Here is a 69,634-nt window from a genome sequence, read left to right on the forward strand (position 1 = left end):
CACAAAGAATTCTTAAAACAGCAATAAGAAAATGAACAACCCAATTTAAAAATGGCCAAAAGATCTGAACAGACGCCTCACCAAAAAAAAACATACAGAGGACAAATAAACACAAAAAGATGCTCAACATTACGTTATTAGGAAATTTCAAGTTAAAATAACAAGATACTGCTCTGCAGCTATTAGAATGGTTAAAATCTAAAACTGACAACACCAAGTGTAGCAAGAATGTGAAGCAACAGGGACTCTAATTCATTGCTTGTGGGAATGCAAAATGGTACGGCCACTTTGGAAGACAGTTCAGCAGTTTCTTACAAGACTAAACATACTCTTTCCATAACATCCAGTAAGCATGCTCCTTCGTAGTTACCCAAATAAGATGAAAATTTACATACACATTAAAACCTGCTCACAGATGTTTATAGGAGTCTTACCCATAATTGCCAAAATTTGGAAACGACCAAGATGTCCTGTCCTTCAGCAGGTGAACGAATAAACTGGTTTATGCAGACAATGGAATATTATTCAGCGCTAAAAAGATGTGAGCTTCTAAGCCATGAAAAGAAACAGGAATCTTCAGTGCATATATTAATGTGCACTAGTAGTGAAAGAAACAAATCTGAAAAGGCTGTATGATTCCAACTGCATGGTTTAGCATTGAGTTATTGGTTGCATTTTTCCCCCAGTATACATTGTTTTAACCTCACTTGCTCACATTTTGAACATACCTTAAAATAAGGTGAAAGCTAGAATCTTAATTCAATGTTTTAAAAACTATTTCTCCACACAAGAAACTTATTTTATATGTCTCCACAGCTTAGTATTTAACCTAAAATAACCTACTGTCCTCTGCATGAATGCACTGGAATTGAGGTCTAGGTATGTTCCCTTGCCTCCCTAGTTGCCTCACCTTGCTGCCCACTCGTGGTGTTAGGACGCAACTAACAGCTAATTTGACCTTCCACCTGCCAATCACATCAAATAGAGGCAGCGGAGCCCGGTCGTCGGACCGCTAGTTTCCCTTCCTATTCTTTGATTTCCAGTCATTGGCCTCCCATGCACCGCCGGGGGAAGAGGTTCAGTCTGTGATTTCCCTGCGTGGGGGAATTCATCGTAACTAATTGCAGGCACAAATCCTAATGCCTTGCAAGTTTCCGGTAGGGAGAATGATTCTAACTGAAGATTAAATTCAACTCTGACCCTTTAGAAAGGGTCCTGGGGTTGGAAAACGCCTCGCCGTGGTCTTCCCCGACTAAAGGGAAGGGTCGACCCCAGTGCTTCAGGTGACCACGAGTATCATTCCGGATTCAGACTCGTCCATCCCTCCCACGCGACACCAGGCGGCGCAGGAGGGAGGTGGGAGACTGCGCACGCGCGGTGGGAGAACAGTTCCGGGGACCACGTTCGCAGCGGCCTCCGGTCTCCCAGGCAACATGAAGCCGGGAGGGGAGGCCCGAGGTGCGCGCGGCGAGGGGCAGAGGAAGCTAGGCCTCTGCGTCCTCTGCGGCCTGCCCGCGGCAGGAAAATCGACCTTCGCGCTGGCCCTCCGCCACCGGCTCAGACGGGAGCTGGGCTGGGCCGTGGGCGTCGTCGCCTACGATGACGTCATGCCGGACGCGTTCCTCGAGGAGGCCGGCGCGGGGCCAGTGGTACGTACGGAGGGGGCGGGGCCTAGGCTGTGGCTGCTTATTGCAGTGCACACAGCTCGCAGGGTCCTGGGCGACACCTGGTGGGTGACGTTAGCCCGGATACCGAGGAGAGACTGGAGTTCGAGGAAAGTGGAGCTTGTTTAACAGAGTGAGTTGACTCCATCTGAGAGTAATGTATTGCAGAGGTGTATGTGTAGACATAGGGCATATTTGTATTGTATATTCTAGACAGTGGAGGCTTAATAAGACAGGTTCTGAAGTCAGCATGCAAGGTGAAAATCCCCATAGTTAAATACACTCTTGAAAATCCTTTGGGAAAGTTATTTTCTCAAAAGTTCCAACATTAACAGCCAGCCAGGGGCGAATCCAGGTATTGTGAGGCTTAAAGCTTACACAATTTGGAGAACCCCTTTTAATAAAAATAATACAAAATAGTAAATAACAAAATCGCTAGGGCCTCTCCCAAGACGATAAAGATGCTGTACAAATGCAGAACCTGAAGCTCAATGTCATTCACCTCAGGGTAAACCTGCCAACGCCAGCATTGGAAAAGATAGATGTTCTTCCTCGACCACCCCATGAAGGAACGAGCTTCTATTAGGGACCAACTTGTCAAGTACATACTTCTCCGTAGCCCTCAAATCCCAATCAGCGCGGTGAGAGGCATCCCCTTGGAGATACGGTGAAAACCGAGACCGCTGGGGGAAGACTACATTCACATCTGGTTGAAATATTCTGAAGAATTTAAATAGTTATTTTTGTCGTTAGTGCCTGAGTGTAGATAAATTCACCATAAATAAAATACAAACATGACATGATTCCACTCCATAAGTTTATATGCGAAAGTACAGCACGTTCGGTGTACAGAAATGTTGTGGACCACTCCAGCAAAGTTATATATTTTCCCATATTTGGCTCATTACGAGGTAAATACAGTGTCAAGTCCCTAGCAGAAGCGGGTGTACTTAGAAGATAGTATTTTCAGCACTCTGGAGAAAGCTGAAAGTTGTTGATAGTGATTGTTGTCATTTGCTGGGCCGCTTCCTCCTACAGGTGAAGGCCATGAAACTCACCTGGTCACAGGAGAAGGCTATCTCACCTGTTTTAGTGGGTTTCCTTTTTAGTGAGTTTTGCTGATGGATTTGTTGCATGTAATTTCAGCGGTGTTGCAAGGCAGGGACAGGCAGGAGAGGGACCCTCATCTCCCGTCCTTGGGTTTGACCTCAGAACTATGGGAGTTCTCTCCACAGTCCTGGAGCAGCACAAGATCACATGTATTTTCAAGCTGTTTATTCTCTTCCCTTCAGTCTGCTTCCTCTACATTTTCCCCACCCCATTTCCACCCTGTTGTTAGCCTGAGGTCTTCCCCTGTTGACCCAGGGACCTTTCCAGGGGATCCTCTTTCTGTCCCTAACCCTCCTCATTTCAAAGACAAACCAGCATTGCTCTATCACAGCCACACTGATTTATTTTGGCGGGATACTGATTTTGGCTCCTCCTTCCTCCTGGATGGTAACAACAGCTTTTCATTCATGTATTCACTCATTCAGTCATTCAATTATTTAATATGGCTTTCTGAAGCACCTGTTAGTGCCAGACGCTCTGCGGGAGGCTGGATGTACGACGGAGTAGCAGGGATGTAGAGCTGTGCAAACAAGTGTCCAAACAGCGTAAACGCTGCTGGAGTGCAGACCCAGTATGTGCAGAACAAGGTGTCCTCGTAGCCGAGGGAGGGTCTGCGCTGCTTTCTGCAAGGTTGAGTCTGAGACGAGTTCACAGAGGACTAATATATCATTGATGAGGAGTTTTATAGGAGGACATGGAGACATGAGAAAGTAAGTTACGTTTAGGGAACGAACACCAAATGGCTCAGTACGGCAGGCGGAAATTTTCATACGGGGCCAGGTGGTAATGAGGCATGCCTACCTTAATCTACTAGAAATCGCAATTCTTCCATCTTTTGCAGCCATCCCAGTGGAAATTGCTTCGGCAGGAACTGTTGAAGTACACAGAATGCTTCTTGCTGGCTGTCATTAACGGGTGTCCGGTGTCTGCCCCAGCCAACAGGACGGAAGCCATGTGGGAAGATTTTATAACCTGCTTAAAGGACCAAGACCTGCTGTCTTCCGCAGCCCCTGAGGCCCCGCCTGGCTACCTCTTAACGAAGACTGCTATTTCTGGACCTTTGTTTTTGATTTTAGATGACAACTTTTATTATCAAAGTATGAGATACGAAGTCTACCAACTGGCTCGGAAATGTAATTAGAACCTTTTTTTCCTTACACGCCCACACATTTATTGGCACATCAAAATCATTACTGTCTCTGGTGAGAATTTAATTGGATTAAGGAGGTCTATATGAATTTACTTAATTTTCAAAGCTAGATGCTCAGTATTGCAAATGGTTTTTTCCCTGCGGTGGCTGGGATCATTTGTCTAATATATTTAATAAAATATAAATATATTTATATATTTAAATTTTGGAATAGATAATATATTATCTATTCCAAATAAATATATTTATTTCACATTTTGGAAAATAGTACCCCAGTAATTTTTGTGGTTTCACATTGTTTTCAGATTCATTAGGCTTTTGCCAGGTGTTTTTAGATTGTTCTCTCGAGACCTGCTTAGAGAGGAATGGCCAGAGACCTCGGGCACTGCCTGCTGACACCATCCAGCTGATGGCGAGAAAGATTGAAGAGCCAAACCCCAAGAAGAATGCCTGGGAACACAACAGCCTCACAGTTCAGAGTCCAGCGTGTTCTTCTGCGGCCAGGTACGCTACTCAAAGCCGTCCTTCCCTGGGTGTCGCCCTGAGGCAGGTGCTGTGCTGAGTGCTTCCCTGATGGTACATCCACTTGGTTGGTCCTCACACAGGCCTTGGAGAGATACTGTCATTCCCCTCTTGTGTTAAAGAGGAAACTGGGCGAGAAAGTTGAGTTTGCCCAGAGTCGCCGAGCTTGTGACAGCTGAGATTTGAACCCACATGTGTTTGCAGACATGTGCCCTGGTTGGAATCCTGGTCTCTGAGAGGTCAGAGCAGGGATTCAGAGTAGGACACATCTTTGATACCCTGGCTCAAGTGGCAGACTAAGCTCAATAGTTGCCCGGTAGTGCTGTTACAGAAAGAAAAAGAGTGGAATGGATACTGAATCCTAATTTTGCCTTAAACCTCGCTGCAGTTTTACTGCTTCTGTATAGGTTAGGCCTGTGGCTGCGGTGTCTGATGCGTTGCATTCATAATATATGCCTTGAGAGTTGTAGAACAGCGCATTTCTAATAGAAATTTCACTGTTTCCCTGATGAAATACTCTACGTTCGCATTGTCCAGTGTGGTCGCTGCCAGCCACATGCCACCATTAAGTAGATGAAATATAGCCAGTGCACCTGGTGACCTGCATTTTAAATCTTAATTACTTTAAACTCAGGTGGGCCCTTGTGGCGGGCGGTTCTTCCACGAACGAGACGGCGCAGTTCTGGAGGTGTACCGCCCACGTCTCCTGCGCCCCCGCCTCTCGTCCGTAGGGGGCCTGCAGTTTTTAGAGGCTAATTCTTCACAACTCATTCTTCAAAATGTGTAGTTCCCAGGGTATAGTTCCCATGCATTTTATAATAAATACTTCAACATAATTACAAAATTGGATTTAAGTGACTATTGTTTATAGGGTTTCTACAATAAGCTTGTTGCTGAGGTTTCTAATTTTTTTAAAGATTTTATGTATTTATTTCCAGAGAGGGAAGGGAGGGAGGGAGAGAGAGAGAGAGAGAGAGAAACATCAATGTGCGGTTGTTGGGGGTCATGGCCTGCAACCCAGGCATGTGCCCTGACTGGGAATCGAACCTACGACACTTTGGTTCGCAGCCCGCGCTCAATCCACTGAGCTACCCCAGCCAGGGCTGAGGTTTCTAATTTTAACTGTTCACAATACCCTGGAACTTCGATCAGGCACGTACGTAACCAATTGCTTGTAACTCGTTTTGGAATACTTAAAATGTTTCCTTTGGCAGGGACTGGCTGCATGAGATGCTGCGGTACCCCCACCGGAGCAGCAGAAGGTTACCTTCAGTGCTTCTGGTCGGCATCCGTTCTTGCCGGAAGCAAGGGGGGGGTGCTTCTCCGGTGCCGGTCCAGCCCTCAGCACAATCTGCAGTTCGGCCTCGGGCCTTCGGAACCTACTCGCGTGTTCTTACCTGTCCAGAATAGTCACAGCGGGACTGAACAGGTGCTTGCAGTCTGGTGGCCCTCTCTTAGGAAGATGACCTGACAGGTGGTTCCTTCCCAGGCTCCTGGGGAACCCTGCTGCTGCTCCGGCAGCAACAGCAACCGAGCAGATGCTGCGTGTTCTGGACACGCTCTGTGTACGACCTCATTGGGTCCTCATGACTATGCTTTGGGGGTACATCCAGTTCTCTCCCTTTTAGAGACGGGGTAGCCGAGGCCCAGGCGAGTACACTACTAACGCACCCAGGTAGTAAGTGGCAGAGCCAAGATTTGGACCCAGCGCCCACTCCCTCTGCAACCTGGGTTCTTTTCAGTGAGAAGAGGCCTCCTGAGACGGAGGTTTAACTCGGCGAGTTCGCTGCCTTCCATTTTTTCAGTGCTACCCTTTGTACTCGGAGTAAAACCCAAACTCCTTCTCAGAGCCGACGTGGTCTGACCTGGATCCTGCATCTAATTAGATGCACCTAACCCTGCATCTGTCCCTTGGCTACTTGTCAACCAAACCAGCCACTTCTGTTGCACACACACAGTTCTTGCAACCTTGTTCTTGCCTTGGGGACTCTGTACTTGCGGCTCCCTCTACCCTGCCACGCGTTTGTGCTTAACTGGCGTCCCTGACCACCCTCGCTAGCCGTGAAGGATGTTAGAGGTCCCAGTCACTCTATCTGTCACTGTGTGTTCTCTTAACTCTCCACTTGTCACTGTCTGAAACTATTTTTTTGCTTCATTTATGATGTCTTTCTCCATTATGTTACTTCCTGGAGAAGGTGGAGACCTTGCTTTACCCTCAGCTTAGCAGCCTCACATGCCTGGTTGTACTACAATATTTTCCATATAACACGCTCAATAAATATTTGTTAAATGAATGAGTGAATTCTCCCGCAACCCTCCACGGGCCCTGGACAAGTGAGGGCCCTGGCCAATCCACATGCAGTGAATGAGCGAATGTCAGAAAGTGAAGACTGTGTGTCCTTCCTCAGGGAGTAAAAGAAGAGTTCTGGTAGCCTCAAGGTCAACACTGAAGGAGGGAAAAGACAGTATCTTTCCAAAGCTTATTGACTGATATGTCTTAAGATACTAATGTTGTTTTAAAATGAGGGGTTTTGGGGGACTTACGATTTGTTGAGCCTCTACATTTGGATTTTGCCAAGTAGAAGGCAGATTTTAAATCATTTTGCTTTTTTCCCCCTTTTGTTTAGGATCTTGGATTATAGCACTTTTATTCTTTTAGAATTCACGTTGGTATTTATAAACACAAGTTCTTTAAAAACACAAGCTTACTTACTGGAATGACTTCTTTTACCCCACCGTCTCCTACAGCCCGGCGTTGACTGATTTACTGCTCGCTGCGCTGGAAAATCCAGTCAGATATGTTGAGGAGAACGTGGAACAAAAGGTAAGTCTTCTGGTTTCTGTTTAGTATAAATGGGAAGGAACGACTTTTTGCAGGAAGGTCTTTATGAGCGGAGTGTAGCCTTGTGAAGGGTGTCCCGGCAGCACTCAGCGGCCGGCCCCTGGACACAGCGGCGCCCCCGAGCGCGGCAGCCACACTGCTGCTCAGCTGTTAACATTTTCAGAAACGCCGGACTTTGGTGCTCATAGCTTAAGATGGGCAAGGATGAGGCTAGTTACACCAAAGAGATTGACAAACACCCCAGAGAGATCTTGGAGTTGTTTTTAACTTTTTCTGAAGAGCCCATTATTGGATATTTACCATCATCCCACCGCCCACGTGGAACCCAGTTTACAACCGGATGTGTTTCATTTAACCCCCCGCGAGGGAAGAATAACTGGAACAGAGAAGCCGCTTCAACTTTTTCGTCTTTTCAAATAAATAACGCACCTCCACTGAAGCCGTGTCTTTTGTAAAACCATGTAACTGTTCTAAAAACCGCGTCTGTGTCACACACAGGAAACAGACAGAATTGTTTGCTCGACCAACATTCTTCATCAAGCTGATCAGATGCTGCGAAGGATCGTCTCTCAGACCATGAAGGAAGCAAAAGGTACGCTGGGTGTATTCTGTGAAAACAGGCTTAGTCATCAGGGAAATGCAAATCCAAACCACAGTGAGATACCGCTGCACACGCACGAGACACCGAGAATCAAGAAGTGTAAGTGCTGCTGAGGATGTGGTGAAATCAGAACCCTCCTGCACGGCTGCGGAGGGGCAGAACGGTGCAGCTGCTTTGGCAGACAGCCTGGCAGTGTAGGGGTATGTGGGACCCAGCAGTTCCCCTCCTAAGGACGTAAGAGAAATGAAACGTGCTCATACAACAATTTGTACACAAATATTTATAGCTGCATCATCCAGAGTAGCCAAAAGATGCAAGCAACCCACGTGTCCATCAGCTGATGTGTGTACGTAACATAGATGATACAGCCACAGGGAAGAATGAAGCATCAGTATGTTCCAATGTGAGTGAACCTTGAAAATTGTGCAAAATGAAAAAAAGCGCATCAGAAAGGCCACATGCGCCATCAGGGGAGATGTCAGAACTGGGAAGTCTAGAGGCACAGGGAGACCGGTGGTTGCTAGGGGCTGGGTGGGGTGACAGGGACGGAGAAGAGGGTGGCAGCCGAAGACAATGAAGCGTTCTAAAATTGTGGCGATAGGTGCGGGTATGTAAGTTGTAGTTTAAATGGCTACATTGTATGGTGTGTGAGTTCGCTCTCAAGAAAGCCGTTTAACAAGAAATTCGGTTCCAGTCGCCGTGCCCACACGGCTGCCTAGTGGGTGCCGGGTTGAACAGGGTCGATACAGGACACTTCCATCATTGTAGAAAGTCCTGTTGGACAGCTGTAGTAGGTAACATCCCAATTTCAAAACCAAAATGTCATTTGCTGTCTTTTTTTTGCCTCACTACCTATTAGTTCAGGAAGAATGTTGATCAACAACAAAAAAATTCCTTTACAGGCTTGTATTCTTTGCTTGGGAATTTCATAGCAAGGTATTTCCATGATTTGCTGTATCACACTAACGTGACCTTTTGTCCATACATTATACCAACTCAATGATGACTGTGTAAGAGTCTGATTGGTTTGTCCGAAGTAATCAAATCAATCTCCTGATGTCACTAGACAGCCCAACTTGATTGAATTTACACAAATAATTTTAGAATATCTTGATTTTAGATGAACAAGTGCCTCCTTCCAAGTTGAAACTTCTAGCAGAAGAACTTAACAAGCTCAAAGCAGAGTTTCTGGAAGACCTAAGACAAGGGGACAGAAAGTACCTGCGCTTTCAACACACCGCTGAATTGTCGGGTGTTGTTTCTTTCTTTCATTGTGAGAAAGACAGCATTGTGCACAAGTATTTTTCAAAGCAGCATTTGAAATCCTGAAAATCTAACCAAATGTCTGATTTTGGTTAAGATTTTCCAAACCGATTACGATAATTTTGTATTACTGAATGTTTTCTAGGCCAGTGAACTGCCAAAGGCTTATTCTTTGTAACAGTCAGTCATTCTAAAAGATCCATTTGTTATAACAGACATCATTTTGTCAGCCACTTGTCGGACGCTGCATGGGTCTTTAAGCATCAGGGGCAGCCTTACGTGCCAGAGCCCTTAGGGCTGGGGAGGGGCAGGAGTCTCGATGCGTGGATCTTAAATACAGCGAAGAAGCTAGAAAGGAGACAAAATGTGGATGCTTGGAGCTGACTTTAACTCACGTGACAGATGTTCTCGTGGGTGAGGCATTCTACAGATCCAAACAAAGGTTACCAATAAAACCTTTTACTCTTAACATTTTACGTACTGGAAAGTTACTAAAAAAAAAAAAAACTACTTGGGTCCTAGTTCTCAAAAAAGAAAAATCGAAATCATTAGAAAGTGTTATTTTTTTATTCATATATTACAAAAGCAAAGCTTTCACAAAATGAACTACATACTAGGTATGGTTATTTCAGCATTAAGTCTTTTTCTGAAATCCCTAAACAATATAGTTTTTGCAACCGTACTCGATTTGTTTTGCATACAAAATATGTTCTTTACATCAAAGTACATATTAACAAAAACAAATTCTAGAAATCAAATACCCTCTAAGACTACTTAATGAAAAAAATGCTTAGGGAATTTTTTTTTAAAATAGTATGTCCATTTGATAAATATTTTTGTAGAACTTAAAATGAGGTTTATCTCTGAACATTTTTAAAGCAATATTCCCTTTGTCAAATGATTCTGCAGATGGATGGCAAACACTTATTTCTAAAAGGAACAGCACTGGAAAATATCCAATGGAGTTTTTTCAAAGTAAAAGTCTAGGCCTTTACTTGAATTTCAAGAAGTTGTAGCTACATATATTAGTAGAATCTGAAATAAAGTAATTCCCTATTAATGACCTCATAGTTACTTAAAAATATATTAGTGGAGATAAATTATCTTACCAACTTTGAAATCTAAACTTATGTTCACTGAACAAAAATAAATTTAATTTCAGAACACTGCCTGTTAACAGCAAAATACTATAAATATTGCATGTTAAACTTTCCCCAACAGCTCATTTCTATAAAATACTTGATTAAAAATAAAATGGGACAAATATATTCAATATTTAATGGAAGATACATTTAACTTGCGTACGATTTAAAATCCTCAATCTTTCAAAAAATACAATACTAAGAAAGTTTCTAAGGTAGATTTGCTTCAAAAACGCTAGTGCACTTAAGAATCGTACCTTTCAAGCATCAACACCTTTGGAATGCCACCTGTGCCCTTTAAGTTACAGGAAAATTAGAATTATACATTCTAGTCTGTAATCATGAAAAACATGTTCTATGTCTAAATTAAAATACACCTCCCAAGTATCTATATTTAGTTGTCAGAAAAAAATGTTATTTGTCACCATTTGGCCCAGAATACAGAGTTAATAAACTGGTTTTAACGAGAGTTCTTCCTTTTGCTTCATGAAAACTTTCCGTTTTTATTTTGGGTGTTGCTTTTATTTTAAGGATAAAATACGAGTGAGAGGGCAAAAATAAAAGCTTCCAAATGACAGCAACCTCCTTCTTTCTGGCAGTAGGTACACAGTGGGGCCAAGTTCTGCATTTGAAAACAGCTGCACTGGGACTGATCTGAGCGGGGGGCAACCTAAGCGACAAACAGGGCGAAACGGGACTGTAGGGTTTTAGATGCAAGCCTTGTGTTTGACAGGAGAGAGAAGCCCAGTTCGGAGACACTCGCAGATCCCACCTCTTGGGACGATGCCTGTGAGTTTGGGCTGGTGTTAAACCACAAGAACTCGTTTTGCTGGCTTTCCAGCATCGGGGAGGGCAGAAGACCCATGAACTTGGTACGTGGGTTTTTTGTGGACACACACCATCGATATTTCTGTGTTTACTCTTAGAGTAATGATCTTTTCTGTTTAATAAATGCTAGGTCATTAGGGCACCCTCTCTACAAAGCCAATTAGTAACACCTTCAAATTTTGAACCAAATTAAAAATAAAATGTTTGCAAAGTACACAGAAACCAACAACTAGTAACAATATATTTTATTGTTGGACCAAGCTGTCTTCAGAGTAAGCTAGTTATCACACAGTATATAAACAATAGTCTCCTATTCAAAATTACTCTAGATTTATTTAGCAAGTCTTATTTTTGTAAACAAATTAAATACCATGTTTAAAAGCATTTTATATCTATTTTCACATTTTAAAATCCTTTCCTACTACGGTGACAACTCAATCAGCTTCCCTACAGTTTTGTCATGTACAGAAAAGACTGTTAAAGCTGCAAATAAGCAATATAACTTGAATTCACACAAAATATCTCAAATGGCCAATTCTGAAGCAGAAGCCAGTATTCGTTTTGGATACATGCCCTCATTTTTTAAAATATTACTTCACCATCACATTTTTCCATGTGTTTCTATACCTAACGTTTTTTTTGAAAATATGGCCAACAAATGGATACAAAGCAGGAAAAAGAAACCTCAGAATTTTTTTTCTTAAGGACTGCGTTTCCTAGGAATCCGGGGATGATTCGCACCCCACCTCTTTGGTCATCAAAGGAACAGGAGCAGATACCGAGGAATGGATTCTTGGTATCCTTCTCAGCCTCACCTGACGTCAGTAATATCGTCAGAATGAAGGGTTTAAATATAAGGTTCAAATTAAAAGAACAAAAAAGGCATTTTCATAGATAATCTTCTGATATTTCTAGCATTCTCATGTATCTACCTGTAGTTTTTAAAATAAGCTAGAAGTATAATAAAAAGAATCCAGTGGAAAATGGACGTATTTTTAAACTAGAAATTGAATAAACAGGTATTTAAATAGTAAATTCCATTTTCAATGTAAAGTCTTAAGTTTCTTTTCAGAACTTTTCTCTCATATTTTTATAACTTCAATTTTAAAAGAATTAACTGTTTTACATTTCCCGTTATGGGAAAAAAAGAAAGGTTTACTATACACTGAAATAGCTTTACTATTATCAGTTGAAATGAAACTGCTAATCCAACTTAAACTATGTGAACTAAATAGTATTTCAACTAGGAGCAATTTTAAAGGCGATTCCTCTACTCGACACTGAAATAAGTTGTCATAAATTTTGTGAGAAAGTAATTTACTATTTTGAAATATGGTAGAAATAACATCCAGCTGCAACATATATATTGAAACATCAAGAGTATCGGTAAGCTTTGAAGTTTATATGGACCATAAACGTGGGAAATTTAAATGAACACCTTGAAGATTGATTGCACTTCAATTCTCAAGTGTCTAAATGAAAGCAAAACAAAGACACCAGTGTGTCTAATTGTTCTAATATATAAATGACCCTGACAAGACTTTTATGAAAAAAAAGAAAAAGCAAACATTTGTTTCCATTGTCATATTTGTTTTCCATAAATATAATGTATAAACTTTAAATTAGCATACACCTTATTAGGGATGGATCCCCCCCCAAAAAACAACAATAAACAAAACTACACAATGCAAAAAGGCAAACCCAAGTTCAGCTAATGTGATTGCTTCCAATCAGTGTTGGTTATGTTGCCCTCTTGCAAAATGACAGGCAAAATCATACTTGTTCTTACACTTGCATCCACATATGTTACACTGGAAAGGATTCTCATACCCGTGACACCCCATGTGGATGGTGTACAGGATGTTGTCGGCGAAGTACATGTCGCAGTGCTGGCAGTGGTGCAGCAGCTGCGGGTCCTGGGCCGGCAGGGTGGGGGCGGGGGTGCTTGGCTGGCTGTTGCCGATGCTAGGGGTGCTCGTGTGCGCACTCGGCTCGCTGCTGGGACCGGCCACCGGGCTGTAGTTCCTCTGACTGTGTGGCGGCCGAGGCTCGGGGCTTGTCGGGGAGGAGCTCTGAGGAATGCCCGCCGACACGGCAGCGACCACGGCCGCGCCAGGGGGCTGCTGCATCATGAAAGGCTTCTCGTCGGGGCAGGGAACTACATCCGGGGATGCGGGGTTTGGGTTTTCAGGTGGCAAACTGGACAACTGTCCCGCTAGAGTGGAGAGCTGATTTAAAGGGTTGTCAACCAGGAGTTCTTGGGGGTCCCTTGCTAGGCCACCAGTGGAAGTGGTTTTCGCCATGTTTTCATAGGAATCAGTCTGGATGTTTGAGATTTCATGGGTAAAATCATTAAGGTAGTCTGGCTTCTGGACCACCATAGAAGGTGGACTCAAGTTGATTAGTGCTCTTCTGCTGTAGCCCAGATTGCTTGTTTTCTTCTGTAAAACCCCCCACATTTTCTTGCTGCTTAAGGAAGACCTAGTACCTTTAATTGGTACCATTTTATGTTTGCGCCTTCGGTGATGGGACAGGTTGCTCCGGTCACTGCAGCGGAAGGAACACAGTTCGCACTTGTACGGTTTCTCTCCCGTATGGGAGCGCATGTGGGCCTCCAGGTGACGCTCGTAAGCAGATGCGAATGGACATAAGTGACATCTGTGAGGTTTCTCACCTGTTTAGAAAGAAAAAATAGGGGAGAAGCTGCAAGAGGAGCTCATTTATGTAAAGTTTCATGTTTTGTCCATTCATTAGATTTGAAATTGATCAAATAAAATGCTTTTCAGAACTTCACATTTGCACAATAGATTGTTAAAATTTGTGAAGAAATCTGCAAACAGAGCTTCAGGCCTCATCAGCCACAATTTGAGATACACAGGTATAATCTATCAGTCAACACAGTGTAAAAATGGTTACGGCTTCAGCCTCCTTCGAGGAGGGCAGAAACAGCACCACTGATGATAATATTCCCTTTATAGTAATGGTTTTACCAAAAGTCTACCCCAGAGTTGCATGTTCACGTATGTATCTATACATGACCCTTATTCATACATATTTACACACACATAAATACCCCTTCCTCGGGAAAAAATACAAAATTCCTTTTTTAAGAAGTCCTTATACCCAACAGAGAGTTGAAAACTGAAGCGGGCTTGCTAGCCCCGGTGTGAGGTGTATGAAGTGTCCCTCCCGGACCCCAGCCTCACCTCCACCCTTCTGCTCTCCCTCAGTTGTCAGGAGGGGACGTTTAGTCAGTGCTGCTGGGTGCAGACGGCCAGACGTGTGAAACAATCATCTGGATTACAAGATCCGGAGGCATTCATTCAACAATTAAGCGTGGTATGCCTGCTGCCCACCTGTTGGGCTCTGGGGGCCCAAAGACGGTGCCACACAACCCCCGTTCTCAGCAGGTTCCAGACCACAGCACAACGCAGGAAGCCAGTGGGGCACACGGGAGGGACACCTGGTGTGCTCTGGGCCAGGACCAGGTGTGGTCAGGAGGGTGTCACCGCAGGAGGGACAGCTGAAGTGGGGCGTGTGCTGTGACGCTGCTGCTTTGTAAAGATGGAGTAACTCCCCCATTTACTCTCACCGTCTACCAGCCCTCAGGTTTAACCCATCGGAACCACTAATACGACAGACCAACCCGCCCTCCCTGGCCCTCTCCTGCCGCCAGAGGGCCTCGTCCGGCGCCCACCCCGTTACCTGTGTGGATCCTGATGTGTTCGATGAGCCGGGCTGTTCCTTTGCTGGCATAGTTGCAATACCGGCACTTGAGCTTCCCGTCGAAGGTCCTTTCGAACCCGTCCACTAACATTCCTGAGTTTTCATCCAGGGAAACTTCAACAGATGGGTGATCGAGTCCATTTTGATCACCATCTGTTCCAGCTATAAAAAAAAGTACAGCAAAGAAATTATGCATCTCAGAATCAACTCAGTATAGCATTTTAGTCCTGAGTGACAGAAAATCTTCCACGAAATGAGAGTTTACTAGCTTACTTGCAAACTTGGTCAGTGCTCTACATGGCCTTGCAGAAGAGAACAGCACGTTACCCTCACTGGACAGGTATGGAGGCAGGGGGTCAATGGCGACGGCGTAGTCACACACATTTTTGAGTCTAGCCACTCCTATACATTAACTGGAAGTCATAAAAATCCCCCCAAATCCGAACTCGATTTACTCTAGCCTAATCCAGTTAATGCTGAGTTTTGTACTGTTCCATTCAGTCAGTATGTATGTCCTAGATTACGGGCTGCATTTTCGATCTTGAAATTATGATAAAGCACCTAAAGGAAAACGCTGTATTTGACTCCTCTGAATATTACCACCGTAAAGCTTTGAGAGCTGAAAGATGCTTGTTTGGCTCTTTGCTCCTAACGTGATCTGACTACTTCTCTGGATCAAGAGACTGAAGGGGCAAGTGCTCACGACAGGAAACCCAGCAACCAGCAGGGACCAGCGCCCTGGGCTCCTGGATCCCAGTCTGGGCTCCGTACACGAGGGCGCCTGGAAGGAAGTGCTTATTCCTACAGCTTCCAGGGAAAAGCAGCCCTGCTGCACCCCCAGGAGGCAGCAGTGTGACGTGAGGAGTGGAGGCAACGCCCCACCCGGGAGAAGTGACGGGAGAAGCGACTGCCGCTCGGCGCAAGTCCAGCATGCGGCAATGCCACTGCCCTGCGGGGGCACAGGCTCCGTGCCCCCTTCTCCCGCTGCTTTCCCAGCCAGCGCCTCTCCAATCACCGATTCTGACTCAGCAGACAAGAGGTGGGGACTGACATTCTGCGCTCCTAGCAAGCTTCCAGGTCTCCGCTGCTGGTCCCTTGACGAGGCCACGGCCCACCTAGGTCAGGGCCAGGGAGCTTTCCTCTAAGGGTCAGACAGTAAATACTTCAGGCTTTGGGAACCATATGGTCTCTATCACAATCACTCAACTCTGCATTGTAGCCCAAAAATAGCTACCGAAAACATGTAAACAAGCAAGTGTAGCTGTATTTTGGTGAAACCTCATGGATGCTAGAGTCTGGATTTCATGTAATTTTCACATGTCATGACATTATTCTTCTTTCGATGTCTTCCCGAGCATCTTTAAATGCAGGAAGCACTGTGAGCCCCCAGGTCACGCAGAGGCGGTTAGCAGCGCACATGGGCTCAAGGCCGCGGTGCGCCAGCCGCTAGTGAGGGTCGGCCCCAAATCAGTGTGTGTGGCGCATGAACTGGACACACGCTCTGTAGCGGATCGCTGCTGTCTATTCTGGTTTTCCCCCCAGACAGGTAAACACGGTCGGCCCTTTCTTCGCTGTAAACAAGAAGAAACGGGAATCCCCATTTTGTTTCAGATCCCACCCAGATTTCCTACTGGCCAGATCCTTCCCACAGTGGGGCTGGCGCTAGACCTGCTGGGTTGCTTGGGTCTGTCGTTAGTGGACAGAACTCGGAGGCCAGGAGTGGTACTTAGAACCCCTCATCTTCCAGCAGGACCACAGAGCATCTCCGGGCCACGTTAAGTCCTTGGGGAGCTTCCCTCTCCATCAGCAAAAATCTGACATGTTTGAAGAAAGAAAATAAAAATTGCCCTGTATCTTTTTAGGAAAAAATGGAGTGCTTCGCACTAGTGAATAGTGGTCTTCACAGTATACAACTGCACACAGGCGCGACTCTGTCTGGGAAAGGCGAGCGACTACTAGTATGAAGATGAGTCTACCTCCCTGAAGAGCCTCTGCTTCCTTGTCCCCGCTGACGGACCCAGAAATCATGTTCACGTGGTGCGTCTGCTGCGTCAGGTACTCCTGGAAGTCCTTCACGAAGTCCAGGGGCTCCGGCTTCTTTTCACCCATCTTTGATTTTTTTTTAAGTTTACAGTTTGTTATACCTGGGGGGGGGAAACTGAAGTAATTTTACACCAGTTAGAGAGATCCAGAACACATGAAAACAACAACGGTGACGAAGATTACTGCGTGCAAGCACTATACAAAGCAACAGGGAACACAGCCCCTGTCTTTAAATATTGTATCATCTTCCCGGTGAACGAGAGAAGGCATACCAAAGATGGTGAAATATTAATATATTTAATATCATATATGATACAATACGGCATAATTAAATAGTATTAAACATTAAATAATATAAATATAAGTAACAAAATGATCAATATAATAAACATAATATAATATTAAAATGTATTATTTAATATGTTTAAACTGGGATTCATACTTAAATCTTAGAGGATGGACGGAAATTACAAAGACAGAGAAGAAGAGGAAGTAAATCCCAGATGAAAGGAACAGGCGCATCGGCAGGGCCACCAGCGGAGACGGTGAAGAAGCCGAGTGGCTCCCGGGGCCACCGGAGTCTTCTGGAGGAGGGACAGGCCGCACACCTGCGTGACCCAGCACGGCTGCTACCGGCTGCACACAGCTACTGAGCACTTGCAATGTGGCTACTGCTAATGACCTGAATCTTACACTGTATTCAATTAACTTAAATTGAAACAGCTACATATGGCCAGGGACTACCACTACGGACAGCGAAGGCTCGGAAGCCGCAGGGTTTACACGAGTCAGTACTCCGGCAACAGGCGACCTAGGGCAGGGGCGGCGAACCTTTCCGTAGCAGGAAAGGCAGTAAACGGCTGAGGCCTTGCAAGTCATGCAGTCTCGGTCCAAACTACTCAACGCTGTCACTGTTGCTAAAAGCAGCCGGACACAGTATGTAAATGAACGAGAGTATGCCTGTGTTTCAATAAAACTACAAAAACCGGCACTGAGCCCCATTTGGCCTGCCAGCCAAATCAGATCTCTCTCAAACTAATAAGCATATTAAACATACCCTCAGGTGAGACTATAAACAAAACTCGAAGTTTGTGCTTTGCCTTTCCCCATCTCCCTGGTATTTTCTTGAACTGGTTCTCTGTTTCCTAACCATTATAACACTGTATTACTGTTTGTTTTTGTGCTATAGTTGACTCTACTGATTATTTGTCCTCTAAAATTTGCCCTTTGATTAGGGAAAAAAGTGAGACAGTCAGCTCCAATGAAAAAGATTATTAAGAATAAGATCAAGAACAATATAAGGTTATTTATCGATAAAACTGAAAGTAGGAAAATAAGACAAAACACAGGAATGAGAGAACTGTAAAAAACATGCATAAAAAGGTAAGAAACATAGTGGACAGAGGTGTAGAATGAGTTCCAGAAACAGAAAAAAAGGGAGAAATGGTTTAAAAAAAATCAAGAAATTTCCAGAACCAGAGATCTCGTTCAGATTAAATGAGATCACAGAGTGTAAAACACAATTTATGATAATAACAGTTAGGCATATTACTGTGAAATTTAAAAACCTCGAAGACAAAGAAAATCATACAACAATGCCTACAAAGAAATGGCAGCCTACCCATATAAGAAAAACAATGGGACAGACACAGGGTATCAATGGCAACCCGAGGTACAAGGAAATAACAGGGCAATTGTTTATGCAAATTCAGAATGTTTTAACTTCAAGTTGATAAAGGATATCTTCCAAAACTCTAAATTGTAATTAATGGAGAAAATTAGATGCGTGGCCTTTGGAATCATGAACAATACGAGAATGCCTGCTATGGCTGCTATTTTTTTACTGAACTTCTCGGGCCACTCTGGTTCGTTACGCAGGTTGCAGAGGTGCTGCTTTATGGCGCACCCTCTGCGTACTGTACCATGCTGCTGTCACTCAACACAGTGCTGCGGACAGAGGCCCCGCAATGACAGAGAGAGGGGAGGGGAAGGGAAGAGAGAAGGTATGAGGGACGGGAGAAGAAAGATTAAAGAAAAGATGATGAAGATGATGACGATGATGACGACAACCTAGAAAACTGTTGTAGAAACTGTAAAAGCACTAAGGCTCTACAGCTTGTCTGTGGTGTTTACCTTGCAACTTAGCACCATTTCTAGCCAGTCAGTTCACATGAAAACCGATGTTTCCACTGGAAAAGATCTGGAAGTGCTGTGACAGGCTTCAATGAGCAAGATAAATCTTACCAAATCCTGATTAGAAAGCGTAACACTGCTAGGGTGCAACAGGAAACACGGAAGAAAAAATGTGGAAGATTGCCAGGACAACGGCAGAAGAAAACAACTTTTATCCAAGCATCTCAAGTTTTAAGAACACAAATACGCCTAATGACAGAGCGCGGCTGGCCTGTTTGGGCGGGCCGGCTGTTACCGCACGTCACACTGTACGCTTCACTGTGTCCCCTGTCATAAACCGTGCGCTGATTTTCGATCGTAATGCACGACGGACTTGAAACAAATCGAAAAACAGGATGCCAATGGTAAAAAGGAAAACAGTACTGTAAACATGAAAGAAAACTATTTTTAAATTAGAGTTTTAGATGTACCGATACGGCTTGTAACCTTAGACCTACATCATACCTCCCTCTCCCCCAACACGCGTGCGCACACACCGCGTGACTGCCCCTTGCACAGCTCTAGTCCCTGCAACAGCCGATGCTGAATCGAAGACGCCCGAGTCTGCCCGGAGCCTGTGGTTCCAGACCCAGGTCTCTCCAGCTCAAGTCTGTGCCTCTGAGCCCCATACACAGAAAATGGACAATGCTTCTGAAAAAACAGACGTTTTCTGATATGGAAAGGACATACTGAATTTATATCCAAACTACCTGTCTTCAATAAAATAACCAAAAGCCTCAGGACTAAAAATTTAATCTCAGAACTCCACAAGGTAAATGCTATCTGGAAAAGCTTCTAACATACTAATAAACTTTAAAACATTTACAGAAGTAACATAAAAACCTACTTTGGAAATCAGAAAACTGTCATGTTTTCATTGAAAGTATTTTTTCTGCTAGCCATGAATTCAACACCTTGGAGCTTGTTAGCCAAAAAAGTACAAAATTCAAAAAGTGTAAGATTACATCGTCAGAAAAAGAAACATATTTAAGAATTCTCGGCTTTCATTATAGATTTGGGTGGTGCATTCCAAGACTGAGCTATTCTCTCTGTAACTGGTATCTAATTATATGAACTACAGAGAAGGATGTTCCCCGTGCTTGGTGAGCAGCACTCCCTCCAATACAGCCAGCTTCCCGAGTCCACCCTGTGAGCGCTCTGATGCAAGTTAAACTGGGTATTCCACGGCACATGTCTATGTAGAGACTGACTAGAATTATACCTGTTACTTTTATGTCAACAGCTTCTCCCAAATTATCCATTCAGGACTCAAAACTAAGGTTCTTACAAAACAACCAAAGGGCACTCACCCTAGTGAAGGACAGATGTATTTGAGAAATAAGCTTTGATATCCCAAAAGAACATGAAGACATTTTACCTTTAAGCAGGCAACTGTAACAATTCTCTGACCTTTTTTAAAATTTTGATAAAGGACTTATTTGTATGATGCCCTCCCATCTTTCTTCTTCAGTCTCATATAAATGGGAAGTTCTTGATCAATACAGGGTCCGGCACAAATAACGCCCCCGTTTTTTTACTACAAAATCTTTTATTACAAAACCATTAGCATGGAATTCTGTAACATAACAATACCACACTCAAGCACACCATATGGCATTTTAGGTGAAATGTTCAAAGTACAACTGTAAATTATTGTACCTACATCATTACCCTACCAACCACACTCAAGCAGGTGATACTTCTGCCGGACCCTGTGTACATACATACGTGTACACACACACACACACACACACACTCCCTTCACCAGTAGGTAACAATATGGAGGCAGCACCATGCAAATGAGAAGACAACCACCACCATGAAACAGGTGACATAAGAACCAGGAGAGGCTCTTTACCCCTCCTTCCTTCCAAAGTCTATCTTTTTTCTAAGCTACAGGAGAATTGTGAGAAAACATGATTAGGGAAGAGTAGACCCTGTTATCTACCCAACGTTTCTGAAAGGGCCGCTCATCCTGAAGCGGCACACTCAGCAGCTACCGTACTCATAACAAGGACTTGATTGGGGGTGAGCGGGGTCCACACACATACAGTGACTACAGTCCAGCCGAGGTGCTCACTTGCTTGGACAAAGGGCTATGGTGACTGAGAGACGCTCCACCGCAGAGCACCCTCCCTGGAGAAGTCCCACGAACGAGTCTGGGGCGCAGAGAACAACGGGACCTTCAGGGAGAATAGGGCGCATCTCCTCTGATTACAGAACCATCCAAAAAACAAATTCTTGAAGGCGAGAAGGGACATTAGGAGGCTCAGGGAAATCAGAAAACATAAAAGTAAAACACAAATAAATAGAAGTTAGAAGAAATCCAAAAGTGGAGTTACACGATCTAACCTTTTCACCCCAAATCAGTTCCTCCTTTTTCTTGCCACTCCAACATCGATGAAACGTAGAGTAATGGAAATTTACTCTGGAGACACACCAGGGGACTCCAAAAGGCCATGGAGGGGATTTCAACTAAAATTGAAAAGCCACACAAAGGTCTGCAAAGAAAAACACACAAATCAAAATCTTGATGATAAAAATTTAATTAGCACCTACTGGTTTAATAAGCTCCAAAAATAACTTGTGCCAATTTTCCCGTTTCCAGAAAAGCAAACTCACAGGTAATCAAAGAACAAAATAACAGATTCACTTCGACAAAAGCTTGAAAGAATCACCAAAGAATAACATGCACGGGTGTGACTACATTTTTTTCCCTAAAACCAGTGGATTTCATAAGACTTCATTTTTGGCAAAATGTTTACATCTTTCTAAATTCAAGTCACTAATTTCATTTGTTCTTAAACAAATGAAGTGTTCTGTGTTCTTGAACACAGAAGTGTTATAGCACACTTCTAAAAGGGTCAGGCTTACTACTAGCTGAACGCCTGTGGTTGCATAAAAGCAATGCGTTAGGGGAAACGTTGGGGGGAAGGGGTTTTTACAGAAACCCCACCGGGCACACCCCGAAGGGGCACACCTGGATTCCCACCGCGACCCTCCTCTCTATGGCAACCAAAACACTTAGGGTTTTGTGGGAAACACTCTGGACCCCCAAGGGCAAAAAAACACCAACTACCAGCGTCTCAATTCGCTGTAACCAATTCCCAAGAACATATTAATCTGGAGCTGCGGTGAAGGCACAATATAAACAAAATTAAATGGAATTTAAAACTGTTGGTCCAGACGTTTTAAAAGGTGGCTTGAAGTTTTGTTTCTTCTAATTTCTCTAGATCTCATCATTCAAAGCGCCTTTATTTCATCTCCCGCTCGTCACTACTCTTGGGTTTTGAACAGCCCATTAAGGGGACACTGAATGGGCCAGTGTTAAGTGGCAGCTGGAACTGGTTTAACTTCAATTCAGAATATTGTTACCGAGCACTTACAAGATGCATGACTTGGCTACTCGCACCCCAGTTTCTTAAGTGACTTAAACCCCGCATGAACCTGAAGAGTTCTCTGCTGCAAAGTCCTCCCCAGACCTCACACCTCCCCAGAATCAGAGGGCAAAAAGCAGTAAAAACGGACCCGAGCAGCAACATCAATAAAAGACGGAGGAGGTTTGAAAAGTCCTTCTCCCAGGACTTGCGTCGGGGCGGCATCCTCACCAGGATTCGCAAAACCCAGGAGACCGGCGCCTCGCCTGACCCCCAGGCCCTGGAACCCGCAAAGAGGCAAAGCGCAGGGCACCCCCGGCACGACCACCTGTCAGAGCCCGAGGCAGCCCCCGCCCGCGGAGCCTGCGAACCCAAGCCCGACGGTGCCTCCAGCGCGGGCGCCGCTGAGTCGGGACCGCCGCGGCCACACGCACCGCACCCTCCGCACTTGGACCAAGAAGGCCCCGGCTCGTGACCCTACCGACCCATCTACCACGCCCTTCCCTCCGCCGAGCCGAGTCCCGGGCGGGGTCAGCGGGTCAGCCGCGACCCCGGCTCTCGCATCCCGCAGCTCCCTCTTAACCGTCGTGCTGAGCCGCGCGGCTGCCGGCTCGGACGGCAGCCTGCTACTTACCACCTGCCAGCCGCACCGAGTAACGCCCACCGCCTTGGACAACGCCGCTGCCGCCGCGGTCGCCGCCGCTGCCGCCGCCGTCTCCGTCACCGGCGCCGCCGCCATGTTCGGTACGTCTTCGGCTGCCTTCCCGCCCCACTGCCTCCCCCAAGTCTCGCGTGAGCAAAGAGTAGCCCGAAAGCGGAAAAGAGGCTTGTGTCTTTCTTGGAGTTCCGTAGGCGCGGGGGGCGTGGTCAAAGGGTGCGGGTAGGCGGGTACGAAGTGGGCGGGTGCGGGCACGGAGTGGGCGTGGCCCTGGGTGCACCTCTTCTAGGCGCTGGCCTGCGGCCCGGAGATTTACTGGAGCGATTTCGCTGGTTCTGCAACGTTCTTTGGCCTGCTGCACGGATGGAGAGAGCGGTGGTTCGGCTGCTGCGCGGCAGCGCGCTGGTGAGTGCGCTGGCGGTGGGCGTACTAGGAGCCCGGGGCAACCTTGGCCCCGGCAGCAGTCTTCTAACGGGACTGGGGCGCCCGTCCCTTCGCGCGGCCAGTCTCACTGCGAGCAGACCGTGAGCGTGACCTCCCTCCAGACCTCCGGCCGAGCGGGCCTACGCTTCTTTAAGGCGGGTTGGAAGTGGCAGCTGGTGAGAAGGGGGCTAGGGGCTGGCCTAGAAGCTTCTTTCGCGGAGCAAGCACCTTGCGTGGTGTCGGAGAGCCGCGCCTGCAAGATGTCCTTTGCAGACAATTATTGGGCCCGGGGAGCCACCGAGGCTCGGGTCTTTGGAGATATTTTGCAGAGATGCCACCTCTCCGATGCCACCTTTACCCAAAGGTTATAAATTTCATGCCCCCTCCCCTCCAAAAAAAAAGGATTGTTAAAAGTAGGCACAGTTCCAGGCAGAGTGTTTCCCTGTCCTCCCTTCTGCAGTCCTGAGGCATAATTAGGAAGGGACCGCGAGGTAGGTCGGTCGCACTTAGCGACCATGAAGAGAACTCCCTCTGGTCCTTATCTCGTGGCTGGTGCCTGGGCATCTTCATGGATGGGCACAAGGGAGCCCGCCCCAGTTGCTCGAAGTGGAGCTGAAACCCTGCGCCCGGGAATAGCCACCTGTTGTTCCTAATTCAGCTCTCTGGACCTACGTTGATTCTTCAACAGTTTTGTGTGTGCGTTCTTTTTACATTAAACGGCCCCACTTTCTTCAGCCCTGTGCTCTTTGGCATGCTTTCCAGAAGCCCCAGGCATTTGGATACATTCCCGTTTGTCAGCACACGTCCTTGGGACCTTTCCCAATGCTGTTTACTTTTTACATTTCTTTTTAGTTGCTTAATGAGTTAAAGGCTTTTCAACTGCTGCCCAGAGGCAGGACTCTATTTTTGTTTCATTAGCAATAATTAAAGTCATTTGATATTTACATTCCTGAGGTATTTTTATAAATTAGTCCAATAATGTTAGCATGTTGTTGCAAAGAAAAAAAAAACATGTCGTAATGGTTACTACATAATACTCTTTTATAATTTGTCTTATTATTTATTTTTAGACAGAGAGGAAGAGAAACATCCATGTTTGAGAGATACATCAATAGTTGCCTCTTACGAGCCCCCAACTGGGTTGCAGGCATGTGCCCTGACTGGGAATGGAACCAGTGATGTTTCCGTTCGCAGGCCAGCACTCAATCCACTGAGCCACACCAGCCAGGGCTTTGTTTGTAATTGTTGTTTAATAGTTTGGCAAAGAAAATTGCCTGGGTTTCACAGGTTTGACTCTTTGCGTCATTTATTTAATTCTCACAACCATCCTAAAAAGTAGTTTAATTTTTCAGGTGCAGAGCCTGCAGTTGAATAAGATTAAGTGACTTGCTCGAAGTCACTCAGCTGGAAATTAACAGCTAGTGTTCCAACTCTGGTCTGATTCTAAACTTAACCTTCATGCACTAATGCCTCCTCCCCTTCCTTAGAGATACCAGAGACCTGTTTCGTTTGCATTTGTTGGTTTTGTGGTGGCTTATCATTCTTTATAGTTTTTAAAGCACTTTTACATGTTTTAGGTAACGTAACTGATGGGATGGTGACTGTAGCGTAGTGGTTAAGAATGTGGGTTCTGTAGTCCGATTGCTTGGGTTCGAACCCAGGCTCTATCACTTCCTAGTAGTATAATCTTGGGCAGGTTACTTAACCTCCTTGGGTCTTTGTTTCCTGATCTGTAAAATGATGAAAATAATAGTGCCTATACCCACAGGGTTGTTGTGAAGATGAAGTGAATTTATAGGTGCATGGGAGGCCCTTAAAGTGGTGCTCAGTGTCCTTCAATATTAGCTCTTATCGTTGCCATGCGTGCGGTGCTGGGTGCTACAACAGGTGTGACAAAGACCCCAAACACTTACCCACAAGGAGTTTATCTTTCAGAGGAGAGATTAGAACTGTATTCAAGCACCCTCACAGCATTTAGATGTCATACAAATTCTAAGGGGTCCACAGTCTACCTGTGGGTTCGTAGGAGGGACAGGTGACTAGGATGACTCAGGGGAGGGGGGGACAGGCTCTCTAGAAGCAGGGTTTAGATGTTGGGGGGGGGAGGAGTGGGGAGAACACTGATGTGAAAAGGGATAGGGTCATTTTAAGGAATTTTGGATTCCTTAAGTTCCTTTGGGTGGTGGAGAGGCATGGAAGGTTTTGAGCCTTGGAGTTACGTAATTATAGCTATGATTTAGTTAGGTGGCTATCATAGGAAGTGGTCTGGAGGGCAGAGAAATGGCAAGGTAAGGCCAATTTTTGTCCCTGTGCAAAGAAGAATGGAGAGTCAGCATTTAGTGAGCATCTCCCGTGGCCCGGGGGGGGCAGTGTCGTCTGCCCACCGCCCTATTTACTCTCTTCCAACGCTGTGAAGCAGACGGTAGTGACTTCTTGCCCGGATGAGGAAATGAGAGGCAGTGCACACCGTCCTCTTGTCACACAAACATCAGGTGGTGTCACTGGCACGTAGCCCTTGCTGCCTTCTCAGATCTTCCTGATCCTGAAGATTAGAACTCACCTGTACATTTTGTTCGAAACACGCAATTTGTGGGGAATTGCCCGTCGAGTCAGCCAATGGTGCCAAAGCATATTAGGCAGCTCGATACTTTTCAAGAGGTCCTTCTCGAAAAATATCCTTAAGGAAATTCCCTGTTCAGTTCATCCTGTCCAGCAGGAATGGGTTCCAAGCGCTTCTCTCCACCTCCCGTCCCGCGCCACCATCCCCATCCCCACTCCAGAGCCGAGGACAGGGCTGCCTCTGGTCTGACCCTCCCCCCCACCTGCCTGGCTTCCAGGAAACTGGTCCCTGGTGCCAGAAAAGCTGGGACCACTGCTGTACAGGACTGTCCGCTCGTCTAACTGCTGGACTAGACGTAAATCTTGTTCAGCTTTGTGCTATTGGAAGCCATCAGTACTCTTTTTGCTCATATATTTGGCGTCCGGGTGGAGAGAGCTTGGTAGCTAAACAGAAACTTCACGGGTGATTACACAGAGATTCCGAAGGCAGGCCACTTGAGTTTGAACCCTCTGCTGCCTCTTGGCAGGATGACCTTGGACAAGCTACGGTCCACCTCTGTGCCTGCGTTTCTTTTTCTGCAAAGTGGGGATAACGGCAGTGTTAAATGAGATATGGGATGCTAAGTGCTTAGGACACCTCCTGGCGCATTGTCAGTACTCGGTAAACGCTAGCCGTTACTAATACAGGCAGAACCCATCACCAATATCTCTGGGGCCCTGAGGGTCTTTGCTCACTGCAAAGTATGCTGGTATTCTGATCCGTCTTAGGGACCTATACGTTTGCAACAGGGTCCTTAAGGAAATGGCATTTCTAACTGGGGAGACAGGTTCTATATGTTAAGAAATGCATATTGGGCCCTGGCTGGCGTAGCTCAGTGGATTGAGCGCGGACTGGGAACCAAAGTGTCCCAGGTTCGATTCCCAGCCAGGGTACATTCCTGGGTTGCAGGCCATAACCCCCAGCAACCACACATTGATGTCTGTCTGTCTATCTGTCTGTCTGTCTCTCTCCCTCCCTTCCCTCTCTAAAAATAAATAAATAAAATCTTTAAAATACACATTAAAAAAAAAAAGAAAGAAAAAAAATAAATGCGTATTGGGACAGAAGACAGTGACTTGGGCTCGGTGACCCCTGGCTGTTCTCTTTCAGACACTGATCCTGGGGCTAGCCACCTGCATTAAGGCAGAGATCCGGCACCCGCTCAGGAATGCCAACAGTCTTGTGAGCTGCCCCTCGGCTATTCTCAACTGACCGTTCTTTGCCTCTCTTACCGGCCTGCTGCAGTTTACTGTAGGGACAGGTCAGAATTTTTCTCTCCGGCGTGCTGGCCCTGTCGTGGGTTCCTGTTGCCTCAATTCCTCGTTTCCTACATGCTAGACCAGGGTTTCTTGACCGCAGCCCTGTGGACGTTGGAGGCCAGAGAATTGTCCATTGTGAGACCCCGCCCTGCCCATCGTAGGGCCCGTACTAGGCGCTTGTGAGTAATGAATGACTAGAGTTGTCCGAGGTCATTGCAGAGTGCACCTGGAGGCCGCATCCTGTCCCTGCTGGGGAGCCAGGTGTCGACCTGTGCTCCACGCTCCAGGTGTGCTTTGCGAGGGTGGGAAAGGCGGCCTTTCTCCCCGAGCTCCTGTAGAAAACTCAGTGTCCACATACCTGTTGCCACACCCAGTTTGGTGACTATGGAAATTGATCTGCAAGGTTCTGAGAGCCTTTGAGATGCTGAGATGCTTTTTGCCAAAGGGTTTTCTCCCGATCGGATGGTCCGTAGCTTGCAGAAGGAACTGATACCAACAGATACCACCTGGGCCATTTCATAAGTGCATCTGTGGAGTAACACGGCATTCGACTAGGGTAACACCGCTGATGCTTACAAAAGAGGACCCACGAGTAAAGGAGGACTTGCAATTATCTTGAAATGGAGGAATCTAAATGGAATGGCTTAGCGATGGGCAACGATTGGGATTTGTTGGGGGACAGCCCCAAAAGTCTGAATTCAGGATCAGTTCCAAAGAACTGGCATGTAGCCTTATGCAAATTCATAAGAGCTTTAAAAGGGGGAAACCTGGATATGCAAGCAAGGGCCCTGCTCCCAGTGGTGGCCAGCAGGGAAGAACCAAGAACCCACCCTCCTCCCAGGACAGGGGCTCTTTTTTGTAGGTGGGGGGTCAGCACAGAACACGGGAAAGAAAACTCATTCCTTGGTTAACAGATAACTTGGGGCGATAACACTCTCTACACAGTAGCCGCCTTCCCCGCGGGGTGGGGCGGAGGACATTCCAGTTTCCTGGGCAGTCAGCCAAGCCCGAAGCTACGGAGTTAAGAGTCTAGCGTTTCCCAGATGCCTTTGCTGCTGGAGCCAGGCTGCATCTCAGGGAGTTCCCCTACGGGACCCCTGGAGGGTAGGTAAGTAGTTTAGGGGCAGCAGAGGGACAGGATTAATTCTATTTTGGACTTTAAAGAGTGTGAGTAACACTTACAACTGGAAGTTTTAATATGTATATTATGCACACACATTAGAGAGTAGGTGATAGCCAGCGCCGGCACAGATGGGCATGGGGCACCCAAGGGAGTGAAAGGAGAGGACAAGCCCCTGAGCCTTTGGGGAGTAGGGAGCGTGGGTGCTGGAGAAAGGCAGAGCGGAAGGGGCATTAGCGCAGGATCTGAGCTCCAGCTGACTGTGGCTTTCTTTCGGGCGCCAGTGGCCTGTCCATAAAACTCCCCCGAGAGGGGGCCTGTGGTGGCCCCCTTGCCTGGAAGTTGCTGCTTTTAGTGGATAAGGGAGACTCCCAGAAGATGTGTCTGCGTCTGCAGAATCTCGTAGGTCTCCAGCTTAAAGCAGTCTTTTTGCCGAGTGCGAGGCTCCTCGTGGTCCACGCCCCACGACAGGGATGTGCCCGCACGTGCGTGACCCTTCAGACGTGGAAAGGCATCCAGTTTCCAGCTTTAGACTGTTACGAATAAAGCTGCTGTGAACATTCCTGTTACTGGCTTTTGTTTCGACTTAAGTTTTCATATCTTGCATAAACTTACCCAGGGGTAAGATTACTGAGACTGCTAAACTGTTTTCCAGGGTGCCTCTGCCATTTCGCAAGCCCACCAGCCACCGTGCCGTGCAATCCAATTCTTCCCCATCCACGCCAGCAGCTTGCATTGCCATTTTTTTTTTATTTTAGCCATTCTACTGATGGTGTGTAATTATATCTCACTGTTAACTTACTTTTAAAATAGTCTATATAATCTCCAGCAACATTGGAGAGGAAGATATCCTGATGATCTGAGATAAAAGACCCTTCTTTTAAGTGGCGTACACACTTAACTATATCATTAAATATTATTATTTTACCTTGCCTTGGTCCCTGAAGTTACATCAGTGAAAGAGGACCTACAAATACCACCGAAATGCTTACCGAGGGTGAGCGCTGGAATCATCTAGCCTAGAATCACTCTCTGATCTTTGTGGACTAATAAGTCAACAAGGACTTAGGAAAAAAAAAGGTAAAATTTGTTCACGCATCTATTATCTTTAGTGTGACAGCCGTAAACAGTCACGTTAAATGTAAACCAGGAATGCAGAAAATGCCACCTGGGCAAATACCTTTATTTGAGTAAGGAAGGTCATTTTAATTCAAAGCTGGATGTCATCACCAAGGACTGATTTTGACAACATAAATCAAGAATGTTTGCATTATAAAACTAAACTGTAAACCAAGACGAATAACAAACTCCCAGCACCAAAGAGCTAATTTCCTTAATTTAAACAGAGCCCCTGGAAATCCCTAAGAGAAAGAAATTGAATAGGAAAATAAGCAAAGGACATGAACTAACAATAAACAGGAAAGAGTCGAGATAGTTCTTAAACACACAAAAAGGTGCCCAAACTCTTAAGAGAAATACAAATATGAGTACATTGTGATACAACGTTTCACCTATCACGTGGGTGCAGAAACACAAATATTACCTGGCAAGCTGCTTTGACAAGGTTGTAGGGAATATTAAACAACAAAAAAAATTACCTTCCACATCTGGTCTTTTTGGAAAGTGAGGTTTTACCAAGCCAGAATGCTAGCCGAGAAGACTGGTCTTGCAGCATGAAATCTATACCACCAGCAGCATGGCCAAGTAAGAGGGACCGTCCATCCCCCTAAAGTTTCCAGGCATTTTGATACTTCAGGTAGGGGGTAGTGGGGAGAAAAAGGTCGGAAAGGATTTCTGTGAGCTCTAGGCAAAGGGGTGGGAGAAATGTCCACTCCTGAGGATTGGCTGGGGCAGCAGTCCCCAAGCCCACCTGCGAAGCAGCCGGGGGCTCCTGGACTGAGCCGTACCTGGTTGAAATAGCCCCTGGGAATAGCCACCTGGACGTTCATCTAAGTCCCAACGGGAAGTGGAAAGAACAGAGACAGGCTTTTGTTACCTGGCCTGAAGCCATTAACAGACTAACAATTCTTTCTCTCACTGTAATTGAATGTAGAACATTTCAGAATTTTGCCCTTGTCAGAAAACAGGCAGGTTAATCATTTACCAGGGGGAGTTAGGATGGTTTAACTGCTGTGTGCCCTGGCTGGTGTGGCTCAGGTGGTTGGAGAGCTGTCCGTAGACTGAAAGGCTGTGGGTTCTGTCCCCAGCCAGGGCTCACAGGAGGCAGCCAGTTGATGTCTCTCTCTCTCTGTCTCTAAGCAATGAAAAAATGTCCTCAGGTGAGGAATAAAAAAAAAAAAAGTTTTTACTGCTGCAAAAGACAATTTGGAGAATTTTATCAGAATTTTGAATTCATTTTGCCCTTTGACACAGCATTCCTACTTCCAGATGGTTTTACAGATGGAGTGCACAGGTGCGAAATAACGTATGTCAAAAGTTATTCATCGAAGTGTTTTTTACTTCATTTTGTTAACCTAACGGTAAAAGGTCAGAGCGAGAAGCAGCAAGCGTCGGAAACCCAGAAGAATGGCTGTTCGAGAGGCCCTGATTCAGACAGAGGCCCCAGCAGGGCCCAGGAGGAGGTGAAGAGATGGGAAGGAAGGAGAACAATTTCATGACTGTGAGGAAGGGATGCCCCTGTCCGTGGTGTTAATCAGCGCAGGGAGGAATTTCTATAGGTGCGAATAAGCTGGCAACGATGCTGAATCTAAAGAATGCCTTTCATTCTCAGCCAGGTGGGCACGCTGCTTCCCTGCCAGCCTTGCAAACAGTTGTTCTGGGACACAGCGCTGCTTTTGCCCAGTGCAGGGGTCATTGTGCCCCGTTGGAGCACAAAGAATTGAGGAGCAAGCTCTGCAAAAGGGCAGTTCCTCTGGGCTGTGGTTCCAACTCCCCAGTTTTAAAGAGGCTCCGTTTATATAATTTTTCACAAGCTTTAGAAACTTTCTAATTTGAAATATGCAATTAGGTTCATAGGAAATTGCATACATACTAGAGAGAGACCCCCCCTATCTGTCATGCAGATCACCACACAGTTTCATCCTAATAGTACAATCGTCAATGGAACGAAGTCTCCACAGAAACCCAGAAGGGCCGTTTGCAGAGCTCCCGGGCTGGTGGACACCTCGAGCTGCTGGGGGAAGGAGGTGGCGCCCTCAGAGAGGGCGTGGGCGCTCTGGGCCCTTTTTCCAGGACGTGGCCCTGCGTATCATAACCCAGTTGGTAAAGTGCTTTTGTGAGCTCTCTGAACTGCTGCAGCAAATTAAAGGAACGCAGGAAGCAGTAGTGGGAACCTCTGTTCTATAGCGGGTTGGTCGGAAGTGCGCGCGACAACCTGGACTTGTGATTGCTGTGGGGGCGCGGGGCGGTCGGTTCTTTAATCCGTGGGATCTGCCTTTAATCCGTGGGATCTGGTGCTGCCTCCTGGTGGACAGTGTCGGAGTTGGGCTGAATTGTGGGACACGGAGCCGGTGTCCGAGAATTCCGTCTCGATGTGGAAACCCCACATGCTGGCATGAGTCTCCGAATCATTTACGGGTCAATCAACCACACTGACCGGGGCGGGGGAAGGAAGGACGTTTCAGGCGCAAGGTGTTGCCAGGGGAATTCAGACTCTTCCGCGGGGTCGTGAGAAATGTGTTTCAGACCCACGCGTGGGAGACTGTGGTGCGGATGGGTTTATTCTGGTGGAAGGCTGCTCCTGGGTGTTCAGCGTCCCCTCATCACCTATCCCGCCGTGGAAAAAGGCCGACCGTGTCCTCACCAAGGCCAAAACAAGGGCTGTCCCCAGTGTCTGCGCCACGGTGAAGCTGAGTCCTTCGGCGCCCGATGCGCGCCCACGAGGCTGGGAGACCCACGTGGCTGCGCGTGGTCCCTGGCACACGTGAGTCGGGCGAGTGCAGGTGAGGGGGAGGCGGGGCGAGAAATTGATTGAGTCTTTGTTCCCTGAGGTTATAACCAGGAGCTTTTTCAAAATAACCAATCCGCTTTCCAAGCTTTGGTGGGCTTTTGATGGGTCCACCCCCCAGCCAATGATCCCTTTCCCAGGTGAGGCCGACCGGCCTCTGTAGTCCAGCACCGACCCCTGGGCCACCCCTCCCCCAATAACCCGATGTGGGAGCGCGGATCCCCCGAGTGTGTGAAGCTGTAACTTCCTGGCGGAGCGAACTGCCCCCTGCTCCCCAGGTTATAAAACTCAGTGTCCAGTTCCCTCTGTCTCCTCACTTACTAGTAACAACTAGTTAACTATGGTGGAGGGGAGCAGGGTTTGCCACCACAATGTGTGGTTCTGTGACAGAAGGGTTATTTTAGTCTAGTTGAGTTTAAGAGACAGCAGACACTGGAGACGCTCTGACAACCAAGTCGAAGGTGATGACCTTTGTGACGGGCATTTCCGGTGGTAAGGGAAATCCGTGAAGGTCCCCTCCTCAGCGTGCCCCGCCTGCCCTCTTAGCGGAGAGGGCCTGCACTTCGTGGGCGGGGAAGGGGCCACGCGCCCAGCCCCACATGCCCGGGGAGGCCTGCGTGGCGGTCCTACTAGCTCAGACCTCAGGGAACCACGTAGAGCAGTCTGCCGTGAAAACTTCCTAGCTCAGAGCGAGTCGTGGCGCAGGCTGGTGTCCTGACAAAGGTCCGTCTTGAACTGAACTGAGCCTGTCTATTGTCTTTTTTAAAAAACCCCCACTGGACGATGCATTTACTGATTTGAGAGAGAGAGAGGAGCATTGATGATGTAAGAGAGACGCTGGGGTGGCCTCCCGCCCGCCTGTGCACCTACGGGAGCCCCCTCCACGGACCCCCTCCGGGAAGGCACTCCAGCCACCTGAGCAGCCCGGCCAGGGCCTACTGTCTCTGCACCTAGGACAGATAAGAGGCTTTGGAATGGCCGGTAATTTCCTTTTCCCAGACCCCTGAGGGCACAATTTCCCACCCAAGCAGGAGACTAGGGACCACAGAGCCTCTCGTGGTCATTGTTATTGAGTTCATTGTTAATCTTATACCCATCCGTGTGAAAAGAAGTCTGTCTATGGGTTTTACTTTTTATCCAATCCCAGAGATCGCCCCACTTTGCTTTCTCCCACCTCCCTAATCTATCACCAGTGGATTTCACGTAACCTCCTCACATCTTCTTCCCCTTTGATTCTGATGTACAAAGTAAGTGTAAAACTGCCATTTTCTTCCTGAACATTTCTCAGTCTGTTAAGATTTTGCTTCCAGGCAATGGTCATCAGTTTGGCTCAAAATAAACTCATAATAAAAATTGTTACAGGTTCGGATGTTTCTTACATGGACAACGTAAATCCACATAACAGTGTCACCCTTGTGTGCGGTGCTTTTCCTGGTCACCTCCCATAACTGGATTGCCAACCCCCCCCCATGTCTTTTGGCATTTAAGACCATGGCTGCTGCCGTCTCTGCAAGTTGCTCTGGGTTCCTGAGTCTCTACCAAGAATGCAGGATGTGTACGTGTCATTAAGCTTTCATTTGTCTTTCTCCGGATAATCCGTCTCGTAGCAACTTGACGATGAGACCAACCAGAAGAACTTCAAGGATAGAAGGGAAATTATTTTTCTGCCCCAACACTGGGTGCTGCAGACCAAAGGCAAAGGGCACTGCACCGAGGCACGGTGCTCGCATCCACCAGTGCTCCTCACTCGGGGCGGGGGGTGCCAGCAGGCCTGTGTGCCCATGGTGAGTGAGGGAGCGCGTCCTACACAGGAGTGGGAGTGGCGTTTCTCACGGCCACAAGCCCCCAGGAAGAGCGCTGTGACGCTGGAAGGGAGTCCAAGTCCCACACACACACCCCTGCAGGAAAAAGCGCCAGGAGGGCACCTGCGGTGGGACCCAGCGACAGTAGGGATTTCAGGGGCGGCGTGCTGGCGCCATGCAAAGCACTTCCTTTGGAAAACGGGAGGTGGCGCCCTTCTCTCTCCGTAGGTTAGCACAGCTTCTCTCTCCCGCGCCTTTTCGTGAGTTGGCAGAGCTCCTAGACCTGACGCACTGGAAGGGTGTTTGGAGCCGCACCTCACCGTGCGGACGCCAGGGAGAGATTAGTAAATAATCTACCCTGTGAGTGACATAAATGACAAAACCTAACGAGTCCAATGACAGATCCACCAGAACATTCGGCAGTCGGGGTTTCCAACCTTTGTCACCCCAGGGTGCACATAAACTGATTACTAAAATCCTGCGGCACACCCAAAAACAGGCTTTTTGCCGATCTGACAAGAAAAAATAGTTACAATTTTGACACCTTCACACCAGATGACTACTGTTGTGCTGGCTGTTGTTGTTTTTTTACATTGGACAATCCAAGGGGAAAGAGGTCCGTGCCCCTGACTAAACAGTCAGGTGCTGCGCGTGTTAGGAGTTCTTGTGGCTCGCCCGTTGAAAATTTCTGGTATACAGCAATGTAGTAAGGTTTATAGACCTTTTCTCAAAATACTTTTAAATGCATAAGTTCATATATGAGTTACAAAGGAAATAAACTGTAATAAAAGTTATTAAAATATTTTTAAATTGTAACAGTAATATTTGCTTCTTAAATAAAATCTGACAACAGTTTGAATAACTGTATAATTTTGAGGTAGTAATGAACACCCACAATATTTCAGGATATTTGGACCACCTGTTATGTGATATTAAAATATCTGTCATTTCTTTCGGCGACAGCCACAGATAATGCCTAACGCTACTGTAACTCGTTGCCTAGAAAGTGCAGTATTTCGGTCGGAGGGCAGTGAGATAAAGGTATCACTGTAACCCCATCCAAGTTCGTGGACTCTCGATCCGTCCACAGGGGTCCACAGGCCCCAGGCTCGGGCCCCGGCACTTGTGAGTGCGGCAGAGCCCTGCTGGGCTGAGGAGGAGACGGACTCACGCTCCTTGGCAAGGCATAAATAACCATCGCTCCACTCAAGGAGCAGTTGCTGCTCTCCACAGAAAAATGTGATGATGTGGTGCAGCGGGTTATAACTGTGGGAAATCATTTTGATGGAGTGGATCCCAAAGCCGCAGAGGCTGAGGTCCACCCTGGAGGGCAGGGGACAGTCGGAAATCACCGTGGCAACCTCGGGCCGTGTGGCTGCCGGCGGGGAGAGGAGACGTTTCCTTTACCGAAGACTGTCCCGTGGAAGGGGAATTCTTCCTGCCAGTCAGTGCAGGGGACACTTGCAGTTCCGCGATGACGGTTAAGTGGACTCCGTTCACTTAGCACAGGGCCCCTGCGCGTTCTGCTGGGCTGCCAGCAGCCCCGCCCTGCGCTGGCGTGCCGCCTCGTCCTTTTCCAGGCGCGCTTGCCTCTGTGAGCGCATCTTGGGACTCCGACACAGCTGCCGTGTGTTCAACAGTCAGGTGCTTGCTCAGCGGCAACACGGGGGGCGAGGACGTCACAACAGCGTCAGCGGGAACGAAGGAACCTCATCTTAGGCCCCACCGGCTACTTAAGTTTCTCAGTGGTGGACTTCCTGCTCAAGATGAACTTAGTGAGAGTGATCATACATTGACTGGGAGACGCGAAGAATTCTGTAGTGGGCTTAGTAGGTCATCTCCCCCAGCAGCGAGAAACGTGGGCAATGGATTGCGGTTTTTGAAATGTTACAGGTGCGTTTCAGGAGCCTCTTGTGGGGAAGACGGCTGGCCCTTTCCTTCGAGTGTGTGTGGAGGGGCCCTTCCACGACTCCACCACCGGCCGCGCAGCCGAAGCGCACCGCCCTTCTCTTCCCTCCCATGGGGTTCTGTTCCTGCTCCGGTTCGGTCCTCCTTCCTCCGGTCCTCCTTCCTTCCTGGTGCCTGCCGCTCCAGAGCTGCCCCTCCCTGGCAACACTCCCCTCCTTCCCGGCCGGTTACGCTCCCATTTCCTACCTCTCCTCTCCTTGCCCTCCTCTCCGCTCCCCCCACCCGTGTCATCGGGAAGAAGACAGTGCCTGGTGTACCCCGTCCTCCTCTCTGGTCCGGAGCGTCCATGTCCCAGTTTTAACGAGGAAAAAAAAAAGCGTTCTGTGCACCTTTGCCCTAACCTTTGTCTCCTGATTCCCAAAACAAAGCACAGTTAAGTAGAAAAACTCAGACATACGCATTTCTCTTCTGTCTGGGCCACTGTTTCTTTTTCCCAGTTAAACCCGGAGTAGAATGCACGTACTCCCGGCACCGAACCCCAGGGACGGGCGGACGCGCAGGAAGGATCACCAGCGGCTTCCGACACGGCGACTCTCGTTTCCGCTCTGTTTGGAGCAGTTCGCTTTTCAGTGTGTCCGTGTAATCTTGAGGAAATATAATGCGGTGATAAATGCATTTGCTTTTTTTTTTAAGATTTTATTTATTTATTTATTTTTAGAGGGGGAAGGGAGGGAGAGAGAGAGAGAGAAATATCAATGTGCGGTTGCTGGGGGCCGTGGCCTGCAACCCAGGCATGTGCCCTGGCTGGGAATCGAACCTGCGACACTTTGGTTCACAGCCCGAGCTCAATCCACTGAGCTACGCCAGCCAGGGCGCATTTGCTTTTTAATCTTGCATTTGCTTTGTTTCTTTTATTTTCCCCTTAAGATTGTATTATTTTTAGAGAGGAAGGGAGAGAGGGAGAAAAAACATCCATCAGTTGCCTCTCACACGGGCTCCATCCGGGACCGGGCCACAAGCCAGGCACGTGTCCTCACTGGGCATCACACCAGCAACCTTTTGTCTCCTGGGAAGACGCCCAACCGACCGAGCCATGCCCGTTCTTGACAGCCTGTTCCAGAACGTGTATCTCGTTGTCCCGTCTCAACCACACGCCTCTCAGAAGCTGGGGAGAGTTCCCTTTCCCTCTGTGCCACGTATCCTCTGGGTGCACCGGGCGCTCCCAGGTGTGGGCCGGGGCTGAGGGCGTCCCCTCGTCATCTTTGCCGAATAAAAGGAAAGTGCTAATTTTTTTTTCTGTGCAGCTTTATTGAGCAATAATTTGCATGCCATAAAATTTAGTCTTTTAAAATGTACAATATAATGATTTTCCATGAAGGTACAGGGCTGTGCAGCCACCACCGTGATTCAACCCTGGAGCACCTCGTCCTCCAGAGCAGCAGTTTCCGAGCCGCGTGCCGCAGGGGTTTTTAAAACACGCAGTGCCCGGCTGTTTCGCCAGGGGCTCGCGCCTCTTGTCCCTTCTGTTGTCCAGCCCAACATCATCTGTCCAGCGCGAACGTGTCAGAATTGCAACTCTCTGTCGTATCCGCAAAGAGGAAATTATTTTTAGTAGTGGCACAATGTTAGTAGTAATTACAGTAGCTTATGTGTGCCGTGAGATGGAAAAGGTTGACAGTCGCCGCCCCAGAGAGACCCCTGTGGCCTCCTGCACGGCCCCCTCCCCTCTGCCCCAGCCCCAGGTGACCCCGCGCTCACCTTTCTGTCTCTGGATTTCTCTCTTCCGGGTTTTCCTATGAACAGAATCATATATGACATGTGCTCTTTGGTGGCTGGCTTCTTCTCCTTAGCATGGTTTTAGCTTCGGGAAATGGCCAATACCTTTTTTGTTCCCCCGGTCCTAAAATTCTACAGAAGAAAGTTGGAAAGGTACAACAAACATGTAAACTTGGATGGTCTCTTTCTTCCATAAAACGGTAGCAAACCCACTGCTGAGTGGGGCTGGCAAGTTGACGGGTTTGGGGCGCCGGGGCAGGGAAAGCCTTGCAGTTGGACGGGGGAGCTGCTGCGGCCGCTGCGGCCGCTCCTGCCATGACCACCCGCCGAATCTTAGCACAAGTCACGGTGAAATCTGTCGTTAAGGTGGGCGGGTCCTGCGCTCAGCCCTTCCCTGTGGATTCTCTCACTAACCCTCAGCAATTCTCCGCGTTTGACAGCGCGGGAAACAAGCACTGGGAGATTTTAACTGAGGTTAAAAACCACACGCCCAGGACCACGTAGTTATATTAACACCAGGCGCTGGGGTTCGAAACTAGTCCTCTCAGACCCCAGAGCTGGTTCTCCTAAGGCTCCTTGTGCTGCGCTGTCTCTTGCTGCTGAGAAGCCAGAGGAACAAAACTAGCCTGGACTTGAGCCTGAGTTCCATCAGGAGTTCTGTTTCTCTGAGGTACAAGTTCACTGTCTGGGAAATGCGTTTATGTGGAACAGCTCATTGCTGGACGAAGGAGTTCTGTGTTGGCAAGCCAGCTTCTGTGTCTGCTCACGAGACAGCGAGTTTTAAAACAGGCAACGTTAAGCTCCCCTTTTTGGTGACACATGGTATAAGTGTGAACTACAGAGTTATTCCCAAAGGAACCAGTGTTCTGACACTTACTTTTCTTACCGTGTGTGTGTGTGTGTGTGTGTGTGTGTGTTTTCTCTCTCTCCCCTGGGGACGGTTGTTACAGCTAAGAAGAAACTTCCCAACTTGCCTGTGCTCTTGGAAGACTCCTCCACGGGCCCTAAAATCTTCCCAGCCAGAAGCTCTGCCCAGTATAACCAGTGAGGGGCTCCCTTGCGCCCCCCTGCAAACGTTCACCGACGAGGAGATGATGATCAAGAACTCAGGTGAGCAGGCTTCTCCGTGGCACCTGGCCACGCCTCTGGCCCCGGGCGGGGTCCACGTGTGAAATCACATGACCTGTGACTTGATGGGCGGGTCTGTTCACCTGTGTACGTGGATGGGATTCTTTGACATGAACTTTAAAAATTTTTTTAAAATCATGCATGTCATACTAACAGAATAAAGACTTACCAGTGTTTTTTATTTCCTGCAGTGAAAAAATTTGCCCAGGAACAGGTTGCTCCTTTGGTTTCAACCATGGACGAAAATTCAAAAATGGAGAAATCAGTAATACAAGGATTGTTCCAACAAGGGGTACATAATTCATAATTTTTCTAATTTCAAACTTTTGTAAATACTTTCGAGGGTTAAAAATGTATCTCTACTTTTCAATTTAGGAACTCTAATGATAGCATAATGAGCTCTTCATTTCCTAGTGAAAATTATCTGTGTTCTCTTTTCGATTGAGATCCTGAAGGTTTTTTTTTTAATCGAATTAAAAATTTACATTAGAAGTACTGTGCTTTCGAAGGAAAAGGTTAGCAGCAAGAGAGAGAGGAATTCTTTAGACCATCGGTACCCACCTGTCCAGGAGCTGTCTTGTCCCCAAGAGACATCAGGCAGTGTCCGGGGCCATTTTTGGTTGTCACAGCTGGGCGCGCCCCTGGCGTCTGGTGGGGCAGAGGTGAGGGACGCAGCTGAGCATCTCGCAAGGCGTCTGGTGGGGCAGAGGTGAGGGACGCAGCTGAGCATCTCGCAAGACAGCCGCCGCCACCACGGAATGCTTCAGCTCAGTGGCGCCGAGGTTGAGGGCCCCGCCCGCAGTGAGCTTCAGAGTAGAGCAAACAAACATTCTACCCGAATCCCTAGGTATGTGGCGAATTTGAGGCAAAGGCCACATCTGAATCCCCCATTCCCCGGGGTGGCCGCCTTCCAGCTCTTCAAGCCACACAGCTCGGGAATAGGAGCACCGTGGCCGTCCATCCACACTGGGGGGGGGGGGGGGGGGGCGGTTCCAGGGAGAACACCGAACATCTTGCCACTCATCAGCTCGCCTCCTCCACGGGTGTGAAGCGACACCTACTTTTTATTTTAAATACGAAGGATGTCTCGGAACTAACAGCTCCTATTCAGAGCCGTTGGCCTAAATCTCGTCCATTGTACTGTTTGGAAAAGAGCCGTTTCCACCTCACTAAATCGTTTTATTCCCGTTTGAAGGAGACCCGCTTTTTTTAATACCATGAATAGTAGAGATTTCCCCAACTTCCTCTTAGCAGTGAAACCCTTGGGAAAAGGGAATCCAATGGGGCGCTGAGGTGGGTCACGCCGCACCTGCGAGGCCAGCTCTCAGGCAGGTGTGGCCTTCGCTGTGTGCAGACGCTGGGGGCGCCCTGGGAGGTCTCAGGCGTCCGGTCTCGGCATCTCTCTCCTGGGGGGGGGGGGGGGCTGGTTCTCAGTCGTCCGCAGCAGTGAGGTGCCTGCGGGCCCCACGGGCCGCTCTCGCTTAGACTTGGCGTCCTCGCAGGGGTCCGCGGGGGTGCACATCCCCCACCAGCTTCTCACCTGACTCCTAACGCCTGTTGTCCCTGTTGTCGCAGCGCGGCCGCCTGCCGCAGTAGCTGACAAAAACAGTGTTCCCGCTGTAGGAGAAATGGTGACTTTTCCTGGAGAAGCGGTGCCTCTGACAGCCGTCAGGGACACCATCGGACAGCTGCCCTGCCCGCCCCAGGCTGCAGGGGCACCGAGTGCCCCACCCCTTCCTCCCTCCTAGCACAGGGGTCTCCCCTCACTCCAGCCCAGTTTCCCGGCCACTCGGAACACCACCCGGACTGCCTCGGGTGGGACTCCAAAGTGTCTGGAGAGAACGGGAGGAAGGGTTTACCTGTTACCTGTCGCAGCTTTGGGGCTGGAATTACGCGGGCGCACGATGTCTGCCCGAAGTGAGGACGCAGAGCTCCGGAGTGCCGTGGGCTCCGGCGCTGTGGACGTTCCGTGGCCCAGACTTGGGTGCAGCTGCGGAATGGCCCAACCGCTGCCGGGAGCCGGGGCCGGCGCTGGGCGAGCTAGCGGGCACCCGGGCCTGGTCTAGTGCGGTCCTGGGCAGCGCCACCAGATGTTGTCTGCTGGCCGCCTGGACTTGCTACGGTGGCCTCAAAAGGAATGGCCGTAGAATTGTCGAGGAGTGAGGGTGGGAGGGCCCGGCTGGAAGAGACTATGCCCAGGGAAACCAGACACTCCCACTAGGGGCAGCACCTTTCTTCAGTTTCCTCCCGGCGCTGAGGTCAGCAGCAGGGGCCACGCTGAAAAGCCAGACCAAAGCCGCACCTGAAGGTTTCAAACGGGCAGCAACAGTTCTTAGCAATGAGGGTCATCAGGATACATTTGTGTCAGACGCTTTCTCATCATTCCATCCCAGTATCTTTCAAAGCATCTCACCCTTGTTTCCATGTTTTAGATCACACATGGAAACATAGTTGTCGCATGTCATTATTTCATCCTTTTCAGATGCATATAGTTTTACGTTTTATCTATACATAAAAAATGCATGCAAATTTAGAAACTAAGAATGTGTATGGCCACAATGCATGTGTTGACTGGGTATGGCGGGACATTCTGCCCTGCAAAAACTGCTCTCTGGACCTGCGTGTCCTCGTGTCCCCGCAGCTGATGGCCATCAACGTGGACACCAAGTACGGGGGGACGGGAGCTTCGTTCTCCTCCTTCGTCCTGGCGGTGGAGGAGCTGGCCAAAGTCGATGCCGCGGTGGCTGTGCTGTGCGACGTGCAGAACACAGTCGTCGACAAGCTGATCGAAAACCACGGGACGGAGGAACAGAAGGCCGCCTACCTGACCAGGCTCGCCACGGACAAAGTGAGCTGACGTGAGAGGTTGAAACGGATTTGATCTTTCTGACGTTTAACTTAGTTTTCAGGAGAAGAGTCGCTGTGATGTTGACTATTCCACCCCACAGCGCAGCACCATCGACTACTCAAGCAATAAATACTCAATACATGAGCACCGCCTGAAAAATGCACTCTGCCTCTCTCTTGCCACTTAGACGTTTCAAGAGTAGTCATGAGACAGTGAAAGTGTTATTTTTTTTGTCTCAATTCTATTTCCCAATCCCTCATTGGTGGTCTCATTCACACGGAGATGTCTTTCTACTGTAACTGTTCGAACCAGTGTGATTAAACTTCACACTGAATACGTGTGCGTAGGTCTTTAAGCCTGCCTTAGCCCAGTAGGGTGTTCTGGGAAACAGTGCTGTTGGAGCACCGTTGCTGTTCTGATGAATACAGGTTTTAAAAGTAGCTGCACGTCTGATGTACACGCGTTTACTTTGCCGTGAGTGTGAGCAGCTGTCATACGGAGCATAAACCCAGCTGTTCATCGGGGGTGTCTCTCCTCCCGCGTGTAGGTGGGAAGCTTCTGCCTTTCAGAGGCCGGCGCGGGCAGCGACTCGTTTGCCCTGAAGACCAGGGCCGACAAGAAGGGGGACTATTACGTCATCAACGGCTCCAAGATGTGGATCTCCAACGCGGAGCACGCGCACCTCTTCCTGGTGATGGCGAACGCGGACCCTTCCAAGGCGGGTTTGCAAGCGAGGTTTCTTCGCTTCCCCTCGCCCCGCCTCTCCTCTGTGCCCTTGTTTCCTATTTCCGTTTCCTTTCCTTAGGACTTAGCCTCAACTTCCTCCTCCTCCTCAGCACCAAAAATGTTAGACGGTTCTCATCTTTTCACCCTCTTACTTCCTGACCGCCTAAATGCTGCTGCTGTAACCACTGTGCATGGAGAACCCTTGACTATTCCTAATGTGTCATAGGGTGGTAATTTTTTTTTTAATTTGGTGTCTTTTACACTCTAGTTCTTTTTTTTTAGATTTTATTTATTTATTTTTATTTTATATATTTTAAGATTTTATTTATCCATTTTTAGAGAGGGAAGGGAGGAGAGAGAGAGAGAGAGAGAGAGGGAGAGAAACATCAATGTGCGGTTGCTGGGGGTCATGGCCTGCAACCCAGGCATGTGCCCTGGCTGGGAATCGAACCTGGGACACTTTGGTTTGCAGCCCGTGCTATTTATTATTTTTTAGAGAGGGAAGGGAGAGAGAAAGGGAGAGAGAGAGAGAAATGTCAATGTGTGTTTGCTGGGGGCTGTGGCCTGCAACCCAGGCATGTGCCCTGACTGAGAATCGAACCTGTGATGCTTTGGTTCGCAGCCCATGCTCAATCCACTGAGCTACGCCAGCCAGGGGATAGTGATTTTTAATGTTGTAGAATTTCAGTTTTCCTATTTAATCATGAAAAATTGAAGTCCCTAGCTAGTACATTTAGTTTTAAGGCTATTTTATTCCGTTGGAAAATAGACTTATAGCAAAATAAATGCATTTTAACTTTGGTCTTGTTCTCTGATGTAACATTTAATTGAATTAAAGTTTGAAACTCCAAAGTGCTTAATAAAATTAAATATAGAACACGGAGTTCTCGGGATCATAGAATACTGTAGCATAACTTAATAAGTTTCATATCCCTAATGGTTTCTGCAAAAGTAAAGGCAGCAGTAGTAAAGTTCTTGCTTTTGAGTCGAATGCCCTCTAATCATCCTTGTTTCGTGCGTACATGTTGCAGTTCTGAGTCCGTTAGGATTCACTGCTGAAGTTGGTTTTCACTTTTCTGTTTACTTTGAGCTCTTTGGAGACAAGGGACCTTACCACCCGAGTGATGATAACATTTTAAATCTTCTTCTCAGGGATATAAAGGCATCACCTGCTTCGTAGTCGACCGGGATACCGAAGGCTTGCACATAGGGAGAGCCGAAAACAAACTGGGGATCAGAGCTTCTTCCACCTGCCCACTCACGTTTGAAAACGTCAAGGTGGGTATCTGCGAATTTCCAGGGAAATGTCGACTGAGGCGAAACCAGGTTCAGGTGGAACCTCCTGTCCCGCAGACATGCAGGGAAGGCGCCCAAACAGTAAGCATGCAACGGAGAGGGTTTTGGAAAAGGGCGTGACCGAATCCACTGTTCACGAGAGTTCAAGCCGGGAGTGGAAGCCCTGTGGTCCCGCAGCGTGGCCTCGGGAGCCAGTCCCAAGAATCAGCCCTGGTGACAGTAAATTTGACCCTTGTAAACCGAACTCGGCTTCGGGGAAGGAAGCCTGGTGTCCGCTACCCCAAAGGCCACAAGATGGGGCTGTTGCCCAGTGAGCGTGGAGGCTGTTGCAGATGAGGCAGAGACACGCCAGAATGCTGAGGCTTCAGGACCACCCCCGCCCTCCCCCCCCCCCCACCGGGCGGGCTGTGGACCCAGCAGTCTCTACCACTCCTATCAAGTTGATCTTCCCCGCACGCGGCTGAGTGCACGTGCTTGCGGATTGTCTTTGCAGATGTCATCTGAGGCCCCCCACCTCTCCAGCTGGCTTCCTTCTGGCCACTTTCTCTTGCCTGCCCGTTCTCTCCCCTAACTGTCCACATCATGAAGCTAGCTGTATTCTTTTTTATTTCCAGTGTAGATTTTTAAAAATTATGAACAAACATTACAATCTTCTCCCCATTCCCTTCCTCTGTATGGACACGTGCGTAAACACACCCATCAGTTAATTTTTGAGGATAATCTCATCTCAGCAGAAGAAAGGATTACTGCCCATGCTTGCCAACTACTTACATATGTTCTGTCATTCTTTATGTATCTCACACCACAGCATGCAGATAAGAACTGGGAACAATGTTACTCTTTTCGTGTTACCGATGAGTTGGAGGGGATTCCTTTTCCAGGTTCATGCATTCCTTCGCCAGGCTCTGGGGGGCGCTGTGGTGTCCTGGGTCTCTCCAAGAGCTGGGTGGGGAACGGTTCAATGAGAGACGCAGAGACGCAGCCGCCGATTTCCTTGGCGCTGATGTGGATGCTGGAGTAATATCACACGGGTTGGCAGCATGTGCGCATTTAAAAATATACAATCAAAATGAATTCTATGAAACTAAATTGAGAAATAACTGCATTTTTTTTTCAGGTTCCAGAAGCCAACATCCTGGGCCAACTCGGGCACGGCTATAAGTACGCCATCGGGAGCCTTAACGAGGGCAGGATAGGCATCGCTGCCCAGGTCAGCCCCGCTTTGCCCGGGACTCCCCCACGGAGCGGGTCGGTGCACGCGTGGGGAGGGGAAAATGCAGTAAAACCCAGGAGTCTGGGGAGGCTTGCGAACACAAGAGGGCGCCCGTTCCTTTCACAAGGCCAAAGAAGGGCTTCTGTGTTCCTTTACAATTCCGTTGGGTTGATTATGTAATGTCCCGAAAACCAAACAGTGGCTTAGTGGTAGCAGTTTTTCTGTTTTAAGAACATTAAAGTGTAAGGGTTCACGGGAACAAACTTAAAAGACACATGGTCACAAACTAAGGGGAGGGTGATAATGGGAGGGAATGGGGGGGGCTGGATTGGGAGTAAAAAGGAGAAAATTGTAATTGAACAATGACTAAAATAAAATTTAAAAAATAAAAAATTTAAAAATTAAAAAAAAAGAACATTAAAGTGTTATCCAATACCTGGATTGAGAACTTCTAAAATATATCATAAACACGGTATTTTTTTTATCCTCACCTGAGGATATGTTTCTTTTGATTTTTAGATAGGGGGGGAGAGAAAGGGAGAGAGAGAGACATTGATGTGGGAGAAATATCAATCAGTTGCCTCCCAGACGCGCCCGAACCTGCAGCCTAGGCACGTGCCCTGACCAGGAGTCCAAACCGCAAAGCTGTGGTGTGTGGGGCGGTGCTCCAGCTGGCTGAGCCGCCCGGCCAGGGCACACACACGGTGTGTTTTTCAAACATCTGCTTTTCCACAGACTCATAGTTATCAGAGGGGCTGTGGTGGGCAGCTGGGTGGAAAAGGTGAAGGGGTTAAGGAAAAAAATCATAGTCAACGGTCTGGTCATTACCAGAGGGAAGAGGGAAGAGGAGGTGGGGAGCCCGGACAGGGGAAGGAAGGGGGGATAAATATGGTGACGGAAGGAGACCCGACTCGGGGTGGCGAACACACAGTGTGGCACACAGATGATGTGCCACTGCAGGGTTGTCTGCTTTGAACATATACAATTTTATTAACCAGTGTCCCCCTGGTTAATTCCGCCTTTTAAAAGAATCAACTATTCAAAGCATGAAACTCATTCTGGAAGAAAGTTGTTTTAATTAACGATAAATAATACTGTACTATGTCGTAAAAGTTGCTAATCTACGGATAATGAAGTATTTGTTGATTAGGGTTTTGCATGTGAAAATCAGGCGGTTCTTGTATGGATGTGACGCTTGAAATAAAATAGCCACAATTAAATTAAATAGATAGGTGAGATGAGAACTATACAGGTTTTTACCGTGTTTGTTCTTCGTAATGCGTATTACCTATTTCTATTGGGACATCAGTTATTTTCTAAATTGAGAAAATGAATCGTCTTTGGTTTTAGTATAAATTGTCATTTTTGTAGAATATATTTATTTACTTTTAAACAGGGAGTATCCAGAATTCAAAAACTGGAGAGCTTTTAGATTTTGAAGATACTGCACGTGTATTAACTGTTGGATTAGTTAAGTGTGATGGTATTGCTCTAGATTTTTTCACTGCTGTTAATTTGCCAACAAAATATCCTTAGATTACAATGCGCACTTCCCCGCAAAACTGGATGTCGCTGGAGAGAATCGGCGCATCTGTTCTCTTCCAAGTTTTCCTGTGGCTCGGCTTCATCAAATATGGCAGCACGGGACTGGCTCCCATTGTGCCAAGACACATAAATAAAACGGATGTTCTGCTAGTGAAATACACGGCCTGGGCTTGCATTTTACTCATTGCTCCAAGTCTTCTTGTGACCTAATTAGGAGTTATGGCCAGGCGGTGATCATTTCTTGGTTGGTACCATGGGTGCCTTAGTGACAGAGGCCTGTGTCACAGCGAAACTGAAGGCACCAGTCCTCAAATCTCTGGGATCGAAGAGAACTTAGTTCCTCAGTATTTGCAGCGAGACCATTTCACGGAGGTGGCAAGGCCTACTTGGATTGACAGCTGACCGTTTTAATTTCCATGTCCGTGAGGGACATGACGGACAGACCGTAAACTTTCGTTGTGAGGGTGTAATGACGTCACCCCATGTCACAGCCAAACGCGCAGTGAGGGGGCCGCACTCAAACCGGTTCCTCTGGAGTTCCGCTTGTTTGTTTTTGTTCCTTGATTTTCAGCGTGACGCCCCGTTCTCCAGAAAGTTCCGTTAAAAGGCTGAAGGAAAATGTGAACGGATACTAATGAAATATTGATGTGTGCGGGAGTTTCCCCCCAAAGCTTTAACTATTGATTCTCTTTCCCTTTTTTTTGAAGCCTATGTAGTTTGACATAATTAGATAGTGATTGAACAGCTAGCTGGTGCTGAAATTTAGAAACCATTTCCGAGCTCGCATCGTTCAATGGATATGGAAATGGTTTAGCAGCGAGGAAGTTCAGCTCTGACTGCCAGCACGCACGTCCTGCCCTGTTCTTCACGTGGGCAGGTTACTGTCTCCCCCACGGGCTCTCTCCGAGTTGTTCTCAGCCCCCACTCCGCGGGAGATCACCTGAGGAGTTTCCAACCTGCTGGTTGGAGCTCAGGCCACACCCACTCCCCTCCCCGGGTTTGGGCTCCGTCGTTAGACCCCCGAGTGGGCATTCTGTCCCCAAGCACCCCCCAAACGGTTCCGACTGCAGCCAGGCTTGAGAAACACCGCTCTTCCATGTCCTAACACTCTCGCAGCCGAAGGCTTGACTAACCCTGCTCAGGTGGACAGGCGGATGGAAGGGTGAGAAGGGGCCTTCCACACCGGGCCCGTAGAAGGCTCCATCCAGGGCGCCCCTGCACCGCAGTCTGTGAAGCCAGCTCCGAGCGGTGTCTGTGGCTGGCTTTGTCGCCGGGCAAACCGGAGCAGGAAGGGGAAGTTTTCTGAAAAGTAGCCTGGTTCTGTGAGCGCGGCCCCACTGGGGAGTTCCCGCTGTGCTGAAGTTAGAGACACTCCTTTTCACGGGAAGTGACTCTTTTTCTCCCCGTTCTGGACGTGGGGTTCTGCAACACGGTGGATGAAGGTTGTTAACGCACACCTCACTGCCTAGGGATCTCGGGTTCTTCCCTCCCCAAACTCTTCGATTTGCCCGCAAAAAGGAATTTATAACTTGAATCATTAAAAGCATGAACTTATAACAAAATAAGAAATCCTGATTTTTTTTTTAAACAGATGCTGGGATTGGCTCAAGGATGTTTTGACTACACCGTTCCATACACTAAAGAAAGGATACAGTTTGGCAAAAGATTATTTGACTTTCAGGTATCTAATCATTAACATCTTTCTACTGGACTGGACGCCCCTGTCTCCCTGTTGATGAACAGCGGCGTTACAAAGCCGTGGGAGGGAGGGAGGACTAGATCTCAGGGCACGTGCTTGTGGATACCTTGACCTCCTCCAGGGCAGAGCAGCAGCCCCTGGGGCCCAGCTGTGTCATCACCCGGGATACCTGGTGAGAGCTTTGGAGCTGTGTCCTCGCAGCTTCGTGAGATCCAGGGCCTGGGTTCAAGTCCTGGTGCTCTGTTTTACTAGCTTTAGGCCTTGGACAAGTTCCCTTGGCCTCTCTAAGCCCTGACTGCCTCATCGGCAAGATAAAGATCATCCTGCCTACTCTCTCCAGTGATCTGGAATAAGATAGATGGGTAAAGCGTTACCGCATTGCCTGGGTTTAACACGAGTTCCAGAGATGAACAGTTGTTGGGAGTCAGCCCAGAGGTGTGCATCAGTCCTCAGAGGACCCCACTCTGTCTGACACGCCCATTGGTTAGAAGGCACACTTGGCTGCCGTGCGTGCAAACTCGAGGCTCTTAAGTCAAGCACGTTGGGTAACACTGGCCTGGCCCAATGGCCTGGCTTCTCCAAGCTCCCCAGGCCATCGGGGGATTATTAATTGGTGGCAATAGCAATCTTCCTGTCCTCCCACGGTGCCACCAGGTGGGAAGACTGGAGTGTTAGCTCGCCGGGCTTACTCGAGCACGCCCCCTCATAATCCAGAAGAATTGCTATACAAGGTTGCAAAATCCCCCTGTAAGCAGCTCTGGGCTCCCAGGCCAGCTTATTGCGTCACCAGCGCTGCCTGGCTGCTTCCCCTTCGGTTTGACGAGAACGACAGGCATCGCACAGGCACACACAGGCTGCGCGCCTGTAGGGGCTCCGAGCTCAGGCTGTGCGCAGTCCGTTCAAGGCCTGGAGACAGCGAGCGGACCGGGCCTGGCCAGGGTCTACCGCAGCTCATGGACACTGTACAGGGCCACACAGCGGTGACGTGTCAGAACCACAGGCTCTTTGGCATGGCTTCTGGTCTCATCTTCACTTCATTATGCTCGAGTGCTTTCTCCGAGCCAGCCACCGCACAGATTGCAACGAAGGGGGCAGAACTCGGACACCGTTGTGAGGGGGGCTGCGGGTCTCCTTTGCGCACAGGAAGCTGTGTTTTCATTGACATGGCGGGAGGGAGGGAGGAGGGCCAGGCCTGCTAATGCCTGTGACCATGGCGTTTTTGAAGATGCCTAGTATGGGTCATTAAAAGAAAACTCTTCCAAATATGATCACGCAGAGCAACATGACTAGTTTTATATACCCGTGGGAAGCTTTGATCGGAGTTAGGAGAGCTTTTTCCTAACTGCTTCACTCTCGAGTGATTGGGTTTCTGCGTTGCCTGCGGTCATGTCTTCGCTCCAGACGAGGGGCTCCCTGAGGGGGGGACCGTGTGCAGGAGCAGAATTTTGTCAATCCAAGCAAATGAAAAATGTGTTCAAATTTTTGCTCTGCTGGAATTCCATTTAACCTCAGTCTGGATCATAGAAAGGGTTGAAAATAATGATTACAGATAAACCAAATTGTTAACCCTAACTGTGAGCTCATTTATATTTTCAAATCTTCACAGTTACGAAGAATTACACGAGCTATGAAAAATCCTTCAACAGTGCCTATAGCACAGTGCAGTTCAGATGGGGGGTTTTAAAGTGTGTTGACAAAATGCATATGCGTGTCCTCTGGGTGTATTTTGAGTCGGTCAGAGTGGTCCGCACCCGGGCAGGCTCCTGGGGCCAAGCTGTGGTGTCAGGAGCCGTGGCTCCCTAACCTGGGCCTCCCTCTGTGTCCCAGGGGCTCCAGCACCAAGTGGCCCACGCGGCCACCCAGCTGGAGGCCGCCAGGCTGCTGACCTACAACGCCGCTCGCCTCGTCGACGCCAGAAAGCCGTTCGTAAAGGAGGCCGCTATGGCCAAGTACTACGCGTCAGAGGTGAGGAGGAAACGGAAGTTCAGGTGTGCATTTACTCAGCTCTTCACTCAGAGACGCTGGCTGAGCGTTCGTTTGCTCTTCAGGTAAGATAACAAGGACCTCACCGTTCCTGCAGGAGCGGCGGAGGAAAAGCAAAGCTTCCGCAGGAAGGTGCTTTGATTCTGGGAGGCCTCAAAGCTCTCACAGGGTCTTAGGTGGAAACCAAGTCACCTGCCTCAGGTGGAAGGCCCGTCCATCATCATCAGACCCCTGCTGGGCCTCGTCTGAGTCCCGTCACCACGTGGTTCCGCGGTGGGGCATGGGAGCGCCCTGGGAGCACCGCGGGGAGGGGCAGTGGGAACCCCACGTTCCCGGTGCCTGAGTCAGGTTGCACATGCACCTCCTGTACTGAGCACCAGTGTGGGCCGGGGGACTTTGCCATGTCGCTGGGCTGCCGTTTCCCAGCCTCAGCAGTTTGTGCCAAGTTTAGTCATTCTGTGGCTTCACGAGTGCATTTAACTTAATCCCTTGCCTCCACCTCCCTTTCCAACGCTGGACTGCTAGATCTCCACTTTACCTGCCCACCACGTTGCACCCCAAGAGTGTCCGTAACGCTGAAGTCGTGTGGCTTCAGCAAGTGATCAGCTGCTTGCTTTTTGGGCAGGTTGCGGGACTGATCACGAGTAAATGTGTCGAGTGGATGGGCGGCGTAGGCTACACCAAAGATTACCCAGTGGAAAAATACTTCCGAGACGCGAAGATCGGTAAGTGGATTTTCTCCGTCTTGTTTTGTTCCGTTTGCTTCCTCCGGCGTCTGGGCTGCTGTGTTTGGGTGGTGGCGCTGGTTCTGGCACCCGAGCAGAGGCCGGTGTCCTGCCCGCAGCGTCGTGCACATCTTTTCTGTGGCTGGGTCCCCCCCCCCCCAACCATCTCCCTTCAAAACAATGGACTTATATTTTTTAAAAACATCAAATTGCCGTTTCAAATGTCTCAACAGGCCTTTCAGTCAAACCACCCCGAAATCTGTATTCATTTTTCCTTTGCTAAAAATGTTAATATTTTGGATTTGCTTAATTAACCCTGTCCTTTGAAACCCAAGCTTTAGTTTCCGAAGGTAAGTGGCCCCAGCCTGAGCGCTCGGTGCTCTGCCCCCGGGGAGGAAGGTGCGACACCGCGGGGTCGGGAGCCGCCTGTCCCCGAACGGCGAGCCCGGCTTTGGCGCCGATAGTTCCGGAGCGAAAGCCTTCGCCTGTTTAATGCCGAGTCTGGAACCGGAATTTAATTTCCCGATGGAAAATTGTCATCTCTCGGGCACAATCACTCTGTCGGAGAGCGCAGTCAGGGCACGTGGGGTGACGCCCCCAGGAACAGTTTGTAGCAAATGCAGAGGTGGCACCTGTAGGGCTGTTTCCCACGTCCACGCCTGACCGGGAGCGCGCTCCCCGTTGTCCCCTGTGTTTAAGGTACGATATACGAAGGAGCTTCAAACATCCAGCTGAACACCATCGCGAAGCTCATCGATGCGCAGTACTGACCGCCGCGGGGGCGGGCCCTCCCTGGGGCCACCAGCGGACGGGTTCAAACTCCCGTGCCTTTTGGGGGAGTCGACCACCAGAGCACCGAAGCAGTTTGCTCAAGCCCTCAGCCATGGGCCGTGGGGGAGACCTCTTCTATGTGTATCTGTCGGGTCTGCTTAGCCTTGGCGCAGGAAAGCATTGTTAAGATGTGGGAAGAAGTGCATCCGTATCGTCTCGAGAACTCCTTTTTAAAGTCAGGTGTTATTCCAGCTCCGGGGAGCACACGAGTCTCACTCTGTCAGCCTTTGGAGACCTGGCTGTCTGTTTTACAGTCCCATTAAAACTTTATTTTGTGGCATTAGTCAGAAATATTTGTTACGCTTGGCAATTCTACAGGGCAGATAGATTCAATTCCAAGCCGCTGTACGAGGTGGAAACCGATAAAAATTTTATTTAGAAAAGTCTAAAAATTCTAGTCCTAAATGCCTGAGAATGGATGAAAAAAAAAATAAGGGTATAACTCTGTAAGTCCAATAAGTGAAGAAAACGTTTACAAACTAAGGCAATGTCATTTGTGACGGCGGTAAGGGACCCGTGTAAAGGAGGTGTTGTACACATGACAGTCTCAGCAGATCCTTTTAAAAACGAGGCTCCGCATTAGCTTTCAAGTGTAAAGCTTAAATAATTTGGTTTGTAATCAGAATGTATTCATCCTCACACGCCATTTTTCAGCAGCGCGGTTTCTCCGTGTATCAAATCAAATGCCGTCTGCCCGGGCGCAGGTCCTGCGCTCTCTCTGCCAGGCCCCGTGCTGCGGGAGCTGTGTTCGCTTTGGCTCAGGGGGTCTCCAGGGGCAGACGTCATGTCCCCACGAAGAACTGCGTCAGCATTTCGTGAGGAACGAGGAGCAGCATGGGCGGGGCTCCAGAGTTTGGAAAGCATATTCAGTAATATAAAAACACACATGAAAACAATTTTATACCTTGAGAAGCCAACATCCATGGATTGCTCTATAGTGCAAATTACAGGAAAGCCAAGGTCAGCAACATGTATCATGGGTGCCGTTTCTTCACACTGGGGACCCCCAGTCAAGAGAGACCCCTCCAGGGCGCGTGTCCTGAGACCCTCTCAGGAGGGAGGCGAGAGTTTTTATACTTTCTCAAAGCAGGCCCGGGTAGGAGGAGATGCTGGAAGTGTTTCAAGGCTCATAACCACCCGCTGCTGAACGGGAAGCATTTTCGCGCTTAAATGAAAGGGTAGCGTTTATTAGGAAAAACGAGATTTTTCCAGAGTAATTTTGCTTTGCACGTTCATGTTTATTGAATCGGATTAATTTCTGTAATGCAAATCATCATTAAATGTTCAGAATTGTGTAAATACAGGTGAGAAAGGAATCACATTAAAATATTAGGAACAAACAAGGGCAGGTTTAGACTTTGGATCAAAGGAGAGAACGTCCACTCAGCTTTCAAACAGGAACACAATAGAGACCCACCCGTTCGGTCTTTCTCCGAACGAAGGGCAGAGGGCCACCCGCCCCCCTCACATGAGGACAGGAGGGGGCGGATGACATGCTCCGGAGCAGGGGCACCTGGGACGACGGGAGAGGTGGACCTGACAGGCAGTGGCGTAGCGGCCAGCACCGGTGAAAACGAATCCCACCTGGCTCCTGCGGGGCCGTGAACACACGGGCAAACGTGGGAAACCATGGTCAGCCCCGTGAGTGCCCGGGTGAGCGGCACCAGGGGGCCTCCGTGGCCAGGGCTGTCCCGCCTTTCGGGGTCCCTGGGCCACACATTACATACACAGACACTAACGAACACTGATGAGCAAAAGCCAAAAATTTTGAGTAAATTCACGATTTTGTGTAGGGCCAAGTTCACAGCCACCCTGGGCCGTGTGCGGCGCGGGCTGGACACCCTGATGGACCTTGAATTTGCATTCAGTGCTGATAGAGTTCTGACTGTGTGTGTATTTCTTGTGCATGTTCACAAAGAACGGTTGAAAAGTGTGTATTCTGGCCAATCTGTGTACCTAGCTTCCTCTGTTAGTGAAGCACTGTGTTAATTTACCATTTCCCAAAGATGTTACGGATTTTCCCTGTAGAGCTTGCATTATGGCTGCTTCATAGCCGCGATTTTGGCGTTTTTAAACCCGCCCATCCTGACCTCGTGTCCGGCGGCAGATGCGTTCCATCCCCGCCCGAAGCCCGTCAGCATCGCCGGTCAACCTGGGGCGCGGGCGGCCGTGAGGCTTAGGAGGCGGAGGCCCGACCAGAAGCCCCGCAGTGCCTCCCGCCCGCACGTGACAGCGCTGGACGCAGCCCAGCTGCCCAGTTGGGTCCGTCGGAGATCTCACTGCACAACCGGAACACGACCCCGGGTTGTCAGAGAAAGTCATACCCAGAGAGACTTGTGGGAACCGTCCAGCCCGCTCCCCCACTTTAAAATGAAGGGTCCCCAGCCCAGGGCCCTTGCCCGAGGTCATCCGTCCGGGGACAAGGACAAGACGACAATCCCGAGGCACCGGCCCCAGCTCAGTGTTCTTCCTACCCTTTATCGTCGTCTCTGCCTAGCAGGTCTGGGGTCTCAGCCTTGTGGACTTCAGTCCTCTTCCTGACTTATTTTAGGCTTAGCTGATAAAGAGTGAGCATTTCAGAAGTGTTACATTCATCAGTGTTACGGCTTCCCTATACGTATCACCTGCCAGAGACCGCAGCTCTCCTCGGGTGTCGCTGGTGTGTTGAACGTGAAGGCTACCGTGTGAGATCCGTTGGCTTTGGGATTATGATGTATTTCCTAAATGCACTACTTCTATCCTTGCTGATGTATCTTTGCCGCCCCTTCGTAAAGTGGAAGGTGTGTTTCGACGCCATATGTCAGACTGGATCCGTTATTACAAAATCAGAATTCTGTGGCGAATGGAAAATAAAGTGCCGAGTTCACTGGAGACTTGCTACTCTGTTAGGCAGAATTGTTTGTTATGCATACAGATGAGGTAAGAAAATAATCTTCCTGCAAGACGGGTAGAACACCTTCGTATACAGTGCTGATAGTTTCTCTCATGTTGTAAGCCGATCTTGTTTGTTTTCAGAGCGGAGGTTTTATAGTGAAGATCAAGTTTAAATTGTTGGTGCTACAGAAAATTTTATCAGAGGATCCTTTTTATTTTGCCCTAAAGCAAAATAAGCAGCTCTTCAGCGGAGAGGTCACCTGTTCTGAGCATGTGTTCACAGCACAGATTGTGTCCAGCCGATACTCTTGCTGGTGCTTTATACCGGGGGTCCCCAACCTCCAGGCTGCAGACCAGGACCAGTCCAGCCCGTCAGGAACCGGGCCGCACGGCAGGAGGTGAGCTTGAATGCAGTGCAATCGAATCATCCCAAAACTGCCCCTTACCCTCCACCCCCATCTGTGGAAAAATGGTCCCCAATGAAACCGGTCCCGGTGCCAAAAAGGCTGGGGACCGCTGCGTCATAGTATTGCTTTGGGAAATCCCTGTTCTTGTGCCGTCTACTCCGTGATGTGCTGCAGTCCAGCACCACAGGAGACTCCAGCCTACCTGTTCCCCGTTGTTTCCTACATTATTTTAGAGATCTAGATATCAGTCCCTTTTTTCTTTTGTCGTTCAGTGACATGTGACAACAGGTCGCTGTGGCCAAGGGTCTGAGGTGCTGCAGGCACCAGGCTGCCGTGCAGAGATGAGTAAGGCCAGATCCTTAGGGAAATGTGTGTTCACCTCAGGGGTCCCTTTTCTGACGCTAGTGCCTCCTGACACAAAGATTGAGTGGGGAACGACCAAGGCCAGCCCTGGCAAAAGTATTTCTTTGGAGCCGTTAGACCGATGCCAGTAAGTGCTGACATCTCTCGAACTCTCATGTGCCAGCCATCATTCTGTATTCCGGACACATCAACACTCAGCACCCCTGTGCGTTAGGTGCTCTTACTAGCCCGTTTTACAGGCAGGAAGACTGAGGCAGGAGGTGTTAAACAAGATACAGAAATGGGATTCAAACTTGGGCAGCCTGGCCGATGGCCCTTTGAGGTCTGGTAATCTTCGGGTGCCTTCCAGTGAAATGCCGCTGCCAACGAGCCCTTGATCGGTGAAGGATTCCTCAGGGTGGAGTTTCAGATCTCTTCAAGCAGAGAAGCCAGCTGAGAACGGGGCCTGCGGGACAAATAGGTGCGGGAGTGCGTGTGCTTTGGGAGAAAGGACGGGGGCGGAGGTGGATGGAGGGCAATGGGAGGATGAGAAAAGCGCGACTGAAGGAGGAACTAGGGAAATACAAAACGAAAATCCATTTCCTTGGAGTTTCCCAGAAGCTACGCTGGGGGTGGGGGGGGGACTAACAAAGCGTGATAAATCTGTGTGGGTGGCTACAGGGTGTCTGATTTGCAATTATTTGTATGGATAGCTACAGTAATAAAGGAAAAAAACTAACCTTACAAAAGTTTGTTGTGGTTTCTTTTAAAGAAATAAGTTGAAAACAAAATAAGGTAGGAATATAGCCAAACACAGTAGTACTTATAGGTATAAATGGGTTAAAATCACCTATTAAAAATAAAAGATCACCCTGACTGATGTAGCTCAGTTGGTTGAGCGTCAGCTTGCAAAGCAAAAGGTCACCAGTTTGATTCCAGGTCAGGGCACATGCCTGGGTTGTGGGTTTGGTCCCTGGTCAGGGCATATATGAGAGGCAGCCAATTGATGTTTCTCTCTCTTTCTCCCTTGTTCTCTAAAAAATAAAATCAATAAAATTGTTTTTTAAAAAACAACAGATGTTAAGATAGGACAAAGGCAAATTTAAATCCTAGCTACCAAAAGTTAAAAACACCTTAAAAAAGCAAAAATCAGCACAGGAAAGTTGAAATGACCATTTAAGTACTACAAAAAGGAAAGCAGGAATAGCTGTGTTACTATCAAACAAAACAGAATTAAGAGGAAAAATAACTTTAAGAGACAAGAAGAAGATGTAACAAAACAGGCAGCGTTTACTAAGAAGGTCCAGTAGCGACAAAGTTTTTGTCCCTGACAATATAATGGAGTGGAAACATACTGGAAAACATCAACAAAGCCATCGCCTTGGGCATTGACTTAGGGGTCAGCAGGTCCATGAAGCAGGGAAAGCAAGAACAGGTTGAGAGGACTTGGAGAGCCTAATTCGGTTTGATGGTATGGGGGCAGAACTTGTTTCTTTTCAAATGCAAATGGGCAGTCATTCGAATTTTGCCACAAAGGAAATTTCTGCAAACTCCAAAAAGGAAAAAAAATGTTATCCTCACTGGAGGATATTTTTTCATTGCTTTTGCAGAGAGGAGGGGAGAGAGAAGGAGAAACATCAATGTGAGAGAGAAGCATAGATCATTTGCCCCCCAGAGGTACCCTGGGAACTTTCTGGTGCATCGAGGACACTCCCACCCACGGTGCCACCCAGCCAGGACCAAAAACAAAATTCTACATGTTTACATAGTGATACATATATAACAGGATGTAAGAAAGCTAACCATAACTTGAAAGAACTTTGGCTACATGGCAAACAAAAGTATAAAGTACAACTTGTCAGCAAGAATCGTGGGACGCCGGGCCGTCCCGCCCAGTGGTCCTGGAAGGATGGACGGGGGGGGGGGCGTGTCAGACCTCAGGGCAGCACCGTCTGCAGTGGGGAAAAATCAAACGTGGCTAAGTAGGAGGGTAAATAAATCATGGAAATGCACAGTACGATCCTATGCAGCAGTTTAAGAGAACAAGATCCATGTCCTGACATTAAATCACCAAGTTGTCTTGTTTCGCAAATTATAAATCACGCGTTTCTGCAGAACGGTAAGAAGCCATCAGTTTTGTAAGTCCACACACGTGTATACATTCTGAGAATGAGCCCAGAAAGGCTAGTCCCCACACCAAACTGCAAGGCTGGTGGCGCTGGCACTCAGGGTCCAGGAGGCAGCCATGGGGTCGCTGGCATTGTCCCCACTCTCGTTTTTATAATGGGACACAGCGGTGCTTGTGTAATTGTAGTTCAAGGTAATACTACTACTGTGATTAAAAATAAAGCTACCTGGAAGGTTATCGAAATTTTTCACTTCTGTGTGTCATTTTCCTTTAACTGATTTTCCTGATTTTCTCGAATAACCACAGCCAAGGGGGCAGCCCTTCTCAGCCCCAGGGGAGACTAGACCCTGACACGGGACCGGAAGGGGGTCTGACATCTGAGGGCGACGAGCGCGGAGCAGGTGTAAATGCCCGCCCTGCACGGAGCAGGGGGCGTCTGGCTTTGCCCAGACGGACTTCCCCGGAGGGGCTCCTGCGCTGCTCTTGGGATTAGCATCTCGTCTCGTCTTGTAATTTGATTTTACGTGACTTGACCTGAAGTATTCAAAGGTAATGTTTTCTTACAGATGAAACACTCGTTCCCAGGGGAAGAACAATTCCAAAGTTCTGAAGCCGAAGGCCCCAGGTCCGTAGTTTAAGTTGGGTGGGCATACGACCACTGCCCGTGTTTGTTATGACCTGGGAACTATAATTTTTTACATGTAAAATGGTATATAAGTGTGTGTATAATATCTTCAATTTTGCCTCTTGCCCACAAAGCCTAAAATATTTACTATCTGGTCCTTTGGGGAAACATTTGCCAACCCCAACTGAATTATTGCCTCCTAACTCTTACTGAGAAGGTGGGTCCGTCGCACCAAAAAGAAAAAAAAAGGAAGAGAAGACCCCCCCTGAGAACGTGGGTCATGCTTCTGTCTCACCTTCTCCGTAGCCTATTCAGTCCGACTGGCTCTCTCTCCTTCAATCCACGAAAGTGCCCAAGTCTCCCCCACCCTTGAAAAATAAACCTCTTTCTCGAGTCACTGGCTGAAAAGGCTGGACAGGGGTCGCCGGCTGCACGGGAGCCCCGCGTCCTCACCGCTGGCTCCTTCGGCCTGTTTTTACCCGGCCTTCCCTCCGTGAGCGGATTTCAGCAGTGCTCCCAGAAGTCATCTTTCCTCCCCCCACGGGGGGCCTACTCCGCTCCCTCCAGAGGCCTCTTTTCCTAGAGCTGTCTGCCTCCTTGGCTTTTGCCAAAGCTCCTCCTCCTTCTGGCTGGCTCTTCTCTTCCCGTTCCTTTCCCTTAAGTGGAAATTCTGCCGTCGATCAAGTTCCTGCCATTGCACCTGTTCCGTTCCCTGCCCCGGTGTCTCCGCCTGAGAACGAGCACCTGGGTCCCAGAAGTGCAGGTTCAGTTCCTTCGAGTGCAGATACGCCGTCTTCCCAGCTCCGTGGGTTTTCGGTCGCTGCCAAGCTCATTTTGTAAATGTATTTTGTAAGAAAGGGTATTTTAAGACTGCAACAACCTTATTTCAGCTCTTGTCCAAAGGGCAAGGAGTCTTGGGACTTAGGTTGAAATGTACCAATAGAGGACATACAGAAAATCCAAAGACATATGAAACGATGTTCAATATCGCTAGCTATCAGAGAGATGCAAATTAAAACCACAATGAGATACCACTTCACACCAGACAGAATAGCCATCATAAACAAAGCAACAAACAACAAGTGTTGGAGAGGTTGTGGAGAAAAGGGGACCCTAGTGCACTGCCGGTAGGACAGCAGACTGGTACAACCACTATGGAAAACAGTACGGAACTTCCTCAGAAAACTAAAAATGGATCTGCCTTTTGACCCAGCAATTCCACTGCTGGGACTCTATCCTAAGAACCCTGAAACACCAATCCAAAAGAACCTTTGCACCCCGAGGTTCATAGCAGCACAATTTACAATAGCTAGGTGCTGGAAGCAACCTAGGTGCCCATCAGTAAATGAATGGATCAAAAATCTATCATACATTTACACAATGGAATTCTGTGCAGCAGAAAGAAACAAAGAAGGAGCTCCTACCCTTTGCAACAGCATGGATGGAGCTGGAAAGCATTATGCTAAGTGAAACAAGCCAGGCGGTGAGAGACAAATACCATATGATCTCACCTTTAACAGGAACCTAAACAACAAAACAAAGAAACAAGCAAAATATAGTCAAAGACACTGAAATAGAGGACAGGCTGACAGTGACCAGAGGGGAGAGGGGAGGGAATTTCAGGGGACATTGGGAAGGGTTCACAGGAACAAATTTAAAGGACACATGGACAAAAACTAAGGGGAGGGTGGTAATGGGAGGGAAGTGGGGAGGGGTGGGAGGGTGGGCTGGACTGGGAGTAAAAGGGAGAAAACTGTATTTGAACAATGATTAAAATAAAATAAAATAAAATAAAATAAAATATGTACCAATAGTAAAACCGTTGCCACACACAGGTGGGATTATTTTTAATCCTTACCCAAGAATATGTTTGTTGATTTGAGTGAGAGAAACCTCAATGTGAGAGAAAAACATTGATTGGTTTCCTCCCATTTGTGCCCCAACGGGGGGTTGAACCCACAACCTTTTGGTGTATGGGATGAGCCGCCTGGGCTTTTTTCTTTTTTTTTTTTTTAACAATATGTAAAAAATACAGGCTCTGTTCATTTATTGTCATGTTCTCAGAAGTCATCATTTGGTGTGGGCATTCATGCTACCTTTGGGTTAACCCATTGCTCTCCTCATTGACCCTAAATATACACACGTTTGCCTCATTCTGGCTAATTTTTTGGTCTGAAGTTTCTACTGGGTCCCAGCAATCCAAGGCAATCTCCAAAGGACACATATGTCAAAGCAAGTTTACTTTATCACCTCTGACTAATAATGCAGCCTAAGAAGACCCCGAACTCCAATCAAACGCCAGGACATTCCCCACCCGCCCTCAGGGGACAGAAGCACACATGATCATGGCAAAGCCAGGCTGTTCCAGGGGCATCTGGAAGGAAGGTCTCCTGGAAGAAACCCTCATCCTTCCCTCTGTCCGGCAGAAGAACGGGCTCTCGGGGTTGGCTGGGTGGTTTTGAAGCCTTCCTGTTACTTCTCTCAACACTCATTTCTCTTGTATCCTGCTGAAATTGCCTTGTGTCCGTCCGTAACTTCTAACGTTCTTTGGACCCTAGTTCCTCCACAATTGTTACCATCTCCGTTCGAGGCCCTGCCCTCTAAGACTCCATGGTAACTTCAGCGTGCCACGTGTCACGGAGAGCCCCAGACCCCCCGATGTGTCTGCACTTGCCCTCAGGAGGCCCCTGAGGTTCGTGGGGCTGGGGCTAGACCCCCCACAGGCTCGGCCGTGGTCCCATTGTTTTGCTCAGTAATTACATTTTGAACAAAGAGGGTGACATCGCGGGGATTTCAGCCTTCTCGTGTGGTGGATTTGATGAGAATGGTTTTCATATAGATTTTCATTGTTCTGCCGGTAATTAAATTTTCATTAAATGAAAGAACGTGCAATGTCCTGTTTGTGCTCGCTTGATTATTACGGAGTTTTAAAATTTTAAACGGGCCGCCTCTCTGAAGATTTCCTATTTCTTCCTCTTTCTAGCTTTTTTTGTTGTCCAACCTCTCCTTTTGTAGTCTGTATTTCTATTGTGATCTTGTATGTACTTCGTTGTGACCCACAGGATTTTTAAAAATAACTTTATTCAAAGCGTACTGAAGGAGAATGTTTTTTTCATTAAAGAATGCAAATTACAGTCCGTGCAAAACGTGAAGCAGGCACGCGTGTCTGCACCCACCAGAGAGGCGTGCTTCTGCCCCCCCAGCCTGGAGAAGGCCGGGGGTAGGGCCGGTGCGAGGCTAGCGAGGAGGCAGAGGCTGTGCCCCCCTTTCCCTTGCAGCTTCACCCCAAAGCAGTCGATATCCTTCTGTCGGGTGGAGGTCAGCCTAGGAGAGGAGTCCGGCATTTTTCTCAGTGAGACAAGAATTACTAGACACTGGCATTCATGTGGGGGGTGCAAGAGAACCAGAAGAACATGCATAGAGACAACCTCGGGAAACAAGCCAGTCTGGAATACCCAGTGAGGCCGCCCCGGCTGGTGTGGCTCAGTGGGCTGGGCAGCGTCCTGCAAAGCAAAAGGTCACCGGTTCAATTCCCGGTCGGGGCACCTACCTGGGTTACAGGTTCGGTCGAGCATGAGAGGTCACCAATTGATGTTTCTGTTTCATGTCGATGTTTCTCTCCCTTTCTTTCTCCTGCCCTTCCCCAGTGACACTGGCCGCGGGGCAAGAGGCAAGGCCTGCAGCAGTCCTGGCCCTGGGGCGGTGACACGCACCAGAGAACAGGCCCTGGGGACACTCCAGGTAGCGATTGAGGGTCTGCCTGCACCCGAGCCCCGAGTTCAGAGGGTGCTGAGTACAATTAGATGGAGGGAGAACTAGGTTATTCCTGATAGGGAGGGAAAGAGGAGAACTATATCTATTCTATTTATATATCGAATGTATCCAAGTAAGTCCGGGGGATTAAAAATTATGAGGACTTCTGACATTAGGAGATGAGCTTTATTTGTTTTTCTCTGAATGCGGAGGGATCTTTTGAGATAGCCAGGGTCAGAGGGAGAAGCCAGAATCCTGCAAAGCTTGGGTGGGATTACCCGATTTGGGGCCAGAAAGAATCTTTTTCATCGGCTATGGACTGAATCTCTGTGCCCTGCCCCCCAAATTCGTGGGTTGGCATCTTCAAGGACAAGGCGATGGTGTTGGGAGGTGGGGACGAATGGGCTAGTGTCCTTGTCAAAGGAGCCATCCCAGGGAGACCCCCAGTGAGAAGACGGCTGCCCACCCCCCGACACCGAACCTGGTGGCGCCGTGATCTCGGACTTCCCAGCCCGCAGAGCGCTGAGTCCATACTGTGCCGTGTGTAATGCGCATCCATGTTTTTGGCCCAAACTTTCAGGAAAAAAAGTCTTTCATTTTAATTTTTAAATCCAATTATTTATTTATTTATTTCTATTTTGATACTTGTTTTTTGTATTATAAAGGAGCATTTATTTGTTTAACATATTATGGCACAAGAAATTTTATGAAACACATAATTATGAAACACAAGAGCAGATACAAGGTATTTCAGGTGCTACCTGGATACAATGTGCACCCGTACTTTTCCCTCAAAAATGTGGGCAGCGAAGCGTGCATTACACACGACAAAATAGGGTGATGAGTGTTTCTTGTTTAGCCCCAACTGCCTGAGACGCCGCCCCCGCTCCAGCCTCCAAAAATGCTGAGGCCAGGGCCTGGGAGACACACCTGTGGGCCAGCCAGCCAGGGAGGAGGCCCCGGTGGGCGGCGCGGCCAGCAGCGGCCTCCTTCGCCACTCCAAGCACTATGTCTCAGTACGTCTCCATTTTTCCAGATGGTCCCAGTTTATACACCTTTTGGCTCAGAACAGTGTTTAATAGTGCCACCTGTCACTTTCAAAAGGGCTTTCCAATTTAGGCAAGGAATTCTACGGTCACCAAGCCCTGGCCAGGTAACTCGGTTGCTTTGAGTGTCACCCTGACACGCCAGGGTTGTGGGTTCGACCCCTGAAGGCACGGATACATACATACAAGCAGCTAGCAATGAACGCATATGTAAGTGGAATGACAACTCGATGTTTCTCCCCCACCCCTCACTAAAATCAATTTAAAAAATATTATAAAGCCCTGGCTGGCGTCGCTCAGTGGTTTGAGCGCAGGCTGAGAACTAAAGTGTCGCAGGTTTGATTCCCAGCCAGGGTACATGCCTGGGTTGCAGGCCATGGCCCCCAGCAACTGCACATTGATGTTTCTCTCTCTCTATCTCCCTCCCTTCCTTCTCTAAAAATAAAAAAATAATAAAAATTAAAAAAAGTATAAAGTCGCCATACACGAGAACCTCATACTTCATAAGCTCAGAAGACCACCAGGCGTGAGAGCAGCTGCGTCCCCGCGGGCCTCAGAGGGGTACCAGATCCGTCAGCCGTCCTCAGCGTGAGAGAGGAGTTCATCACCACCCACCAGGTGGGCGGGAGGGGCCTTTACCTGCCCAGTGCCAAGGCTGAGTGTCCTGTAAGGAAGGCAGCCTGGCATTTTGCCCCCAGCCGGCCACCTTACTTAGCTTGTAGGTTGTTGATTTTTCCCATGACAGCAGGAGAAAAAGAGACTCGGGAAATGGCGGGGGAACCACAGCGAGGGGGCCAGGACCACCCCATCTCGAGTTCCTGGTTCCAGATGGTTAAATTAGATGGGTAAGACAGGTTCCGTGGGTACCCACAGGCCCGAGCATTGGCCCAGGAGGCAGAAGAGATTGTGTTACGGGACCTCGCTGGAATCTTTTATCTTGAGGACAAAGAGGTATGCGCTGAAGGGGAAAGCGCCGGGCGGGAAATGCAGCCACTCTTGCAAGAGACCGCGGCCAGCAGGACTTGCTGTAGCCAACCCGCTGTGGAGTGTGCACACGGAGAAGTCGCCAGAGCAACGAAGTCAAGGAGGAGCGGCGCCTCGCCCAGGCAGGGAAGGGGCCAGAGGTCTCTTTTTGGATCCCCCTCCTCCCTCCTGGACCCCACAGCCAACCACAGCACCACAGGTGGGAAGGAAAACAGTCAAGAGGGACCCTGCACTCTCCTGCCTCCACCACATGCGTGCAAGTGCACACACAGTTGCACGCACAGCAGGCTGCTAGAGTCACAAACGTGCAGGGCCAGAGCTGGGGTCCGGGGCACAGCAGTTACAAAGTGGGCGTGAGACCAGGGTTTGTAAATGAACAGGGCCGTGTTCAGAACTGGACCGAGCCAGTCCGATGAACCAACAGCGACCGAGGAGTCGCCACGCTGAGCTGAGACCGGTTATTGCCGAGAGCCACCACCCAGCAGGAGACATGGTTTGGGCCGATGATTATTAGAAAACATCCCCAAGCATTGGGACTCTCGAAGTTTGTCCCAATCAAAGCTAAAGCAAGGCACCGGTTGCTCCTTGCTCGCCTGTGCTGGTGGGTGGAGATGCGCACCCGCCCCCGTCACTGGGCCGCCTCCTGGGATCTGTCGCTGCCCGATCCTCTGCCCTCTCTCTGCTCTGGGGGGCTACCTGTGGCTCTTCAAAGGAGGTCCCCAGAACAGCTAAGCCCAAGGTAACCTAAAAGGTCTTCTGAAAAATCTTGTACTTGTCGAGCTGCCAGGGCCACTGGGGATGTGTGAGCCTCCCCATTATTTACTTCGAGGTGCCCTGAGCCCAGGGAGCCGAAGCCCTTGCCCCCCACGATCATGCAGCCGGGGGCCTGGGCCTGTGTTGTTACAAGACTGCCGGGGCTTGGGTGTCCGCTTCCCTCTTTTTAAGTGCACAGCCCGAGGCGGGCGATTTAGCCTCGCTAAGATTCGTTTTTCTGTGTGACGTGGACACCATGATAACAGCAGTGCCCACCTGCTAGGTGCTAGCCCTCGGCAGAGTACCGGGAGCACCGTCAGCTGCTCCGTAAAGGTGAGCTCTTGTCCCCAGTGGGAACCCCAGCTGGGTCTCCCGGGTCTTCGTTCCGTGTTCTCGTCTCAGAAAGTCAAACCCGCCAGCCGCTACCGAGCAGGTCAGGACGTAAAGTTAAAGAACTTCCCCAGTCCCACTTTTTCCCGCGGTGTAGCATCTCTCTTCGCCAAGGGCAATACCCTGACCTGCTTGGTTAGAGGGTGGCCTTCAAGGCCACGGCCGCGTCTGGCTGTGCAGCCAGCAGAAAATGCGGAGCCTGTCAAGCACGCTGGCTCCCCACTCCAAGATGATCTGCATGACATTTGGGTCAATCAATTTAGAGATAATGATTCTCGCCGCAGCGCTGTGCGTGTCCAATCACGAGGAATAGGGGTCCCCGATTGATTTTTTGTGGGCTGGTTTCATTTTCTCGGAAAGCTTTTCAGGTTCAAACATTGGCCGGAGCCAGGGCGCTGATAGGAGGTGGCATATTTCCATCTACTTTTTGCCCAGGAATGTCTGGCTATCACTGTGCTCTGTTGAATAAAATTGAAATCATCAAGCCCTTTGAGGCATTGCAAGGACATTTTTCAAGCAGGATTTTTAATCTGGGGGGTGGGGGCTGGGGTGGGGTTGGGGGGGGAGACACAGAGCATCTGCCTGGAAGAAACACACGTGCATACACTTTGTCTTTTCCAGAATAAATTTCTCCCGGCAACACAGCGAGATTCGAGGAGCTGGAGGCTCTTTTCCCTGTGCGATGCTTGCACCTCAGTGCGAGGGCGTCATTTACAACAGCCTCCAAATTCGAGTGTAAGGACACCTCAACAAATAGTTACCGGGGTAATTAAACCTAGGCAAACGGCCTGGTTTCGCTCCTAAAACTGGTTGATTGATGCCTTGTTGTGGGTTTTTTTGAGAACACAAAACTATTAATTTATGTGCGCAAAGAACGGTGAATTAATCCCAAAGAGCCCTGCAGCCTCTAAAGACCCGAATCATATGTTGAGCTCGTTTAAAACTTGCATAGGAAATTAAGGTAAGAAGAAAGCCCTTGAATTTGAAAAGTGCATCTATGTTGCCGTCCCTAGGACGGATCTGCAGGGTCATTATTCAGAAAGGTTAAGGAGGACTTTATTTTTTTATGTTCACTATGTATTTCCCAGAGCCAGCTCACCATGGTGCATTTCAACTTCTAAAGGGAAGCAGATAACAAAGGGGGGGAGGGGAGCTTTTTATTCACTTTCCACTTAATTTCCTTGCTGCCACGCCAGTCCCAGCTTAATGAATGTAATTGCTACCTTTGATGAAAATACTATTATCAAGATCACACATTACATTGGAAAACAGTTTTTCTTTAAACACAGCCACTGCAGTCTCTAATTATGCATGTAACAAGTGTCTCCCGAACAAAGGAGCATGTTGTCTACAATTGCTAGGAATTGGAGCAAGGCGAATTCGAACAAAGGACAGATTAGATTCGCTCCCGGCTCCACAAAGCCCAGCCCTCTGATTAATTTCCTGCAAAAACTAAAACAATTCTCTTAAAAGGCGCTCACCCCCTTCTCCAGAATGATCCATATGCCATTTGGGTCTTTCTATAGGATGATAATGGCCCCTGATTTGAACTCGTGTTAAAAAATAAGAAAGGGCTTTTATGAACTTCCTTTTTCATATGCAAATGAGCAGCACGAGATCTTGAGGGATAATGAGCCCCCCAAAAAGTGACTTTGCAGGGGCTATCAAAGAGCTCCCTGGCAGGGGCAGGTCTGCACTGAGCGTGCTCAGCCCAATTATTTTCTTGGTTTCAAGACATGAGGCGTCTTTGAGAAAATACTTCCCGGGTCTGTTGAGATGAGGTGACACCAAGCATTTCTGGAGGTGCATTTCCTAAAAGACAGACAGTGTCAACTCATGCATAGACTCTCTGAAATGGATCCATAATTCAATGGAAAGGACACTTGTTATTTTAGAGGCTTTTATTGCAGATCGCCATTACATTTGGAAGCTGCGCCTGGCAAGTCATTTCCTCACTAATCACATGCAGGAGAGGGGCCGGCCCACCTGCAACACCTCCATTCGGCTCCCCCAGCATTATTCGAACCCAGAAGGAAAAAATAAAGTCAAGTTAGTTTCCAAAACCGATATTCGTTACACGTGTGAGGTCTGGCGTCCTACCGCCTGCATTCCAATCTCAACTCGCATGTTACCACTTGTGTGACCTAGGAAAAAAGTCATTTTTGTAAATCCTCACCCAAGGACATTTTTTCATTGCTCAGAGAGAGAGAGAGAGAGACAATAACATCGATGTGAGAGAGAAATATCCACTGGTCACTTTTCGTAGGCTCCCTACAAGGGACCAAAACTGCAACCTAGGCATGTGCCCTGGCCGGGAATCGAACACACAAACTTTTGGTTTATAGGACAACGCTCCAACCCACTGAGCCACATCAGCTATGGCAAAAGTCATCTTTCTATGTCTTTATTGCCCCAACTCTCATGTGGGGGGAACACTAAAGGGGTAGTGAAAATGAAATAATACTTGTGGCATGTTTGCAACAATACCTGGCCCATGGTAAACACCCAACAAACTTTACTTATCGCTATTAGTATTTAAGACCTGGAAGACACAGGTGTTTAATGAACCAGGGTTCCCAGAGCACTGCTCACCCCCTCCTGGAGTCCCCCAGCCTGTTGTCCCCAGGGAAGATGGCCCCGGAAGTGTCATCTCAGATGGAATCTGGCATCCCCCGGGACAAGAGGGCTGCCTGAACCCAGTATGAGGAGGTTCTGTTTCAGTCTGGAGCTCTGTGACGGAGTTCTGCTGTGTCAGACGTGGCCTGACTCTTCAGATTCACCCCACCTGGACGGGTCTCAGAAGCGGTCCAGGACCCTGCGGACACAGCGCGGGGTGAAGCTCGTGGCCTCCGCCGCTCCTTGCGGGATTGGGGTCTGGCTGCGTAACAGGAGCCCCACCACACCGAGGTCCTCACGGTTCCCGGGGTCAGCACCGGCGTCCCCTGGTCACGTGGCTTCCTCAGGGCAACAGGAGCCACTGTTCACTCAATTCACTATAGAAGTGGTGCCCACCACGGTGCCCCTTTCTGCCAAACTTTAGTGCCCACCTCTGCCACCTAGGCGAAACCCGCATAAATGGATTGCCAAGCGAAACTACAAATTGTGCCAAAATTGCAGGATGTCGTGGAGTGATGAAAATGATGCCGGAGAAGTGTCCGAATTCCATGCGAAGCCATGGACAGACGAGGGTCTGACCGTTCTGGATTTGAAGGGAAAAAGAATTAGCGAGGGAGATGACACAGCAGACGCGCGAAGGAGAGTGATTCCGGGGCCGTGGACTGAGACGTGCCCTTGTGAAAATGCACGAGGCCTTTGGGTCATTTTGCAAAAAGGACACTTTGTGGGACCATGCTGTGAAAATCAGCCACGGAGAAGGGCCCGCAGAGTGAGCCACCATACAATCTTTTGCTGGGAAAAAAAATTGATTAGATACTTCTGAATCAACTTTTGATTCGTTCTTGGCTCAGCCTAAGATTGTAGATGCAGTTATAGCTTTGAGTTGAAAAAAAACAAGATAATTTATTTTAATAAATCTCAATACAATATGTTTAAAATACTTAATTTATTTATTTTTAGAATAAGGGGAAAGGAGGGAGAAAGAGAGGAAGGGAAACATCGATGTGTGGTTGCCTCCTGCACGCCCCCTACCAGGGACCTGGCCTGCAACCCAGGCATGTGCCCTGAATGGGAATTGAACCCATGACCCTCTGGTTTGCAGGTCAGCACTCAATCCACTGAGCCACACCAGCCAGGGCCTAATACAATTTTTTTAACTTTTAAGACAAATTCCACATCAAGCTTCTTTGGTTTATACCCTCTCTTAGGAAAGAAGATCCCTGTTTTAAACAGATCCAGTTCAAGGGGGCTTTTTCCAGTTGCAGCTTTCCTAAAATGACGGTGGCATGGACCTCTGTGTGCCAGGTCTCGAGGTGGCATCTCGGAATCCCTAGGACAAGAGGCACATGCCGTTGTACTAGGGGCTCAGAGCTGCAAAGCTCCGCCAGCTGCGTTATCGGGTAGGGGGGCTTGCCCAGCGTGGGCCTCCCCTCCGCAAAGGATGGTGCAGATCTCCACAGGTGGGGGTCAGAAGGAAGGGGCCCAGGACGATTGGATGTGAGTGCAGAGTTCTGGGGGTTGAGTGGCAGCCAAGAAGGCAGCCCCTGGCGTGGCCCCAGGCATGTCACAAAATCTGAAAACAGTTCCGAGCCCCAAATACAACAGGCAGCATTCCTGCCCTTCCCACACCCCTCCCCAGGAGCCGTGGAGAGCGGCCACCATGGGCTGAGAGTCAGCAGAGCCTTAAAGGCCGTTAGGCACACAGCACTTTTGTCCTCTTCCAGGAGTCCTGTGTCCCTTGAATCGCTTGCCGACCCCCTGAATCCTGGCCGCAACCCTGGGAGGGAGGCCCAGCATGCACAGAGGCAGAGGTGGAGGAACGGGCCGGGG

The 69,634-nt window shown here is 48.6% G+C and overlaps 3 protein-coding genes across 9 annotated transcripts; 2 read left to right on the forward strand and 1 right to left on the reverse strand.

Moving 5' to 3' along the window:
* Window positions 1–1,351: 1,351 nt before the first annotated feature.
* Window positions 1,352–10,638, forward strand: PSTK (phosphoseryl-tRNA kinase). Its single transcript, XM_028513206.2, has 6 exons — window positions 1,352–1,649; window positions 3,616–3,907; window positions 4,230–4,428; window positions 7,195–7,270; window positions 7,787–7,880; window positions 9,010–10,638. Exons 1-6 carry the CDS (start codon window positions 1,434–1,436, stop codon window positions 9,216–9,218), a joined length of 1,086 nt encoding a protein of 361 aa, XP_028369007.1. The 5' UTR covers window positions 1,352–1,433; the 3' UTR covers window positions 9,219–10,638.
* On the reverse strand, window positions 9,839–23,232 carry IKZF5 (IKAROS family zinc finger 5). 6 transcript variants are annotated; one of them, XM_036027429.1, is made up of 6 exons: window positions 23,075–23,195; window positions 21,416–21,564; window positions 17,969–17,972; window positions 16,825–17,006; window positions 14,828–15,010; window positions 9,839–13,796 (listed from the first exon to the last, which is right to left on the reverse strand). In XM_036027429.1, exons 4-6 carry the CDS (start codon window positions 16,955–16,957, stop codon window positions 12,853–12,855), a joined length of 1,260 nt encoding a protein of 419 aa, XP_035883322.1. In that variant the 5' UTR covers window positions 16,958–17,006; window positions 17,969–17,972; window positions 21,416–21,564; window positions 23,075–23,195; the 3' UTR covers window positions 9,839–12,852. The 6 variants fall into 6 exon arrangements, with proteins under 6 accessions (XP_035883322.1, XP_028369004.1, XP_035883323.1 ...); XM_028513203.2 differs by lacking the exon at window positions 17,969–17,972 and having other exon boundaries at window positions 23,075–23,232; XM_036027430.1 differs by lacking the exon at window positions 17,969–17,972 and having other exon boundaries at window positions 16,825–16,992.
* Window positions 23,160–56,231, forward strand: ACADSB (acyl-CoA dehydrogenase short/branched chain). 2 transcript variants are annotated; one of them, XM_036027428.1, is made up of 11 exons: window positions 23,160–23,184; window positions 38,843–39,002; window positions 39,212–39,312; window positions 41,662–41,868; window positions 42,416–42,586; window positions 43,747–43,872; window positions 45,008–45,100; window positions 48,240–48,329; window positions 50,175–50,312; window positions 50,956–51,055; window positions 51,755–52,365. In XM_036027428.1, exons 2-11 carry the CDS (start codon window positions 38,984–38,986, stop codon window positions 51,823–51,825), a joined length of 1,116 nt encoding a protein of 371 aa, XP_035883321.1. In that variant the 5' UTR covers window positions 23,160–23,184; window positions 38,843–38,983; the 3' UTR covers window positions 51,826–52,365. The 2 variants fall into 2 exon arrangements, with proteins under 2 accessions (XP_035883321.1, XP_028368618.1); XM_028512817.2 differs by lacking the exon at window positions 23,160–23,184 and adding an exon at window positions 23,351–23,503 and having other exon boundaries at window positions 51,755–56,231.
* Window positions 56,232–69,634: the final 13,403 nt, after the last annotated feature.

Source organism: Phyllostomus discolor, chromosome 5, assembly GCF_004126475.2.
Source record: "Phyllostomus discolor isolate MPI-MPIP mPhyDis1 chromosome 5, mPhyDis1.pri.v3, whole genome shotgun sequence".
Lineage (NCBI taxonomy): Eukaryota > Metazoa > Chordata > Mammalia > Chiroptera > Phyllostomidae > Phyllostomus > Phyllostomus discolor.

Bases quoted from the DNA above. Each gene is read 5' to 3' on its own strand.
- ACADSB (XM_028512817.2), top strand. From the start codon at position 23,462: ATGGAGAGAGCGGTGGTTCGGCTGCTGCGCGGCAGCGCGCTG. The intron at 23,504-38,842 runs GTGAGTGCGCTG...CGGTTGTTACAG, and splicing joins TGCTGCGCGGCAGCGCGCTG to CTAAGAAGAAACTTCCCAAC. The intron at 43,873-45,007 runs GTGGGTATCTGC...TTTTTTTTTCAG, and splicing joins TCACGTTTGAAAACGTCAAG to GTTCCAGAAGCCAACATCCT.
- IKZF5 (XM_028513203.2), bottom strand. From the start codon at position 16,957: ATGGGTGAAAAGAAGCCGGAGCCCCTGGACTTCGTGAAGGACTTCCAG. The intron at 15,011-16,824 runs GTAGACTCATCT...TTTTTTTTATAG, and splicing joins AGCAGAGGCTCTTCAGGGAG to CTGGAACAGATGGTGATCAA. The intron at 13,797-14,827 runs GTAACGGGGTGG...CTTTCTAAACAG, and splicing joins ACACATCAGGATCCACACAG to GTGAGAAACCTCACAGATGT.
- PSTK (XM_028513206.2), top strand. From the start codon at position 1,434: ATGAAGCCGGGAGGGGAGGCCCGAGGTGCGCGCGGCGAGGGGCAGAGG. The intron at 7,271-7,786 runs GTAAGTCTTCTG...TGTCACACACAG, and splicing joins AGGAGAACGTGGAACAAAAG to GAAACAGACAGAATTGTTTG. The intron at 7,881-9,009 runs GTACGCTGGGTG...TCTTGATTTTAG, and splicing joins GACCATGAAGGAAGCAAAAG to ATGAACAAGTGCCTCCTTCC.